The sequence below is a fragment of the Chenopodium quinoa genome, unplaced genomic scaffold, assembly GCF_001683475.1.
Source record: "Chenopodium quinoa cultivar QQ74 unplaced genomic scaffold, ASM168347v1, whole genome shotgun sequence".
Classification (NCBI taxonomy): domain Eukaryota; kingdom Viridiplantae; phylum Streptophyta; class Magnoliopsida; order Caryophyllales; family Amaranthaceae; genus Chenopodium; species Chenopodium quinoa.
Genome location: NW_018743051.1, coordinates 1,455,959 through 1,521,440, shown reverse-complemented (window position 1 = coordinate 1,521,440; position 65,482 = coordinate 1,455,959). Strand labels below are relative to the sequence as shown.

At 32.7% G+C, this 65,482-nt stretch overlaps 2 protein-coding genes and 1 long non-coding RNA gene across 22 annotated transcripts; 1 reads left to right on the top strand and 2 right to left on the bottom strand.

Moving 5' to 3' along the window:
* Window positions 1-8,942: 8,942 nt before the first annotated feature.
* On the bottom strand, window positions 8,943-12,249 carry LOC110730959 (serpin-Z2A-like). Its single transcript, XM_021910803.1, has 3 exons — window positions 11,877-12,249; window positions 10,417-10,902; window positions 8,943-10,265 (listed from the first exon to the last, which is right to left on the bottom strand). The coding sequence occupies exons 1-3, from the start codon at window positions 12,015-12,017 to the stop codon at window positions 9,465-9,467; spliced, it is 1,428 nt and encodes a 475-aa protein (XP_021766495.1). The 5' UTR covers window positions 12,018-12,249; the 3' UTR covers window positions 8,943-9,464.
* Window positions 12,250-18,039: 5,790 nt separating this feature from the next.
* On the bottom strand, window positions 18,040-19,823 carry LOC110731031. 2 transcript variants are annotated; one of them, XM_021910887.1, is made up of 3 exons: window positions 19,666-19,823; window positions 19,024-19,297; window positions 18,040-18,437 (listed from the first exon to the last, which is right to left on the bottom strand). In XM_021910887.1, the coding sequence occupies exons 1-3, from the start codon at window positions 19,695-19,697 to the stop codon at window positions 18,339-18,341; spliced, it is 405 nt and encodes a 134-aa protein (XP_021766579.1). In that variant the 5' UTR covers window positions 19,698-19,823; the 3' UTR covers window positions 18,040-18,338. The 2 variants fall into 2 exon arrangements, with proteins under 2 accessions (XP_021766579.1, XP_021766578.1); XM_021910886.1 differs by having other exon boundaries at window positions 19,024-19,300; window positions 19,666-19,822.
* A 15,934-nt stretch (window positions 19,824-35,757) lies between these two features.
* Window positions 35,758-48,893, top strand: LOC110731030. 19 transcript variants are annotated; one of them, XR_002513245.1, is made up of 13 exons: window positions 35,758-36,014; window positions 36,529-36,741; window positions 37,099-37,161; window positions 37,377-39,879; window positions 40,623-40,786; window positions 40,892-40,973; window positions 42,815-43,013; window positions 43,120-43,316; window positions 45,255-45,471; window positions 45,561-45,624; window positions 46,717-46,823; window positions 47,311-47,541; window positions 48,008-48,893. It is a non-coding gene; the product is annotated as an uncharacterized LOC110731030 (long non-coding RNA). The 19 variants fall into 19 exon arrangements; XR_002513238.1 differs by having other exon boundaries at window positions 47,311-47,554; XR_002513239.1 differs by lacking the exon at window positions 48,008-48,893 and having other exon boundaries at window positions 37,377-37,501; window positions 39,053-39,879; window positions 47,311-47,732.
* Window positions 48,894-65,482: the final 16,589 nt, after the last annotated feature.

Below are 65,482 nucleotides of genomic sequence, written 5' to 3'. Positions count from 1 at the left end.
CCCCCATTTAATTTTAAAAGCCTTAAAATTGTCTCTTGAATTCACTAAATTGATTTAAAAGGTTATGTTTATTTCAATATTTAAAGCCATTTACTATTTTCATTTCCTTTTGTTTTAATTTTTCTATTTAGAATTTATTAGACTATTAGGTTTCAAGATCGAAGTCAATATCTTTTTACTGTACAATCGCTAAATCAAAGTCGCTCAACTAAAGTTTTGGACATTGCATAGCTACACAACATCCAACACATTTAATGATTACATGCAAATAATTTTAATAAAACTACGCATTCAATATAAGTTATTAAACAATTTAACTATAGATACATTTTGATAGGTTTATATCTTTCATATTAACAAAAATTTACAAATGTTATTATTATATTTTGAAAAAAAATTTAGACTTTGGAGTTTTGTATAAGATAGATAAAGGATAAGTTGATTCCCGTCATATGTGCATTGAGTTTTGAGTGTTCTATCCGGTTCACCCTTTGGGCTAATCCAGATTTGAGGATCTGTTTTAGGCTATTAGGTTCCACTCCCCTTCCGATTGTTGTTGCAGGGGAGCGAACACAGGTCCTCCCTACCAAGTGTAAGCACAATCACCACTACACCAACAACCAAACACTTGGTATATATGGAGGACACGTGTTACAAAATATTATATTATATACATATACTTTTTTATATTATAAAAAATATTATATTATATACACATACTATTATAGTTAAAAGTATTATTATATATAAAACAACATAAATTATTGTACATGATTGTTGTATATCTAGTATAGTACGTACATGAGCAATGCACGATTTTTAAATCAAAATGTTAGTTTTTCTAAAAAAAATTCATAAGTAATAGCATTGTTAATACGAATATTACAATTTAAAACACGAGTAATAGTTATAATACATTTTATATCTATCCTTTTTCCGTCAAATGTCTAATTCAATCTAACTTTTATTCTTCTTGTTTTGATTGGATATTGGTTCAGTTTTTTTTTTTTTTTTTTTTTTTTTTTTTTTTTTTTATGCAAGAAAAACAAAAGGTCATTGTAAAAGACATTGTATAAAAAATGAAAGGCCGATTAAATTAAATTTATGTTCAAGATTATGTATTTTTTTCCAAGACAACATTTTGGCTCAGCATTCAGTATTTGTCAAGGAGCACAACAAACGATAAAAGTAATTTTTACACTATTTTGTATCTTTATAAAAAACTTTTGTATTCATCTGATTACTTGAATTGAATTTAGGATAAATTGTAGACTATTAAAAGTAATTTTTACACTATTTTGTATCTTTATAAAAAACTTTTGTATTCATCTGATTACTTGAATTGAATTTAGGATAATTTGTAGACTATTTTGGGTAACTTTTATCAATAAAGCATAAATAACTTTCATTCATTACATGGTAGCTTTTATAATAGGTGCACAATATTTTATTGTACATCTGATTTTTTTAAAATGTTTGTATTGATTTCATAATTGACGTCAAACTAAATTCTTATCGATTTTATTTAATTTTCATAAAAAAAAATATTAGCCTTTCAAAATACGAAATATTTGTTTCCTTAATTATGCCACTTTAATCATATTGCTTCAAATTAGTTATTATTCTGTAACTTGACTATAAATAAAGATTGGGAAGACTTTATGGATTATTTGTAGTATTGGAAAGTATATATTTATTATAAAAAAAATTAAATCAATATTTATGTTAGGAAATCATGAAAATCTTATGCATGTATAGAAACTTGCTTTTATTGTTTGAAGTTTAACAAAAATAACTATGCTTGAATATGTAAACAGTAATTATATAGATATATTTAATACTTAAGATAAGTCAATGAGAGAGTGACATTTGTCATCCTCACATTGAGGCGCTTGTCTTTTTGTATAATATATAGATTAGAGGTTCTGGTTTTTTTTTCTTTGGTCGTTCCAATTTTTAGAAAAATTTGGGTTTTTTCCTTTTAGCCCTTTAATCTTTCTTTGATATTAATGAATTGTCAATAAAAGCCCATTATCGACCCTATATCTTAAAGCCCTTTAGTGACTCTATACACTAAAATATTACACGGTCAAGACCCTTAAAATTTTGGCCCGACTCTATTATCAATGGGCAGCCTTGTCCACTAACCACCCCTAACACGAACCCTCCTTCAAGCCAGCACACCTTCAACTTTTCCAAACAATTCAAGACAATCTTTAAATCAGGAAAGTGATATCACAACAAAACCAAAAAATTCAAAGCTAGCAACATTACTACAGAAAATCCCAAACTAAAACCCTAGAAATCACCATCAAATTCATCACAAAATCCCAAACTAAACCCTAGAAAACTCCAATTCAAAATCGAAGACATGCAAAGAATAATTCCCAATTTTAACGAAATTTAAAGAATTGTGAGATATTAGGGTACAATATATACCTAGCAACAAAATTGTAAAGCAAATTGTAAATCAATTACTTGAAATTTATGAAAGTCAAGAGCAAATTCCCCCAAATTCGTTGAAGTTTAACAAGAAAACCCATAACTTAACCAAAAAAGATTGAGGTAAGTTGTAGCGCTGATGATGAGTAGAGTGTAGTATTAGAGGAGAGCAAAATAGTTTATTCAATAGTGGGCGGTTTAATTGCGAGTATTTATGTAATACTCGCTTTTTTCATTAAATTTTAAAATTGCGGGCAGCAGTGACTCACGTGTATGACACATGATTTTCTCAACGCTTTTCTATGTCGAGACAAACCTTCGACCCGTAAAAGCGTCGAGAAAAAGTGGAACCAAAAATTGTACACGGACGGCGTACGTCGAGGCAAAAGCGTCTAAAATATGCGGGTTTTATAATAGTGACATTAAAAAGGAAACTGAACAAAAAGCCTAATAGTCGCCAACAATTGACTAAAAATATTCAAAGGAGTATTTTAATCAACGAAGACAAATAGGTAGGTAGCATTGAAAATAAAACAAAAACTTTTGGAGAAAATATAAAAAAGAAGAACCGAAGAACATCACTGCTGGATTAATAAAATCACAAAAAAGTCTCTCTCAAGAAGAAAAAAAATTGAAAGCCTTGAATTTCCCGAGTCCAACCCCCAATTAACGGAGCTTTGGCCCCTTTGACCTTATCTTCCTTACTTTCTCACACCTATTCCTCTCCTTCGATACCCTTACCTTCCCCTTGTCGTTCCTCCCAAGCCATTAGAATTAAATCTTCAACATGACATCCTACAAAACAAATCCTCCCACCCTAACACGAAAGAACAACATAGACCCAAATGCACTAAGGAAGGCTCTCCTTAGAAGCTCTATATATTCACTTTACCTTTATCACATCTCGAAAATATAGGGAAGGAACCTCTAACCCCAACCCAACCCCCACTAAACCCGAAAATTACTCCGACAATCCTTTCTCCTTCTCTACCACTAGTCAACTAACCCAAAAAATTTTGTCATCTTCTCTTTACCCTGATTAATGATGGGGGATGTGAACAAGGATCTTAATCAAACTAGAAAAATGGGAGGCAGACCGATTACCAATAGTAAAGGAAAAATTTAGGGACTAATATGGAAGGGCTTATTGACCCAACTATCGTGGCCCTAGCCATACTTGGAATAGTAGAAGGGATGGACTAGATGTAATAAGAGAAAAGGTATATAGAGCTCTTGCAAGTCGCAATGCAGAATGGATAAAGATTCAGCAAAAGGTTTCAAGTACTATTGGGGGTGAGGAATGAAGTTGAAAGGATTTGGGGGTAATAGAGAGGGTAAAGGGAATGAGAAAAGTGTCTAACAAACAACGACAAAAGGAATCGGGTTAGTTAATTCCATTTTTTTTATGAATACCCCCAATCACACGGCCCCTTAGTAATTTGCTATTTGCTCAAATAAGGAGATATCATTTTGAGTAAATTGCTATTTGCCCTAATGAAATTACTCAAGCTATAGTATTAAAGAATTTCATGTCCCTTATAATTTTGAAAATAACATAATAATCCAACCATTACTTAGGGTATGTTCTCTTTAATTTAGTTTCAGTCAATTCAGTTCAGTTTCAATAAGTTAAGTTCAGTTCAATTCATTTCTTATCTTAATTTTTTTTCTCTCATAAAATATTCAAGTCAGTTCAGCTCCAATAAGTTCATTTCATTTCAGCTTAGTTCAGTTCAGTTCAGCTCCAATAAGTTCATTTCATTTCAATTCAGCTCAGTTCAGTCTTGTTCCAATTGGTCTTGGTGATGATGACCAGTGCATTGAAGATGATTTTCGGCTTGGTATTGTCTGGAAATTTACTTCTTCGGTAATAATGAACTTGTAATTTGGTGAAAATATACTGAAGTATGTCAATTTCAGGAAGGAATTAGTCTGGCCAGAATTAGACCAGTTGCTTCGGGAATCGGGATGAGGATGACGAAGTTGGAGGAAGTGGCAAATAACCAAGCAAAGAATTCACCAAATACGACTATAAGGGCTCACAGTGATTCAGTGAAGAAGGAACTGAACAACCTTCATAACGGGCATGATGATGGTTGTGAATTTGCCTAAAAATTCATGTCGTCGTTCATGCCACTTTGTTTTTCAACGAATATTGTAATATTACAGCCTTTTTATGAAAAAAATGTAAATATATATATATATATATTTAAGTGTTTATATATCAATTTAAGTGAAAAAATGCAAAAAAAAAAAAAAAATTTATATTTTTTTTCCATTATTGGCACCGATTTTGAACAGGAACCGGTGCCAATAACCCCTTTAAAAAAGCGGGAAGTGTTAACCGGTGGCAAAAATATATTGCCGCCGATTTTGAACCAGTGGCTTTTTATACAAGTATTTCCACCCCCCCAAAGGCCCAGCGGTTCAAAACCGGTGGCATAGGGGGGTTTTGAACCGGTGGGGAATTGCAATTTTCTACTATTTACATTATTAACTGAGAATAAAGATTTACTCTTGTTAAAAGCAAAATAAATAAATAAATAAAGGTTCGCCAAATTATATTTGGTAATGTTTAATTGTAATCTAGTTGTAATTCCGCACGCGTTGCGAGCGGTTTCTCAAGTTATTGGTAATGTTTGTAAAATGTTAGGCCGTGATTGTTTGTTTTGTTTGTTATGATTAAGAGATCATGTTAGATATAATTTTCGGTTGTGGTATGTATGATATACATAAAAGGTTACAATTTTTTACTATAGAAATATGTGGGTTATTTGTACTAATGTATGACTTAATTAAAGTCATAACAAAGTATTAATAGTATTATGTGAATGTTTTATGTAGTGAAAGTGATTGTAAGGCAGATCATGTTTTTCCTTCATTTATGTAAAGCTTATAGTGACACAATTTTAGTTGATTTTTGTGAGGATTTATAAAGCACATTACATAAGACATGTCAAATAACTTTGCTAAAAAATCAGAGATCCTAAAAAGGGAGACAAAGAGCCCTCAATCTTCATAGGAACAACCAAATGATTAAACCTTAAGGAAGTGTGTACCAAGTGATCAAAGGAGAGAGTAAGCAACACCATAATTGAAAGGTGGAGCAGAATAATGAAAAATGGGGGAAAAGAGGTATTCAAACTAAATTAACAATTGCAATATACATGAATGATGATTAAAGATACTAATGAACAAACATTGGAACTCTTGCTGGTGGGTGTAGCTCCACAAAGGCTAATGGTAATACAAATTCTGGTGGATAGGGAACGGGTAAAGCTAATGTGAAAGGTAATTCCATCTGTTTTAGGGCGTAAAAGGGAAAAAGCTCGCAAGTATCTGCTTCGGAACATTCAAACAATAGTGACGAACTAAATATGAGGCCACGAGGGAACACTTAAATCTTCATTCAAGCTTCCCATCTTTCCTTGTTGATCTCTACACATAAAGCAAGAATCATCCAAATAAAAAAGTCACAAAACAGCAAAATAGAAGCAAATAAGCAAAACCCACATCATAAATCCGGGGGAAAAAACTCCAAAATAGGCACTAACATTCGGACACGAATATATCAACAAAAATATGATAAAATTCACCCTTTCTCTCATTAATTTGTTCTTCCCGAGCAAATAACTCTCATTACCTTCAATTCTCAATTTAATAACATCAATTTCTTGCAAGCTAATGATTAGCAACTTCTGCTTACCCCAACTAAGAATACATTCATGAGTTGTCATTTGTAACAGATAAAAACAAAGAGAGCATACAAAGCATAGACTCAGCAATGAGATGAAAAATATAGCCCAGAGTTACTTATTCAGCCCCTAAAAGTCAATCATATTATAAACATGCACCCACACAATTCAATCAAAATTTAAGTAGTAAATTGTAGTTAATAGTCTGTATAACTGAAGACACTTGAACAAAATTCTTGCGCAACAGTTCCAAGCTTTGATCCAGCAAATCACACAGATTATTTTGATAAATCAAGCTCCAGGTGAGCGCACTACAATCAAAGAAGAACAACAGGGGAAAATCAGAAAAAGTCAGTCATGTGGAATCAACATTTGATAATTTGATAAGAAAGCAGAACAAAACTAAAAAGAATAAAGGAAAACATGCACATAGAATAAACCTCGCAATCAATTGATAACTATAGAAGCAATGTACAACTATAAAGTATCAAAAGAATTAAGTTCAAATTAAAATTTCCATCTAAATCACAACCCCAAGCTATAATGGCAAAGTCACATGATATTGTACTGCAAATAAATGAACAATCAAAGAAAACTGAAAAGTAACAAAGTGATTCCACTTATCTAAAAATACACTTAAAGCAAATCATGACCTAAGGGATATTAAACAAAGTTGTAGACACAATTACAATCAACTCATTACATAAAAAGAATAATGATAAACCGTAAGTTTAAACCTTAAAATTAAGATTAAAGCAAAGCCTAAAATTGATTTCTTTTTTTGACGAGAAAAAAAAAATCAATTTTAGGCTTTGCTTTAATCTTAATTTTGAGGTTTAAACTTTGGAATATTGATCTTTGGAATATTACCGCAAACCTAACACGTTATAAGACAAAATTTGACAAATAGAAACCATAGCTCAGAGTGGTACAATTAAGGCTTAGTTATCAATGAAAATCACCTTAATTGCAACCTGAAGTCAACAAACAACCTAAGCTAATTCTTACTCAAGTTTAGCCATTGTTATAAGTTTCATATTGGAGACATAATCTGTAGATATATTGTAACTCTTTGCTCTTCATGCATCCTAAAATACAAAGTAAACCAAACAACCAAACACTCACGCAATAAAGTAGCAGTCTTACTAATCCCAACCTCATAACTTCACAATAAAATTCTCTAAATAAGACAACCCATCTTTAGTCAAGCTTCCTAGCTGCAGCCAGTTAGCCAACCCAATCAAACCCGACCTATAGTAGAAGTAATACTGTGACATCAGAATGGGGCGTAAACATCTCCTTGTCTCCTAACAGCAAACTCTAAAAAAAGGGAAAAAAAAAAAAAAAAAAAAAAAAAAAAAAAAAAAAAAACAATCAGAAACCATTGATCCTATTACACCCTAAACCCAAAAAATCTAAATTCTCACTTTAAAAAGGGAAAAAAAAAATCAATAGGGAAGGATGGAGAAAGGGGAAGAAGGGAGATGAAAGAGATTGAAATTGGGAAAGAAAAGAGATGAGAAACTTACAGAACCATGCAGAGAAGAATTTCAGCAACATAAAGCAGTTTGAATGTAAGAGCTACCTTTCTGCAAAGTTGTGAGCTCTAACTTTAGCACCCAGCAATATGTTATCACTCTCTGCCTATTCTCTGGAACAGAATATATCAACCAGACAACCACAATTAATACGCTTTCAGATAATTAACTAAGATAACACCTACCTTTGCAAATGTAATCAAAGGTACTTTGCTAGTGACATTTGCAGCATTGCTTTCTACCCAGACCTCCAGCACTACCAACACCAATATGGGCATCGACATTGATCTTAATAGACCCAGCTTGAGGGCAGTGCCACTTGGAAACAACAGCAGGTTTATGGTAGCTCAAAGGTTTGAAAACCTTGCTCGCATATGAGAAATATTCCTGCACCATTCTTATATAGCCGTCAGCAACCACACGCACATCAGTACGAATGTTCTCATGCACCCTTCGGTTTCTGCAGAACCAAACAGCCCAAGCAATAGTCATTATTCTTCTGAGCACACTTCTGTCAACCCTGTTGTCCATCCAAAGCACTGAAAGCAGCCACTCAGTAAAATTTGTTTGTCTCAGAGAGTCTGTAATAATTTCAGACAGATCATACTTCACCCAAACATGCTGTACCTCCAGGCAATCAAAGAGGGTGTGGGCAATTGACTCCACCTCAGTCCCACAGCCCCCCATATGTATCATCCTGAGCAATGTGGCGCCTGAATAGTTCTTGCTTGACAGCCATGCTACCTTTACAAGCCTTAACAAGCCTTGATATAACTAGCTAATCGTAAAGTATTTGTTTACCCTGGAATTTCATTAGTTTAGGCAAATACGGAATAACAGCTAAAATAATATTTCCTGCTTCGTATCAATATTTTAGAAAGATAATATAAAATTTGCAGCTATTAGATAATAATAATAATAATAATAATAATAATAATAATAATAATAATAATAATAATAATAATAATAATAATAATAATAATAATAATAATAATAATAATAATAATAATAATAATAATAATAATAATAATAATAATAATAATAATAATAATAATAATAATAATAATAATAATAATAATAATAATAATAATAATAATAATAATAATAATAATAATAATAATAATAATAATAATAATAATAATAATAATAATAATAATAATAATAATAATAATAATAATAATAATAATAATAATAATAATAATAATAAAAGAAGATCTGCTCATTCAATCAGATAAATGGAAATTAAATCTAATATAGTATACTTGATACTATTATACGAACTAGCTAATCATAAAGTATTGATAGTATGTGGTAGATGTAAGGTAATAGACATATATGACTTGACTATTTGCATGCAAGTTTTTTTTTTTTTTTTTTTTTTTTTTTCCGGTTGTTGTTGTTGTTGGTGGTACTACTACAAGGAGTTTCCCAAGGCTTCATCCCAAGACCTTGGTTAAGGAGCAAGAGGCCCTTAACCACTCATGCTAACATCAGTTGGTTGCATGCAAGTCAATTTAAACAGAGAACTGCACCATTATATAAATGAATCATAAATCAGAATCGAATAGAGTAAAACTTCAATGGAAAGAATTAAGATGCTGGCACAAAATTGAATGCTAAATCAGCTATGTATATTGACTGAATGAACCATATGATAGACAGAACATATATGTATACCTCTAATTGAAATTTGTAAAAATTTGACAAAATTTCCCTTATATATGTACTGTACTTAAGATTTGATTTGATCTGGTCTTACTGTATCAGTTGATCAAGCTAAAAGACTAGTCTACAAATCAGTACTCAGCACAGTACCAACAGAAACAACAGCACCAGAGAAATCATCCTGAGTCATGAAAAGAAAGGGATTATCAGCCACAAATTTCTGCTCTGAAGGTGTTGTTGCTGGAAAACGATGTGCAGGGCCATTGAGAGTTGTGTAAGTCACAACAGAAAAAGATGTTCCCCTCGCATTAGTTTCAATTCGAGTCTTCTGGGTAACATCTGTGACATACAATAGTTCCGAAAGAGGAGAGTCAATAAACCTTATGAGCTCATTCTTGCCTGCCTGAAATGGTAATGTCAAGCCTAAATGTTGCATTTTACTTGACAATGACATCTCACTTTCAATGTTGAAAGTTGGGAATGAAAAATCTGAGATTTCCTTTTTATGTCTATTGACCTTCTTCTGGAAATCTTTTGTGCCCATTTTCATTTCTTCTAAGAATTGTGAGAGGCTTATCTTTCTTCTTCCAACAAGAGATCTCCCATTGGAAAGGTCAGTTTTCTCCGATGGAACAAGGATGTAAATTGAGAAGCTTCGAGGATCTTGTTCTGCTATCTTTTTGCCTCCTTTTATTGGCATTCTAAGAACCTCAGAACCCTCAAACTCTCCACAATAATACAGTGAGCGTTGCGCTCCTGAAGGATCCATTAATGTTTCATCTGAATTCTCCAACTCAAAGTGTAATGCATTCGCCAAAATCACAATCGTGTCATTGTAGTACAAGGTTTCTGGCAGAATAGTTTCGACCATCCCTTCAGTTTTTGTCCTGCTCCATGAGTTGACTTCTTCCTTCGCTTCTTCAGCCTTCAAAACACAGGTGCAGTAACATTAATCAGGAATTCAGCATTCCATATGAGTGCAATTCATACATTTACAATATAATTTACTAGAACCAAGTATTAAGATGAGTAAATGTGTGCATTGGAGACTGAAACAGAAAGTTTGGTATGCGTACATTGTACAACAAATCAACACTCTTAACATCAGCATCATGGACATTTTCAAGCAGCTCCTTATATGACTGAATTAGTGGACATTGTTGGTCAACCCAAACGCTATTACTGAACGAGATACTAAGCCCATCTCCACCCTTGAATGGCCTTACAACATCAAGGAGCTTCATGGAAGACTTGTTCAATTCCTTCTCTTTCAAACAAAACAAATCAACAAATTGATCACGGGTTAGTCCTGTGAATCCTGGAATTAGCATGTTTAAAACAGCACTTGTCGAGACAGGAGAGCAGAAAAGGTTCTCTTGAGGTGTCTTATTTGAGCCATCTAGCAAGATGTGCCTTGCTACATTGAAACTGAAATTTTTTTTGCAGTTCTTGCTCGAATCTTTAGGAGATATGCTAGGCAAGTCGACAGTGAAGTTGCATTTGCTATGTTTGGTGTAATAGAGCTCCTGCTGCTGCCAAACTGAACGCGTAGCAAATGTCCCCTGCAGTATTTGGTAACATGATGAACATCTAGAATCTAGAAAAGCCATAGACAATGCAACAAGTTTATGCAACGAGTTTAGAGCCCTGCACATTAACCATATAGCCAATGCATTCGCCAGCCATTGAAATAAAAGCCATTTCTACCACCATTCATCCATAGAAAAAGATAAGATTAATAATTCTCATGACCGAATTATATGGTTATGTCAAAGACGGCGCCATGGCCTTAGATTACTCCAACTACTCAACTAGTATCATGAAAGGGAAACTGTCTTTTTTTTCTTGTCAATCTAGAAACAAAAGAATTGAAATGGCAAATTATAACTATAGTACTGGATTAATTTATTGTAAACCACTTATGCTCATTAACCATGAACTTAGAGCTCAGTCAAATATGTTTCTGCTATAATCTGTTATGATCGAATCCATCTACAAAGAATATTATTGGGAATGTGTCATTTGACATTTAAGCCATAACTCTTCCAACAGTATATACATATGACTAATCGACTATGTATGTTACTCGAACTCGTATACCCATATTTAACACGGGTATGTGTCCAAGTGTTTGACTCAAGTAATTTTTGAAGATTTTTCTAGATACCCACATAATTTACAGAATCTTAGCTAAAAAAACAACAATTCCAAGTCACATTATGTAATCACTGTTAATTTATTAATACCAAGTTCATCCGAAAGAAGCAACAAATTCCCATAATTCAAGATTGCATATAAAATTCAAGAGGACTCAACAAATACTCTGCTTATCATAATTTCATCATGCATTATAAAACCCAGAAAATTGATCACATTACTAACAATATTCATACTAAAATCAAGTGCATTAAAAAAATTTATCAAAATTAATGATTCCTTATCTATACATTATGAAAGAAATAACGCTCATCAAAGTCTGACCTCGAAACAATAATACAACAAATATCATTAGATTTAAGTAGAAAGAAAGGCTTACATAAAACTTGGCATTGTAATTATTTCTGAAAATTTCGCTTGAATTTCGGAGAAGAGATAAAAGAGGAGAAGTGCTCAAAACTCTTGCAAAAGACAGAATCATTCTTGAGGAAGTTGTTCGAGAAAGTGCTAATTGCTGCATAATTGGGTTGAGTTCGCTTAATTATTTCAAGGTTTTCTTCTTCCCCAATCCACTTTGTGTTCCTATATTTTTTGCTCTCTCTCCTTCTAATTCGGTGGAAATTTTTTTAATTTTTAATTTTTACTAAATTTCAATCTATCACGAGTTATTGAAATTTAACATCAATTTTTTATTTGGATGTTTTTGGGCCCCTAAGGTGCGTTTGAAATTTGTTGAATTGAACTGAATTAAACTGAAATTTGCTGATTGAAACTGAGGTCTATTCACATTTACTTAATTTCAGTTCAGCTCCAATCAGTTCAGTTCAGCTCTTAATTTCCCTCTCACATTAAATATTCATTTAAGCTCAATTCAGATCAGATCAGTTCAGTTCAGCTCACTTCAGTAAATGTGAACATACCCTAAATTGAATTAAACTAAGATATAGTGTACAAAAGAACTAAGCACAACTGAATTGAACTGAAATTTGCTGGATTGAATTAATATAAAATGAAAATAAGTCGAAAAGAACAAGGACTAACTTTGTCTTATCTTATCTGATCTTATTAAAACTTTCTAGATCTTACAATATCTTATTAAAACTTATTTTGTGAGGGAGATATGAGCGATATGATCTTAATAGTAATGTTCAGCTTTTCCGAATCATTCTAAGCATTTATGATTTTTATTTCCTTTTCTTGAGGTTTAATGATTTACAATTTGATCTAATTTAATTTTATTTTATTTTTGTTTTTATTATTATGACTAGTTTTATGACGCATGCAATGTGTGCATACTTTCCTTTATTTTTATTTTACTGTTTTTTGTTTCCTTTTATCCCCTTTTTTTTTGCCTTTTTTTTTTCTTTCTATAATCGAGAAATTCCATGTTAATTTCTTCAAAAAAGAAATTCCATGTTAATAAGTCTAAGTAAAGAGTAAGTACAATCAGGGGTAAAAATCGTAAATATCTTGGTATAATAAGGGTAATTAGGTAATTTTAAGCTGATTTGGAAAAATGGATGGGGAAATGGATCATTAGAGAATTTCACAGTGTGTGTAAGCAAAAAGTGGATAGCCTATTATATACTCCCGGATGCACATAACAAATTCTACAAAAAGTGGTCGTTACTGTGAGGTTTTCCTTTTCTCTTTCTGAAACAATTCCTAACCTCAATTTTTGAGTTCGAGAATTCGAAAATTAGTGGTCGTCGTGATTGATGTTCGAGCATCTACGTTGAAAAATTCCAATGCCAGTTCACATCGGCGTTGTCTATGAATGAGGCTAGTGATATTGTTTTCAACGAACACGAATTTAATTTTAAATTGGTGAATTTGGAAGACATTTTTGTTTATGAACTTGGAATGCATTTTGGAATTTTCTGGGTAGTAATTATGCCCAATTGATAAAATGGTATCGATTAAATCTCAAATCAGTTGTAATTCCATTGAGGTTAGTGATTTTACAACAACTACTCACAATAAACAGAGTACTTTTACCTTCCCCTCAAAAAAAAAAAAAGAGTAATTTTTCCTCAATTAATCCTTAATTAATTACGTATTCACGAAAAAATTACTATACCTGGCAATAATAAATGGCGTATACTGGACTTTCTTAGAGCAACTCTAATGGCAAACTAATTGTCGAATTAGCTTGCCATGCCACATAAGCTAATTGTCATTTTAGCTAATTTGAGCTTCAATGGCTAGTTATTAGCTTACTATTTAAATTAACCACATCTCCTTAATTTATGTTTTTTTACTTTCATTTTATTTATTCTAATTTGTTTTATCTTAGCAAGTTTTTCAGCTTGACCAAGCTAATTGCATTTTCTAACTCCAATGGTCAAGCTAGTAGCTAGAGATTATTTAACATTGCAAACAAGTTCTAGCTACAATCATTGGAGTTGCTTTATCATCTTAAATTCTTAATGGTGTTCTTTTGCTACTCCACTCATCTATCACACTCATGGAGGAAACAAGAGTGTGGGTGTAGATTAAAAAAAACCATAAAAGCTTTAACTTTGGTAAAGGCGGGCAACAACTTTATTACCGCCCGTCAAATGTACCGTTACGTCCTTTACAACCCGTACAAAGCAATATAATATTAATAACACTTCCTATAGCAAAGCAGGGCCCACAAGAGTCCTAATTTATATTTTTATGTAAATCAAACTGATGAACCAGGGCACCCTTTTCTCTAATCTAATGAATTGATTGATTGAAATTTAGTTGTAAAGAGAGGGGTAGTTTGATCCAATGAAATTCATGCACTAAAACTTCCCTCTTGGCTTTAAATATAGAGATAGTATTAGGTTGGATGTGCATACAATGTGTGCATAGAATATGATTTTCATTAGAAAATTATAATGTATGTGTCTGTGAATGATGTAAATAAATAATAAATAAAAATACAGAGTATAGTCATGACAAGTGAAATTTTTTCTGTGCAGGCGGATGCACCATGCTTGGTGCATCCGCGTGTTCATTAAAAAAAGGCGAAATGAACATTTAGCTATTCAGTAACGAACATATAGTTGTTTTGTAAAGAACATATATCTATTTTATAAAAAACATCCAGTTTTATATGTTTTTTTGTAAATCTAAAGAACATTTGTAATATTAGTAAAGAACATGATAATACTAAAGAACATTATTCATATAGTAAATGTACATTTGGTATAAATGATCATGTATGTATATGAAATGTACATTTTACTTATTATAATGTACATTGTATTATATTCTAATGAACATATATGTTATAATGTTGGTTACATGTTTTATGTATATTGTATTATTTGCATCATATAAGTATATGAAAAAAGAACATTTTACTGTATTTTAATGTACACTTGTATTATTTGGATCTACAACTTTTTCTAAATTTGTCTATTTGCTTGCTTTCTTCTTCCAAAATATATTAATCGGTTGATCTTCTTCAAGAATTTCATTTTATTTCTCATTGCAACAACAAAATTATATAAAAATCGCAATTAATTTTCAATAAAATCAAATATTACAATTTTCAATCAAATTTATAAAAACAAACACTCAAACTCAAAATAAACAAGTATGAATGTCAAATAAACAAGTATAAATGTCGAATTTGGTCTAACCTTTCGTTTTTATTTGTCATCTTGAACAATTTTGGGCTCAAAATTTCGAATTTCTTGAAATTTTGTTTGAAGTTTTGTTTGGAGAGAGAAAGTGACTTTTGGTAAAAAAAAAAATTGAAATGATTTGTAATTAATGTATGGTAAAAAAAAATAATTATAGTACTATTTATCTATTTCATTATACAAAATTTCTTTTAAAAAATATATATATATATACAAAATTGTTGCATAAAAAACTGATGTACATTATAAATGAACACTATGTTCTTGTATGTATATGTCCATGTACATTATAAATGACTACTATGTTCTTTTATATGACCATGTTTATTAGTATATATCTGAATGTTCATTCCGCCTTTTTGTATTTTGGAGCGGATGCACCATGTGGATCGTGCATCCGCCTCCACGAACCAACTATTACATGACAAGACTTGAATTTAGGGTCATCCCAAAGTTTACGGAGGTGTGCGATTAAAAATAAATGGGGCCCTCATTCAATTTATATTATTCCGTATTAAATTGTGGATGATGTATCTGTTTGTTAAAGTTTTAAAAGGTTGATACTAAAAGAATAAGATCAAACCTTTTCTCGCTTTTTTTGGATCTTATTAGTCTAGAAAATAGGATTGATTAACCCTTAGCGCATAGCTCCTATTGATTTAGCAAACATATAGGATGAAAAATGTACCATTACATGTATAATAGGTGGCAGGTGGTAAGTATTTTGGGGGAAAGTATTCAACCTATAAGATGGTAAAAAGTACCACTAAATGCATAATAGTACACAAAAAATAATATTCAGACAGCTTATATATTAATAGTACATTATACATACGTAATGGTACATTAAAATGAACCACTGTAGAGTCAGCTTCTTCCAAAAGCTTGCCAAATTTACATTTTTGCTCTCATATATGTTTACAAAACATATAGGAGCTATGCGCTAAGATGCACTCAATAGGATTTTTTTTTTTTTTTTAATTTCCTTATGTATACTTTTAGCTGATATCTTTTCTTTGAGTTTGATTCAATGTATTTGTTAGATGTGTATGATTTTGGAGTGTTGTTTATTGGTGATCAGATAGTAGGATGAAGAATTTTTAAAGCTTAGCATACATTTATTATTGTGTCATGTATGGATAAGTAAACTAAGTGTACCACAAAAAAAAAAAAAAAAAAAAAAAAAAGAAGAAGTTTAAAAGTTCATGTAATGACGTTCACGTTTAATCATTATCAATTTTTTCATTTATTGTAAGATAAATATTTTTAAAGAATTTTAAATTCGAGCTAATAAGTTTAAGTTTAGATAAGATATACATACATTACAAGTTCATATTATTTCTAGTAAAATTCGGTTGGGGTCAATAACAAGTCGGGTTGATTTCGGATCGGGTTTGTAACAGGTCGGGTTGAATTTCAAGTCGGGTTAAATTCGGATCGGGTTAGGAACAAGTCGGGTTGAATTCAGGTCGGGTTAAATTTGGGTTTTGACGGGTTAAAACAGGTTTGGATCAATTTCGGTTCGGGTTGGGTTCGGTTCAATCAATAATTTACGGGTTCCATTTGAGTCGGGTCATCTCCAGGTCAGTTCATGTTCGGGTCTCAATTACTCGGGTCAACTCGGGTCTAGGGTTGGTCTCAGGTCGGGTCACCAGTTTTTCAAGTTCAGACGGGTCGGTTAATAATCGGGTTCAGGTTAGCTTTTGACAGCTCTAGTTAATAGCTAGGAACTTCACAAAATTGAGAGCAAGTTCACAACTATACCATCGGAAATGTTTTTATATACTTTTTCCGTAACAAAATACTCCGCATATCTCTCGTTAAAAAAAAAAAAAAAAAAAACTCCGTAGATCTTACACTTTGATAATAAATATGAGCGATATTTTATTAAAGTGTAACATCTATTTCGTTACGGAGGAATTATAAAGATTTACATAGATTTTTTTTTTATTTGAAAGAATAAATATTTACATAGCTGAATAGAGTGTATAAGATAGCAAAGCACAGATAGAGAGGGGTGATCAGTATGTTTGAAGCTAAAGATTTAGCGCATATGCATTTAAATATGATAATTTATAAATTTGCATGTTTGAAGCGATTTACCTCGTACACATTTTAATCTGATAACTAGACACATAGTTGATAGTTGGCTTAGATCTTTCTTATAAGAGGTTGGATGTTCAAATCCCCTTACCATCATCTTTTTATATGAAGCAATATCGACTGACGTGGCATAATGATTCAGGTTGATTGAGTAGTGATGATATGACATAATGAGAGATGGAGTAGGTGACGTTGCGTGGTCTACGTGACACAGAGACATTCTTAGTAACACCTTTTAATAGATTGAACTAGAGTGTGGTTCGGCCGATGCCCCGAGTTGCTAGTTTGTAATTAACGTTCGATTAATTTTTGCTAAATGTATTGAAAATCATCTTCAAAATTTGAAAAAAGATTTGTATCCTATGATATGTAATCAATAGTACAATTAAGGACTAATCATATTATCCAAGTTAATTATAATTTGTTGATAAATTCACACAATATATGGATAGCTAAGACGGTAAGACTGACATCGTAATACTTGTTTGTTTCAAGTTCAAGTCTTGCTATAAGCATTTTTTAGATGTCAAATCTAGAGGTGTCAGTTCGGATAATCGAATTGGGTCTGATATGGTCGGGTAAATTTCTAGTCAAATCTAATTCGTGTTGTGAAGGTGACAATGTGACATGACATATTTATAGTGTTTAAAGACATAACATGTTGCATATATTGATGATTTAGCACGTTTATAGAGCTTAAAAGGGTGACACGTGACACATATTCTGCTTTAGAAACGCTTTTTAATATATAGGTATAGATAGATTTGCAAATAAAAACTTAATACTTCATATTAAATTTCCCCTGTTTAAAAACATTACTATGGTAAATTGGTAATACTTGAAAAAACTATAAATAAATTTCTCATTATCAGAGTACAATACTTATAAGAAAACTCTAGAGAGTACTAGGAACTAACATAAAAAACCAATTACATAGTATTTAACAACTCATCAACATACTCATAAACATGAAAATGTCATACTGTCATTTACATTACTTTCTATAATTACACCAATAAACTAAGCTAATATTAAGTCTCCATTATTAAACCTTACCCATAAGCGAAGCTTTAAGAGGGCTTGTTGGTTCACATATTTTTGTGGCTTCTGACAATTCATTAGATTGCATCTTGTAAACCTTTAGAACATTCAATAATCCTCCAATGAACATCAAAAAAACTTCCGACTATGCCCAACCATATGAATACAATTTTAGCCTACATAAAATATCCAAGACCAAAATATTAGTCCAAACATCAGCATACATCAACGATTATTCAAGAAATATCATAACAAGTTTAAAATGAACATATATACAATATCCTCAATGAGATTGGTAAAAGTTGTTTTCAAATTGTTAGAATGGCATAAGTTCCTTTTGCAAAACACAATGTTACGCTATATTCTCTAAAGCCGATTTGGTCAGCTTACTAATCGTAGTAAGTTCGATATATACAATATACCAAAGACATCTTTCTTTGAATGGAAAAATTAAGAAATAGCATTAAGATGATCTCAAAGCACACAAATAGAATTGATGTTATTAAATCGAAAATTTAACTTGAATGCAAATGAAGAGGATGCTCAGGAAGGACAAGACCAAACCAAAAAGTTGAATCATACAAACGAAGATATCAAACTCATTCTTTGTTCCGGCAAGGCAAAGTATAAATAAAATTGATGTTAAATAGAAAACTAAACCATGTATAAATAAAATTAAATTGTTCTTAAAAAAAAAAAAAATATGTTAAATTGAAACCTAACCATGTATAAACAAAATTGATGTTAAATTGGAAACTTAACCTGAATGATAATGGAGAGGATGCTTAAGAAGGACAAAAGCGAACCAAAACATTGAAGACTACCAACAAACATATCAAACTCAATCTTTCCTTGAAGGCGAAGTATGAAACCACGTAAATTGACAATTGTGATGAAGAAAAATCCAGCCGCAACAAGTATAAGTCCAGATGTCTGCTGAGATGAGAACTGGGCTGTAAAACCCAATATTAGCATAACAGTAGCCAACAGGTAAATCACATTATCCATGAGCTCTGAACGAACCCTCGTATCCATCCTGCTATCATCAAATACATCTATTATTAATCAACCTCAGTGAATGAAACACATATAATATTAAGCTAATCGAAATTTAAAACCCTAGAATTTTCTTTTTTTTTTTTTTTTGGTGAAGGAATACCCAAGAAATTATAGACGAATTGCAAACAAAATTCGCAAAACCAGTGCTTAAACAAACAAACGATATATTCAAATGTTTAAAATTCAGATGTTGAAAAAAAAAAAAAAAAAACAGATCTTTAAAATTGAAAACGGAAATTAACAAGATTAGGAAAAAAAATAAAAATTCAAACGAAGATCTTAAATATAATTAAAAAAATCAAAAAGGAAATACAGAAACAAATTGAAAAAAAACACAAAATTTACCTTAGAATACTCCCTTGAATTGATTCACCCATTTAAAGCCGCTTCAATGGAGAAGAGAGAAAGAGAAGTACGGTTGAAAGAGAACGGAAGACAGAGAAAGTGGATGTGCTGTTGTTCGGTAGTTTTACTAGTTTATCTCAGTTTCCCTAATTTCTCCCTCAAATATGAGTATAGTTTATTAAATACGTGTTCCCATTTTGCCCCTGATTTGTGCAAAGACGTTTTTGCCCTTACTTCCTTTTGTCTCCTTTTCTCTTTCTTCCTTTGTCTGGCATTCTTCACATAATAAAGTCTGGAATGGTTGACAAATTGTCTGATTTAAATTTTAGATGAATAAAATTGCTTATAAAGAGGGACATAGTATACTGTTTAATTAGAGAACAAGCTTTTTCTTGGCGCTGCTATCATATGCCAAAGGTACAAGATTGAGTTCTCTGATTATGTCAGATTTATGTGGTCGTTTATTCTATTTATTACGTACCAAATTGTCAAATCTGTGGTCTTAAAGACTTATGTTTGTATCATACCAAATTGTCAAATTGAGCTCTCTGATTACATGCTTTCATCCTTTCATTATTTTGCTGGTTTCACAGATAATTATTTTATTATGCTATGGGTGTGCTTATTGTGAGTTTACTAGCATAGATACTAATTTACAACTTCTTGCTTGGACAATTTTGTGAGAACATCCCTTGCTAAGTAAGCATCTGGTCAGAAAGAAACTGTTGACTTTTAGATATCTTAAGCTGTCATATTTCTGTTAAATCAGAGCTTAATACTTTACTGGTTTGGACGTGTGGTAGTGCCTGTTACTCACCCTATTCCTTTTTGAATTGACAGAGATCTAAGCCAAGGTCTCAAACCTCTTGGCGGTTTAGATTATGATTTTGCTGTTGTTATAATCTAAAATCATAAACATTGCAAAACTGTTCAATATATTCAGTTTTATACTGAGTGAGTTTTTGTAATTTCTGCTTGGTTTATTTGTCTTACGAATTCATTTTTACAGCTTATTCGAATTTTATAACAATATCAATCCGATTACATGCGTTGTATACTGTTCAGTCTTCAGTTACTTTTCAATTAACGTGCAATGCCTAATTGCCTATATATATGCACTTGGAACAAGATCACTAATTTATAAATGACTGAGTTATTTGTGTTCATACACGTGGAGGAGTAAATTTAAATGATTCATTAATGAAAATGTCAAAGCTTAAGCTATTCTAATCAAGCATTTGGATGATAACAAATATAATGTGGGATAGGCTTTTGTCTTCAGACTATCAACCCAGCTTGATGAATCCTCCCAAGGACGCAGTTATTGCAGGAAAACAGGACGAGGTAATATGATCCAAGTCTTCTGCTGAAGAGTCAAATGAGAACGAAAATTTTGTCTAGAAAATGTTGCGCATTGTTCATGGCTTACCACTGGTTGGTTATTGTTTCAAACATCATTTTTCTTAGCTCTCTTGAAGATATGTTAGGTTAAAAACTATTACAAGTTGCCTCTTCCATTTTCAGAATGAGCCTCTTTTAGACTTCGATATGTTCCTCTCTCTTTGCAAGAAGCACAGATCATGACAAATGTCCATTGGAGTAATAAAGCCTTACATACAATAGCTGCTTTGCCAATATGCATTAAACTGCTACAGGAATTTGCTTTTGAATTGATCAGTTTGCCCTTTTGTGTACTTTAATTCTTTATTTTTTAACATTCAAGGATAGGATATGGGCATATGTCTACTCGTCTTTAGTGGAGTCAGTTTAAAAATTATTTAGTTTTTAAAGGATTGTTCAAAGTTCATGAATACTATTAAGTGGAAAAATTATGTCTTGGGTGAGATCGTTTCACACTAATTTATTGTGAGACATGTAAGTCACAAAAAAAAAGGTAGCAAATTGTTTAGAGATGCTCACTAGTTAGCGTTTGCCAGAAGGCCCGGCAATCTTTGATAGCTATGTCAACGGTCAGCAATCTCAGTATCAATGAACAGCGGATCTACTCATTCACTGCTAGAGTAAAATAGTTTTTTTTTTTTTTTAGATCCTGCAAAGTAACATTCTTTAAAGGAACAAAGGAGATGCATAATAATCAGTCACCTTGGATTTGTCATACATTAATATTTGTCTAATAATAGGGGATGCCCCTGTCAAAAAAAAAAAAAAAAAAGGGGATGCCATAATTCTTATATATATATTTTCATGGACTAAATGGCCTAAATTTCAAGGGAGATTTTATTTATATATTGAATTCTCTCTTATTTTGGTGAGTGTATGTCTGTATGTCATGTTTTTAGCCTTTACAATGCGGTTGCATCATAAAAAGGAGAGTATAATATTATTTGCTTTCGAACCTTTGCTCATAGTCACTGATTTATTGGTATAAGTAGATAAAATCATCTTAAACAAGAAATAAAGGTTTATAATTCTTGAACAGAAATATTATCTTGAGGTCTTCTGATTAGATTTATCTTTGCTGCAGCATGTTGAGGTTTTTGTTCTTGATCCAAAGACTGATAAGGTAGTGGTAAAGATTGAGGCAGCAACTCTGAATCTGATTGATTTAAAGATACAAAGCGTATTCTTTGGCCCTTCTTACCGTGCAAGTTCCCAAAAATGCTTGGTATGTCTTACACTCATACTGGCAATACCGCTGTAGTTTTTTTACTCTCTTCACATGAGCAGCTTAATCATCATCTTTTGTAATCTGAAATTTGTGAATGTGTGAATTAAGGTTGCACTTATCTTTTCTTGTTGAGCATGAAGTTACTGCACCTATAAACCCCGAGATTTTGGGTTTGTTCAGCACTTATCCACTGCAGGGGTTTACCCCACTCCTCCCCTCCTGCCGATTCATAAACTTTTAAAGAATTTACAGTTCTGTGTTTTCACTTGACAAATACGAGTAGTTTTGTTTATCCGCCCTCTGGCCCCTTCCTTTTTCCCGTGAGAAAGCTGTGGATGGTGGGATCTGTGCCTTTAGAAATGGTGGGTTTTTATTACAGGCATACCTTGAAATACTGGCCACAAATCCTATTTCAGAATTTTCTATATTCCATGAACACTTTGCCAGGCTTTTGGTAAAAGAATTCTGCCTGTAAATGACAAAACTTTTCTAATGTGGCTCTTCTATTCTTTGGATGAAAATAATTTATAGAGATTTATAACCTGTACTATGCTTGCATAATGAATTCTTAAGAGGTTAGCATCAACGAGCAAGTCACGAAAGGAGAATGATCCCAAATTCCTCTCACATTTGAGCATGAGAAAATAGCATGAATAATGCTTTCCTCATCACAATTACACAGTTCACACCAACCTTTGCCACGAATATGTCGCCTATGCAATCTCTCAAGTGTTGCCAGGAATCCCATACACGCTTTCCATAAAAAATTGCGCAACTTTGGTGGACCATTAACACTCCAAATCACCTTCCATACTGCATTGCTAGCCCCTCCAAATTGTGATTTCCACCCTCGAATGTGCCCCAAACACCCAAGCCCAATAGCCAGATTTTGTGGTATAAAGCCCATCAACAGAAAGACCCAAAACCACACATCTTTCACAGCTCTAACACTCAAAGGCAGACTATGCACAGCAGCAGCATCCTCAACCAGAAGGTGTTGAGACAGAGCCTCATTACACCAGCCCCCATTAATTTCATCAATCAACTCAGCCACTTTATGATCAGCTGGGCTCTCGATATTTGGGTAGGAACACGGCTCACATTTTCCCACGGCAACCATGCATCATCCCACACACTGATATCCATCCCATCCCCAACTCTCCATTTTAAACCATCCAATAGAAGAGCTTTCGCCCCCCAAATACTCCTCCAAACGTAGCTCAGGTCGTAGCCCCTATTAGCCGAGATAAAATCACCATTCTTGAAGTATCTCGCGTTTAGGACTTGGTGCACGATAGAGTCGGGATTATGAAGTAGCCTCCACCCTTGCTTAGCCAATAATGCTTGGTTAAAAGTCCCCAAATTGCGAAACCCCATCCCACCAAGAGACTTGGGAAGGTACAATGACATCAGGTTGGAAAGATCTGATTAGAGCATGACATCAGGTTGAGAAGCTCTACAAGTTTAGATAAACCTTGAGAGTGTTTTCTTGAGGATGTTAAAGTTCTCACTTTTCCTCCTTTTATATACTGTACAAAACCAGTACAAACAACGCCATCAAATGTTCTGATGAAACGAAAAAAAAACACCATGAAAGGGACAACATTACTTAAGGCCTTGAGAGCAATGATGCACGGGTACGCCGCTGGAGTGCCGTCTCCCGTACCCGAAACGTATCGGGGACGGGTACGCCTAGGATACGTCCCCAAACCGTCCCCTTCAAAAGTTGAGAGAAAGGAAAGGTTGGACTGGACAGCAACAACAATATAATCTTCCCTCTCCTCTTTAACAGATAATTCAACTCTACCCTTCTTTCTTCATCTGATTATTATCACGCTTACTTCTCACATTCAAGGTTTGTCATTCCTTATAGATTATATTTCTTTTGTGAATTAATGCTGTAATTTACCTTTGTTGGATGAATGTTGTTTTTGGCATTTAAATTATTGATGATTTGAACTGGAGTTTCATTTTCCTAAATTCTGCTTCAGCTATAGTCAATATCAGATTATACTGTTGGTATTGTTGATTAGCTGTGATTAATCTGATTATTGATATTTGTGTTGATTTTAGTGTGCAATGACAGAATGTCCTGTAATATGTCGGTATTGCAAAAGAAGCCACTTTTTTTTTTTCTTAATATGTATTGGTATGGCATAATTTGGGTTGATTGTATTTGTTTTTGAGCTTGATGTCCATGTTCGAATTCTTTGTTTACACTCTTTAATTAAGAAAGGTTTTAATTATGAAAGGTATTATGTAGCGTGGTGATTGTATTTCTTTTAGGATTGTTGTACATTTTAAATTTTGATGGGTGAAATGTGCCTTAATAAATAGGTATATTATATGCATAGTAATAAAATTAGAAGTGGAATAAGAATGTATGATTGGTTGTTTTGAAATTTGAATAGTAGACATCTAGAATTACCATTTGTGTTTGGCCTCTTACAGGCCCAAAAAAGGGTATGTTATAACTTGTGTTCTCCTTGTTATTTGCAAAAGATTCAGATATGTTAGTTTTGTTCCTTTTGTTGTCAACATTTCTTTCCGATGTCACATTGTCAGCAGTGGATAAGGTTATATGTATTATTTTAATTAATATTTTATCCAATTGGCATCTTCTTACACTTTGTATTGATTATCTACATACTTTTATTTGCTTTGCCTTTATAGCTGAAGTGAGTAAGGCACCAGCTGCAGCTTCTAGAGCAGGGAGTTCTATGAAGGTGTAAGCTGCTAAGGATTATGTTTGGAATAAAGACAATGCTTCTGTTGCAGCATCTGAGAAGGTCGTTGATCATCAATCAAAGAACGAAAGAGTAATGTCATGCGAACCAACGTCTTGACCAACTTGATTTCTAGTCGGGGGGGCTGGAATCAAGCGCTGACATTCCTGATAGCTGAAGGCAGTTTATGGGTCATTTCAAGTTCTATATGGTTTCGGAGGAGGTGAAAGGGTTGGTGGATAGGTTTCTGAAGAATATAATGGGGATAACTGGATAAGCCTACATTTCAAGTTTTGTGATTTGGATGTTTTGTAAAAAAAAAAATAAAAAAAAAAATTAAAAGCACCATTTTGTGAAAAAAAAAACCTTTTAAACGCTTTTTGGTTATTCCCTGCGTGTTTTAATAATTGTTACAATTTAATCGGCACATAGTTTTAGACAGTTTAATTGAATTAAATAAAATAAGAGGTAAGTGGATTAATTGAAGTATTTAAAAATTGTAAAAGAAAGATAGTGGGTTAGTAATTTATTAAAAAGTTACGAATGTCAGAGGGAAAATATAATAAAAAGAAGTAGTGGGTTTGGGTGGAGACCATGAGAAAAGAGAAATATAATATTTAACGGTAATATTTTGCCAAAAAAAAAAGAAATATAACACTTATTAAAACAGGACCGTATTCGGTAAGTGTAACACTTATTAAAACACAGAAGAAGTAAAAAAATCACCAAGTTTTTTTTTTTTTTTTTGCAAGAAACCTATTTCATTAATAATCCTCTAACTTAATTAGATTCTAATTTCCTCTCATTTCTTCTAGTTAACCTCTAACCCTCTTAATTACTAAGGGCTTGTTTGACATTTTTTTTTTGTATTTTGTTTCTTTTTAAAACAAAAAACTAAAAATAGAAAACAAGAAAAAGGTATTTTCACTTTTATGTTACACTTAACAAATCTAGGTATTATATTAATCTTTACAAGCTTAACTCTATAATAAGGGCTAATTAGTAGATTTTTTAAGTTTCTATTCTCAATCTTATTTTTCAAGATCATGGCAAACAATAAATATGAATATTTTTCAAAATCATGGAAAACAACAAATATGAATATTTATTTTTGAATCATGGGAGACAACAAATATGAATATTTTAACTTTCAATATATATATAAAGGACTTTTTGTCAAAACAAAAATATCTAAAAAAGCCTAGATTTTGTAAAAAAAAAAAAAAGTACCTAATAAAAAAAAGAATTTTTTTGAAATAACCACCCCTCAAATCACACTATTTTGAAGTAACCACCCCTTTTTCGAATTTTTAAAATAACTACCTATTAAAAAAAATAAAGTTAGAATTTACCACCCATTGCCTGAGTCCGACCGATTTTCCGTCAAGTGGACCTAGTGACCCACCTAAAAGCTATTTCATTTTATATACTCAAGCCTTAATTCTTTTTTCCTCACTTCATTTTTCATTGGGTGAAATTCATTGTCGCATATAACAATTAAACAATTGAGTCAATAAATTTCTCCTAAAAAAAAAAAAATTGAATCAATAATTGAACATACAATTAATAACAATTACTCGAAGAACAACACATAAAAATATAGAATGTTTCTCATTAATTAGGGCTTCATTTGTTTATTTTGTTGTTTTGCAGAAGAATTTAAGAGAATTTAGAGATTTTTCAGTGATTTTTGTTTTTGTTTTTTTTTTTTTTTTAATGACTGTTGCTGGTGAAAATGAATTGAGGAAAACATAATCGAGGCTCTGGTATATAAAATGAAAAAATAGTTGTTAGGTAGGCCCAATGGACGGAAAATTGGTCGGACTCAGGCAATGGGTAGTGAATTCTAACTTTATTTTTGTGAAACGCTAAACATCGCCCGCAATTTACCATATAAAGCCCACAAATTTGATATGGTTTGACCATTATGCCCTTTTTCTAAAATTGAAATAATCTCGGTGTAAAAAATGTGGAGCCGTACTGGCTCGCCGGGGGAGACCGGAGGGCAGGCCGGAGATGCGGGGGACGCCGGAGGTACGTCGTCGTCGACGGAAAACGAGGTAAGTCACCGTTAAAATTCACGGTTTACCGTCGGAGTGGCTCCGGCGCCTAGGGTGGACGCCCAAACCGTAGCCTGGACGTCCAAGCCAGACGTCAGAACCACCAGAGTGGCGTCCAGCCCAGACGCCCAGACCACCAGACTGGCGTCCTAAGCAGGCGCCACTCCACTGGGTGAGGCGGCCCTGCCAGGCGCCAGTCCAGTGGCTGTGGCAGCCCTGGCAGACGCCACCCTTATAAATTAATTTTTTTTTTCTTTTTTGATTTTGTTGTTGTTTTTTATTTAATTTTTTTAAAAAAAAAAATCGAAAATGATTTTTTAAAAAAATTCGAAATGGGTTTTTTTTAAATTAAATTTGAAAATTCGAAATAGGTTTTTTTAAAATTAAATTTGAAAATTCGAAATGGTATATTTTTAAATTTAGTTTGAAAATTCGAATTGGGTTTTTATAAAAATTAAGTTTGATTATATATAATTATGCTTTTTTTTGTGTTAATTCTGTGTAAATATAGAAATTAAATGTATTATCCGTTAAATGTATTTATTGTAATATATAATTGATGCAGGAATATGGTGGAGACGGAAATGATTACAGTGGGATATTTGGACATGATGGTCCATTCGAAGAAGCTCAACAGGCGATTGATTGGGCAAAACTGGTTGCAATTGCGATCATCATGTCGTACTTGGAAGGGTGGAATGATGTAATCGGAGATGGTAACTGCGGATTCCGGGTCGTGGCTGATGTTTTTCAAATGGGCGAAGACAACTACGGTTTGGTGCGTGAGTTGATGTACAGCGAAATTGCCTCTAACCGAAATGTTTATCGTCATGTGTACCAGGATGACTTGGATGGCGCTCTGCGGCGTATCCGGTGGGGAGGTGGACCTTGCGGCGAAAATCATTATTTTGACGCGCCCCTAGATCTGTTTGCCGTTGCAAACATTTACAAATGCGCAGTCATGCATTTCGGCCTGGGAGTGCATAGTCAAGCTTATTATCCTTGTACCACGGTTCTCCCTTGGTGGTCGCGTGAGACTGTCACCACACCGGTCAGAGAGCTAGCTATTGCGTTTCTTGGGTCGTCATACAGACATTTCATCCGACTAGACATGTCAACCGATTTTCCAGTGCCACCGATTATACCTCGGTGGTACAACATTCGCACAGCGAGCGTAGAGGGTTGGGATGCGCTATATCATGACCGGATCCACGAATGGAACACCCTAGCTGCATTTTAGTTTTTCATGTTTACATTCTTTATTTGTAATCTTATTTGTACGTTGCTCTTTTAATGAGAACATTAATATTTTATATTGTATTGCTTACTGCATTCTATATGTTGCATGGGTAAGTTGCGCGGATCCACGAACGGTTATATCAAAATTTAAAAACAGCACTGATAATATGTTTAAGTTGGAAGCTAAAAGAACAATCTAAAATGTTACAATTTTACAACATAATGTCCAACATAATGCTCTATAAATAAAATACAATAACCATCAGTAATCCCTCCTTGACGACGACTCCCACTACGCAAGGGTCTGTTCCAGACTATCAACAACAGCTCTCCCTGTTGCACTCATGCTGTCCTTCTCAAGAGAGAGTTTCTGTACGTCCTGCATTATCTTTCCCATCCACTGCATACAACAAAAAACAGAAGATGAAATACAATAACAACATATAAAACTTAATTAAAAGACAACGATAAATATAATAAAAGACATACCGCTTCCGTGGCAGTAGGCGGTGGCACATAATCATCATCGTTGTGGTCGAGATCTGCGATCAACCTCGGGTGCGAATACCGGTTGAACCATTCCATGTAGTAATGGTCACACATGGGAGTAACCCCAGAGGGCGGCCGCTGCAACTCCGCAGTCCATAAGCGGGCCACCATCGGAAACTGGTCCCACGTCCCGGTCATGATATCCGGCCATTGCACGACGTAGTCCCTCGACGATGCAGGTCGGACCGCCTTCATCGTCATCCTCATCCCGACGGTGGATCCGTTCTCTACGAGCTGAGGCCGAAATACCTTGGGATCTGACATGTCTATGCCCCGACCTCTCCACTGAATAACTTCTACTAAGAAGCTCTATATTCTTCCCCGCACCATGACGACCCAGTGAATTCTACACAAAATTTTAAAATATATAAACATACAAAAATTTATACGATAAATAATCATCATCGCAAATCAAATAAACTAAAAACATACAAATAATTGTAAACAAAATATAAACGTAGAATAAATACAACGAAATTGAAAAAATTTATAAAAATAAACAACAAAATATAAAAACAATTCAAAAATATATTACACAAAAAAAAAATTAAAAACAATTTTTTAAAAAAATATAAAAAAAAGGGGGGGGGGGGCGCCCTGGCTGGACGCCCAGCCAGCGGTGGTGGCGCCAGCTGCAGACGCCGCCACCAGTAATTTACAACTTCTTGCTTGGACAATTTTGTGAGAACATCCCTTGCTAAGTAAGCATCTGGTCAGAAAGAAACTGTTGACTTTTAGATATCTTAAGCTGTCATATTTCTGTTAAATCAGAGCTTAATACTTTACTGGTGTGGACGTGTGGTAGTGCCTGTTACTCACCCTATTCCTTTTTGAATTGACAGAGATCTAAGCCAAGGTCTCAAACCTCTTGGCGGTTTAGATTATGATTTTGCTGTTGTTATAATCTAAAATCATAAACATTGCAAAACTGTTCAATATATTCAGTTTTATACTGAGTGAGTTTTTGTAATTTCTGCTTGGTTTATTTGTCTTACGAATTCATTTTTACAGCTTATTCGAATTTTATAACAATATCAATCCGATTACATGCGTTGTATACTGTTCAGTCTTCAGTTACTTTTCAATTAACGTGCAATGCCTAATTGCCTATATATATGCACTTGGAACAAGATCACTAATTTATAAATGACTGAGTTATTCCTGCACCAATTCCTCACATTGGAACCTCCTCGAGAAATCCATCTTTAGACACACTCGATTACATTAATCTTCAACAAGTTGATGGCTTTGGAACCCTTAGTAGATCATGTGGATAGTGATGAAGATGGTGATGAAGCCAAGAAGGTGCATACGAGAAAAATGACATTGTCATAAGAACAAATGCTCCTTCACAATATTTTAATGTCTTGTAGAAGAAATAGATCATGACTCGTGGATGACATGGCTTGGAAACGTAACAACTCTTATAATGGTGAACTCAGTAATGGTCAAGAGTTTGAATCCTTACATCAAATACAAGATATAGTGAAACCATACTCTATTTCAAAAAATCAATCATTTCGAGTTGTTGACTCCGAGCTATAAATGTATGTTGTGGGGTGTAAAAGAAAAAAAAACAAATAATTGTCCTTGGAAGCTTTGTACAAGTAAGGATGTAGTTTATTACATATTACTAAAAGCGAATAAGAGAGACAATTGGAAACATCATATTAAAAAAAACTAGATTAGTGCCCGTGTGATGCACGGTATTTGTAGACACCTAAAAATGTTTCCCTAAAACCAAACCCGATGATGAACAACCTTTCACCACCATTAGTTGGTCGGGTTGAGTATTTAATCCCGGGAGTGCTTAAAATTCATGTTCAATCGAATTCAGTTCATAAAATAACCCACGGATCAGTCTTACTTTGGCCCAAACCTTTTTATTTTATTCATTTCATTTATTATTTTAGCCTAATTAATAATAATAAATCAGAAATGGCCCGAAATTATCAATCGGCACTAAAATGCTGAACGAAATTAGGGTTAGAAATGTATTTAGACGGAAAAGTGGCTTACAGGATCCCGCGTCACGGGAGCTTTCCACCGTGTCACGGGAAGGAACCCCGTTTGACGGTGGGATTCCCCGTGACACGGTGCCCCTGCTGTGACACGGGGCAATCCTGTGTTCTTTCCGCGTAAACCCTTCACGCGTTTTCTTCCCCCGTACCCTAAATATTTCCCGCGTCACACAATGGTCCACCGTGTCATGGTAACATGTCCCGTTTGACGGTGGCTTTTCCCGTGACACGGTGCCCTCTACCATGTCGCGGTGCATATTTTTAGGGTTTTTATCTTTTTAGGGTTCCGTGTGTTCCCTCAGCACATTTTTTCTATAAATACCCCCTCATTTATGATGTATAGGGCATCAATTAACTTTCCCATTCTCTCTTCTATGCTCTAGCCTAAACACTAGCCTACCCTATTCTCTCAAAACACATTTCTTAAGCACTCCAAGGAGTCCGTACTTTACCCGAGATTCTGTCCTTAAACCACGGCGTGAAAGGTAGAACTGTTTGAGGGTTTGGCCTCAAATCAATTCTATTTAATTTAATTTAATTTCATTTTAATTATTGCTTTATTAATTTTCCTTGAAGTTACTAACACGTTTATTGTTTTTATAGTTGCAAGCAAACAAAATCAAAGTAAGGAATTATGCTCCTTTTATTTCTATTATTTTTCTAACGGTTTTATGTTGTTGGATTTATTGTTAAATTGTTTCCAATATTAATGTTTATTCTATTGTTATTATTGTTCACCATATTGCATGTTTAAAGGGAATATGTAATTGGAAATCACGACTAATAAGATAATTTGGACGACCGATTTAGGTTCCTTTAATCTTATTATTAAATTGAAGTGATCACTAATATTTTAGAGTTATATGTTGTATTAATATTCAACCAATTTAGCTAAATAATAGTTTTGGAGCGAATTGAATATTTTGTTTGTATGCCTTTGAGATCACAGGAATACTTTTCACAATAAGAATCGAGTAGAGGCCAATACGGGCGAATGTGACTCCATGACTCACTTCGTACCATCATCCTCGATCCTCCTTTCGTGGTTCCGAACCATATGGAGTTAGTAATCTCATGGATTATGAATGGGGTGTAACCTTCACGGGTCAATCATTGTTCCTTATCGTTGTCCCTTATTCGTGGTTGCCTTAAATGATCCGTGAACAGTTTACAAGTTCCTTAAAAACTTGTTGGCGGCTCCCTACTTTCCTTGTCCCTAATCGTATATGTCAATTCCCGCTTACTATGAGTGCAAGCATATTCACCACATGCTTTTACGTAGGTGCACTTCAAACGACGCTTACAGTAGTAGTAGCCTTTTTTCCATTAATTAATTTGTGATATAATATGAAAATGAAGCAATTCAGTGGAATTATTAACAAATGCAATTATGAGGAAATAATTATTAAAACTACAATTGAGAAAAAAATTTATTTTTTATTAGTCATGTTGAAAGTAATTATAAATTGTATACATTATGTTACATTAATGAAGTATGTTATTCCCAATAAAACTAAACAATGTAGATGTTGTATCTTTTAAATAATAAATTAATTTAGTTAAAAAAAAAACTATAGTACTTCCAATAAATAAGCTAAGTAGAATAACTAAAAAAAAAAAAAATTAAAGATGACATCATATATTTTATTGGAGAAATTTTATTTAAGGATAGCGACTATGTCCAAATCGATTGATGTAAGCAACACCTGCTTTAATAATAGTTAATTGATTTTTTAAAGGAAAAAAAGTTATAAGTTACAAAAAACATTATCATAGGAACATTTAACAGAAAACTAAATCAATTATTATTATTTCATAAGATTTTACAACTATATAATGGTAATTTTTGTTTAAAAAATATAATGGTAATTTAAATGTTAATATTGTAGTTTTTTTTGGCTCCGCTAGTTTATACTTGATCTCCACTGTATATCAAGCTTCTGAATTATAATTTATTCTCCATTAATTAAAAGGTCTCAAAATTTGTAGTAACTATTTTAAATAAATAGAACACAAACTAAAAAGGAATACAATTATTATAAAGATAATATATATTATTATAATTGTATTATACAAATATTACAAAAATAGAAGATTTGTTTTGCTAAAAAGGGAGAAGGAGTTTTGGAGGGAAAAAAACAGCATCAGGAAGTGACACGTATCATTTCCGGTGTCTGTTTTAGTATTATGCTACTCCATCCGTTTTTAAATACTTGCTCCATTTCTCCATGCGCGGAGTTTTAGGAGAAATTGGAGAAAGTAATAAAATATGGAGGTAGTGGGGTTGGTGGAAGAATACAAAATTGTAAAAAGCAAAAATAGTGGAGAAATTGGAGGAGAGATAATATGAAATTAATAAAATATGATATTTGTTGGGTCCACTAGGCACTAGGTGGGAGAAATGAATTAAATATTTTAAAATATTTCCAAATAAGGAAATGGAGCAAGTATTTAAAAACGGTCGAAAAAGGAAAGTGGAGCAAGTATTTAAAAACGAAGGCAGTATTGATTCACTTCATAAGTATTTTCTTACCAAAAAAAAGAATGAACTACCAGTGTCTAATTAATGATATTTGTTTTACATAAAATCTAAACTAAACTTTTAAAGTATTAAATTATTCCTTTTTTTTTAATATTAAACAACATTAGATCGTTCATTATAACTATTATATGTAGTTATTTACTTCATATTTGAATAATTGGTGCATATAGTACGCCTTTATATTTTTATACCATTTTTATAATTTGGTTTTAATTATTATAATAATCCAACAATCGTGCATCTATTGCACGAGATTTAACCTAGTTTAACATAGTGTTACCAATATTTTAAGTTATGAAGTATAATAGTCTGATGCAAATAATTGTGTTGGTGACATTACCTTGAGTGGTCATCGAAATCTCACTTTCTGAAATTGTGTGCAATATCATCTTAGATCTTGTACAAGTTGATCATTCTCTTAGAATCCGTGTTACAATACAAGTTATTAAAAAATCAAACCGAATTCACCATAACTTACAAGAGGGCATGGCTAGCAAAACAAAAGGTAATTGCTTTTATATTTGGTGATTGGGATAAATCATATGAATTGTATAGGTACATACAAGCTTTACAAGCAAGAAGCTAATGAGGGAACTGTTGTTTCATGAGTGCACAAAACATTTTATATATTCTTTTACTTTTTAAAAAAAATATTAAAGTGTTCATTATAACTATTATATGTGGTTATTTACTCATATTTGAATAATTGGTGCATAGAGTCTTTACATTTTTTATACCATATTTATGATTTGATTTTCATTTCAATAAATTAACAATCGTGCATCTATTGCACGAGCTTTAACCTAGTGCTACCATTTTTTCAAGTTTTGAAGTATAATGGTTCGCATGCAAATAATTGTGTAGGTGACGTTACATGAGGTGATCATCGAAATCTCATTTCTGAATTTGTGTGCAATATCATCTTAGATCCTGTATGTCGACCCTTTTCTTACAATTCGTCTTATTGTACAATTAATTTAATAAGGATTGAATCGAATTCACCATAACTTACAAGAGGGCATGGCTAGCAAAACAAAAGGTAATCACTAATATATTTGGTGATTGGGAGAAATCGTATGAACAGTTGCCTAGGTATACATGCAAGCTTGATCAATAATATTCTTCTCTTCTTCTCTTTATTTTCTCTCTCTATTCAAGTGTTCTTCATTCTTCTTTACTGTAAATTTCAATAAAGCGAATTATGTGAGTAGAGCAAAATAAAGTCGTCAAACATTTCACCTAGAAAGTACAGAGGAAGTAATTAGACTAATTAATAATATTCAATTCAATCTTAGTACTCTTTCTGTTTTGTAATAATTGCAACACTTTCCTTTTACATCTGTTTCATAATAATTGCAACACTTTCTTAGGTCTCACTACTAAATTATTATTTCTCTCTCCTACCAATCTCACTTATACTACTCCATTTTTTTTTATTATTCTCTTTTGGTCCCCGCCCTATATTTTTCCTACTCCGTATAAGTTTATTGCAATAATTACGAAACGAAAAAAGTACCGAATAAATTAGAGGTGAGGCAGGAGTGCGGGACAGACTTGCCAATTATTATTATGTGCACCATGCTGCACCTAGAAATAGGTGCACCACGTCTGTACTTTTGAACATCTTGTAAAAAAAATTGAACATTTTAGAAAAAAATGAACATTTAGTAAAAAAAATATGAACACGTCACAAAAATTTAATTTAAACATGCAATTTTTATGTTCATATTTTATAAAGAAATTTTCATTTTGTATACAGTAAATGTTCAGTTTATTTTACAAAACTATTAAATTATTATGAGTCAGACAAACTTCTTTTTTCAAATTTTGTCTGACACGTAATAATTCAAAATTTGCAATTGTTCAGATTTTTTACTAAATGTTCAAAATTTGTTAATGTTCATATATTTTTTTTTACTAAATCTTCAAAAGTTTTAGGCGTGCTACATTGCTATTGTTCAAATTTTTTTACTAAATGTTCAAAATTTGCAATGTTTGGATCTTGTTACTAATTGTTCAAAATTCACGATTGTTCAGATTTTTTTACTAAATATTCAAAAGTATATGCGTGATGTATTGCGATTGTTCATATTTTTTAACTAAATGTTCAAATTTGCAATGTTCAGTTTTTTTTACTACATGTTCAAATTCTGCAATTGTTGAGATTTTTTTTACTGAATGTTCAAAAGTATAGGCATGGTGCACCTAGGTGTTTTTTAAAATTTGAGCAGACTTGCTAGTAAAATCAGCCGCATGCTCAGGCCGGAGTGCCGGACCAAGTTTTAGGCCAAAAATTGATTACCCTAACCAAAAAGTAACAAAACAATCATAAAAATGAATATGACCAAGCTCGCGAAAAAATTTAAGAGTGGGCTGAGCCTGGACCGACTTCAAGTAAAAAAAAATCTTGAAGCTGTCCATCTTATTATAGAACCAAATTCTAAAAACCAATTCGATATGAATTTTTAAAATTGCCACGAATTGATGAAGAAAATTGATTTTGGATGCGAAGAAGGAGAGAATTTGAAGAGATGAAAAATTGCATTCGGCGAATTTGGATTGTCGTTTTTGGACCATACTAAGGTACGAGAGTTGAAGATTAGGTTTTTAATTTGGTGATTCAAATTGGAATTTTGTTAGTTTGTTGTTTGTGTATGAGTTGATCCAAGTGAAATTAAATCTAATCCTGCTAATTATTGATCAACAACCTCTTGCTAATTTTGTTTATAGGATTTTGCTTTCCCAATTTTGTTAGTTTGGTGTTAGGGTTACCATTAACTGATGAACTATTAACAGTGAGGAATTTGGTAAAGTACTTTTGACCCTGCAATATTTACTGGTTATGTTTTGATTCCAATGAATTAGGTTTGGCCGTTAGACACATCGCTAGTTTTACTCGAGCTTGAATTATGCATAAAACACGAGGACTTATATGGTTTTGCTTAACGTAGATGATTTGAGCCATCATTTAAGACTTATCCTTCTTATGTAACATGTAATAGTAATTCACTAGCTTTACAAACTGTGGTTTGGTTTCCTTGAGATATCGCGTCTCTTTAATAATTTCTGCTTAGTTGTGTTTGATCTGGGTGTGTAGTGTGGTCACCGGTGAGGCGGGGTTTATCTGATGGAATATGCTGACTACAGGGACTTGATTGATATTCATCAATTCCTTGTTTTGCTACTTGTTATTTTCTGGATAAGCTCATTGATTAGCATCATCTGGCTGTATTCTACTTTTGTGTAAGTGCAAGCTAGAACAATCATAACAGGAAGGCCCGCGTGTAAGTTCTAACGGGAAGGCCCGTGTGTAAGTTCTATCCCTCTCTTTTTGTGCCTCTGTTGGATTCCTAACTACTGTATATACTATGGAGATACTGAGCTTGTATTCTTGTGGGGGAATAGGAGATGGGAAATGTGATTAGTGATGTGTTGCATGTGTTGAGAACTGAAATTAGGGGATCTTTGTAAGAACCCTCAGTTATGAAAAAAATTACCAGAGTCCAGTTTGTCATCCATCCATGAATTCATGATTTGCTGCTGTTATGCATTTTGCTGAAGTAGAGCCAACTATTGTATTTTGAGTTCAGGAAATTGTTTAAAAGTTATAACTTTCTTATTTGTAATTTTATTTACTAATAAAGTAATATTTGACATATTCTTGAAGGCTCGAAGGTCTGAAAATTCAAAGCAATTTGGGCTGACATGATCCAGTGGAGGAAGTATTTTGGTACAGACACAATTATGGTGATATATACTGTATATTTTAAGGAATAATGTTTTTATAGCATACTGTTTATGTCTGTTCTGTCAAACAGATCGGTTGGGTCAAATGAGGTTTATAATCTTTATACTGATCTTTCTAGTTTATTTATTTATTTTTGAATTTATCTTTTCTAATTACCTTTTAAAAAACCTTTGTTAATTTTATTTAAATTTGTTTAGTTTGTTCAGGTGAGATTTCCAGGGTTAGGTGCAACGTTATGCCTAAGATTTTGGGGTTCAGTAATGTGATGGAAAAAACGAGGCAGGGTTTAGCTGAAGCTGACCAGCAGTCTTGGGAATTGAAGGTGAGGGTGAATTGAAGGTGGAAGATTGAACAAGCTGATTATGCATGGTATTGTTAAAATTTGTCTTTATTTATTCAGCTTTGTTGTAAGAGTGAATTGTGCTATGGGCTAGAACAATGGAATAACTGATAATAAGCTGTTAGTTCAACTTTAGATGGAGAAATGACATCATCAAGTTATTGATAATGATAATGATGATCTCTGTGTCTTTTTGCCTTGTTGATAATGAATTCAAGTGAGTTGTACAATTGTTATTGTTTTGTGGGATTTTAGTGCATTGAAATATGGTGGTGTCAATAGTATTTAGTTTCATTTTATATTGTGATTGTGCAAGGAACTGTTCTATAACTACAATTATGAAAAATTAAAACATTTCAAAGAGGATATAAAGTAGTTAGGAATCAAGTAGGGCAGAGAGAATTCTAGTCAAGTAGTGTCTATCACACTAAGGTAAGCAACTCAACTTAATCTTATTTTTAATGTAATTATTATCCCTCGATCTAGTCATAATTTTTCTGCTTTCTCTGCTAGGAATTGGGTCAGAAAAACAGAGCAAGTAAGCAAATTAGAGAGAAAATTAGCTAGAACCAGATAGATTGTATTGCAAGTCAGAGTAACTACAATACAACTCCTTTCTTTTGAGAGGAAAGGATGTTCTCCCAAGGAATGAATTCCACAAATGATTTCTAGATACATTCCCTCTACAATTATTCCCTTAAATAACCAAAGATAACTAACAAGCTGCCATAACAAACTCAGCACACAAAACAAGGACTTACAAACTTATTTCTTAATTACTGATTTACCCCTCCCTGTAACTAACTTCCAGCTCACCCAAAACCAGCTCACTCTCTTCTAACAGCTCCTTGCTTGGGCTTCCTTCTTGCATATGTAAACCGGACCTTGGGACTGGGCTGATCTCTAGCATTCTCTTATCTTTTGTTTTTGAAATTGACTTCCCCCCCCTCCCCCTCCCCCTCTTTTTTTTTTTTTTACCTTCAGGTTTGTGATTTAGATTGCTAAAGTTAAGTTTGCCATTGTTGTTTTGTTGGCTGACCAAGGATTATTTGTTCCCATTTATGCAGATATTAACATTATTTCATTAACTCATATTTTGGTGTTTGATATAAGATCGTTTGGGACCTATAATTGCATAAATTGGATTTGTGATGGGGTAAGATGAAAGGCTTTTAAAAGTTTGAGTACCGAATTATAACATGGCCAAACCATTATTGAATCATGGGCTGGGGTAGGGGGGAGGGGATGATCTGAATGTGTCATGAAGAATGGTGTTTGTGACGTCAGTTTGCTGATAGCTCAACGTTAATATGTTTTGATAGTTCAACCTGAAGAGATGTAGAGAATGATACAAAAAGGTAGGTTGGGTAGGGGAGTAAAAAAAAAAATCAGGGGCCTCCACATATTCATCAGTAGCAATCAGGGGCCTCCACATATTCATCAGTAGCACTGATAATTAAAGGTCAAATGTTTTTTTAATTTTTTTTTTAATATATATATCTTATTGATTGCATTGATCTTTTCTGTTATCAGGAAGAGACTTACACTTCATATCACTGAACTGTGTCGAACTGCAATCTGTAAAGCAATACATGGTGGTTTCAAGGACACTCTCATGAATGACTTAGTTGTTCTTGTGCTAGAATATATGGTTGAATAGTGGTCTTGGTCAGGGGCTTCTACTACAATGATGGTTAATTGAGATTTGAGATGGTTGTTTTATTAAGAACTTGGATTTTACAATGTTTAATTAAGGTTTTGACACTCTCAAGTCTTGATTTGGGCTAAAAATAATCTCTGAAGAGTTGTTTGAAGATTATTTTGTCAGCCGTACTGGACTTTGGGTTCATTTTTTTCCCTTTTTCTGTTACTCTAATTCAGAAATGATTGTTCATTATTAACCATGTTGTTGAGCTGATGATGATGGATGTCTTTGGAAATTGTCTCATACAGATGTCTGCAGTTTTGAACAAAGAATGAGGATTGTACATGTGGTGACCAAAAACCATGGAGAGCTTGTCAAAATTTCCTTAAATACACATGGGAATTGTTATTCAACATAATGAATTGATTATTCCTTGTTAGCCTTATTTATATAGTTTTGCCAATGATTTCCAATAATGAGGAGTTTTTTTTTTTTTTTTTTTTTTTTTTTTTTTTTTTTTTTTAATTAATTAATTTTAAATTTTTTTTTAAGGTCATGAGTGGTGCAGAAATTGATCGAGAGCCTCAAATCAAGGAAGTAGATTTCAATGGTGATTTGAGCTCTTGAATCAGTATTTCTTGATCTTATAAAAGATCTGAATGGGAATCATGTTTTCCAGTGTTGCTTTCAATGCCTTAGCAGTGATGTTAATAAGGTATTGGTCATCAAACAATACTTGAGATTGCCTAGGTGACTAAAATAGATTATATTCTCCTCAAAAGTGAGTGAAGCAATTCTTACTCTTATTTAGCTGATTCCTCAAATCAGTTGTGGATAACATGTACATTATTCATGAAAGATATTTGTTTACTCACAGAATTTATGCACATCTTTTGCATTGTAGTTATTATTATTTTTGCCTAATTATTTTCATGTCAATGAGCAAGTATTAACTCTTACAATTGCTAGGAGATTGTTACAACTGTTCCTTGTTTTCATTGTAGCTGATGTATAGAATGGGTTGTTTGATAAGATTTTCATGTAGATTAAGTATTTGCATTGTTAACGTGGTAGACAGTAATGAATACTGCAATTTGATATATCAGTTAAATGAGGCTGTTATGACGAAGAGAAGATTGACTAAATTAACTTCTCATCTTAGTTTCTGCTTCAATTTGACATCATTAGTTGGTGTGCATGTTTTTTTTTTTTTTTTTGATGAAGCTTTTCTTTTACACAATCTTAGTCATTAAAAAGTGCTTTCAATTACCCATTCGTAGCTGATGTCATTAATATCAATTATATGTCTGATTAGTATGTCCGCCTTTTGTTAGTGTGTGATATTGAGTTCTTCTTTACTTGATACAATGAAAAGAATTAAATTTTTTGGACTAGCTATATGACTCCTTTAGTCTTACTGCACTTATTTCACCATATTACATTATTTTTACGTGGCAGTTCATCTTAAACGCGGCTGCAAAGTTCTGTGTTGAGATTGCTACTCATTGGCTTGGGCGTTGTGTTCTTCAACGTTGCATTTCTCACTCCACTGGTGAACATTGGTAGAAGTTGTTAGATCAAATTTGTAGCAATGGGCTTATCCTTGCTCAAGATCCTTTCGGGTAACAATCTGAACTGTAGAATTCATGAAATTGCTTATCTTGATCAGACACCTCACACCCTTAGACTTTTTGGTGATTGCTAATTGGTGTTGAGTATTTATAAAGTGTTATGCAGATCTACATGAATCCATGGATTGTGAGAACTACCTGAGCTCAAGTATCTGAATACTCCGAAACAGCTAATAAGGTGATCCCAAATTTTTGTATGATCAATTATGTACTACCTGAAAATAACTAGTGAAGAGTCATATACTCCAAGTCTCCAAGTACATACTCCTTCCATTCTTTTACAAGATGAGCAGTATGTTTTGGTTTTGAAATTTAAATTTGATCACTTATATGCCGTATTTTCTTAAAACATATTCACAAAAGCTATACAATTAATTTTATTTTCAAAAGTGCTTTCATATTTATGTAATTAAAAATAAATATTTTTTAATAGACTAATCCCTTCCAGGTATGACTATGAATAAATGCAGGAAATTGATAAAGTTAGACAATTTGATTGATATAAGTTGAAAGATTCAATCATCCAACGATGGCTTTAGGCCATAACTCTCTAAGGTTTCCCCAATTACAAATTCTGTATGGATTTTCTCTCTACTACCCTCCTCCTATATATATGAATATGGCAGATAATGAGCCAAAATAGCAGCTACTGCAGCTTTAAGGTTGGGCTTCCCCTTGTTGTGGTGTTTTAGCCTATCCCTTTTGTTCTGCCTCCTGCTGCAAGTGTAAAGAACAGGCGGTGTGTTAGCTTGATTCATTATAATTTTTTTAAAAATAATTTTTAAAACTCTTCATTATCCCAACACCAAGAACTATGATATTGAATCTCTGTACTATAAGTATCAACCCCTCCGTCTATGCATATGAGGAACTGGTAGTGAAAGATAAAATCAATTGAAAAACGCACAACTTTGAAGTTAATTTCTTATATCTTCCAAGCAAATCATGCAAGTTGCTTCAAATCAAGTTCTTTTTTATATTTCAATTACATTTCAAACCTAAAAATCCTTTTCTAAATATATACGAAGTATGTTTTAGTTCAGTTTGATGTCAATAAACAAAATCGACTATTCTTGTTTGTTTGGCATTGTTTTTTGTTTTCAGTTTTCTAATTTTTTGAAAACAAAAACCCAAAACAGGACAAGTAAAAGGTGTTTCCACTCGTCTGTTGTCGGTTTTCAAAATTATCGCGATTTTAATAAGTTGACCGATTTTTGATTCATTATATGACATATATTATACTTTCTCCGTTTCTTATTACTTGCAACATACCCTTTTTCACCGTATTTAAGAAAAGTAGGTCTCATGTAATTTAAAACACTTAAAATGGAGGAGAGAGATTGTTAAAGAGTATAATTTAGTGGGCCATGAGATTAAAATAAGGATAATAGTACAACTTTTGACATAAAATACTTTCCAATTATAGTGTGTTGCAACTATTGTGACATTTCCATTTTAGGGAAGTGCTGCAACTATAAAGAAACGGAGAAAGTGTGATTTTGAAAAAGAAAAAACCAAAAAACAGAAAATGGCTGTGATACCAAACAGAAAATCATGATTTTAATAAGTTTGACCCCTCAAGTGTTTTGTTCTTTCTGCACGTTTCCTGATATTTTGAGCAACTTGGACTTCTTTATGAAGGTTGTTTTTGTGTCTGTTTTCAGTCAGATTCGTGCTGTTTAGACTTTAGAGGGTAAGAAAGGGGTAATTCGAGCAACTTGGACTGCTGAATGAAGTTCAGAATGTTTTTGATATTTTCTGACATTAAAAGACACTGCTTTTCTTGAAGCTGTATGATGTGCTAGTAGTTAGTCACTTAGTCAATTTCACATGGGTTTCTCACTTATAATCTTGGATTCCATAACATGCCAATATGCTGTGATATCACTGGTATGCCATACCAAGTTAGATCTTTAATTGATGTGGACAATGTCAAGTGGCCTTAAATTGCTTACAAGATGTTCGTTCCTTTTGAATTTGTCTCCATAGATCTTACTCTTTACTTTTTTGGCATGGCAGGAGATGAAATGACTAGGTTCATATGTAAATCCAAAAGAGTTTGCGAATATATATGCTCGCTATGATAATGTGTCCAAGTGTCGAACTTGGGTATTTTGTGGAATCTATCCATGATTTTGAACTAAAATGAAGTGTCTAAGTGTCCTACTCATGTCCGAGTGTCAAGGGTCTGACATGGGTACTTAAGGTGAAATGAAGAGTATGAGTAAAATATTTCACTCCATTGAATAATTCCATCACTTTCTTTATATACGGAGTAATTTTTTTTATGATGCTTAATTACAATTTTTTTCGATGTTGTGCAGCTTATATATCCTTTTCCGAAGCTTGATTGGTCTCCCAAATCATGATTCCACCAATGACAAAGTCACAATCGAAAGTGCAGAAGCTACATTAAAGTATGATGTGAGTATGATGTTGAATTGATGGGCAATTCGCTTGGTTGCTCCGCCTCTAATGAGCGGCTGTTGTCAGCGACGAGAGACGGAGGGTCATAGTGTGGGTATGATTTTATTTTATTTTTTATTTTATTTATTTATTTTTATGTAATTTCTGTGCAAATTTTCCAGAAGTTTGCCGCACCGAATTTTAGTTTATACGACATTATTAGACTTCGAATAGTACAATTACTTAATCAGCTTCTTTTACAGTTATTATTAACGCTGGAAACTTTACAGAATATTTAAAAGTGTCCAAAATAATTGGAAGGGGAGGTGGGAAAATTAATTTGAGGGGCACATGCAAGGGAACAACAGTGTCCAATCTGAATTGATGAAAGTGTGAAATTGAAGGATGTTTAATAGTTAATTAATCTATTTAATTGTAAATATATAATTCAGAAATGGAAGTTATGCAAGAGAACAACAGTCCCATGTTTTCAATCCTCTTGTTCAGTATATAATCTCCATGTACAATTGTGCATCATTCTTGTGGAGTGTAAGAAATTTTTGAGGTGGGTGAATATATAATCTCCATGTACATCATTCTTGTGGAGTATAAGAAAAATTGAGGTGGGTTTCTTCAAATTGAAGAAAAAAAGAAATTATTAAAATCTGGATTTGGGATCAAAGTTGCAAGAGAATTCCTGAAACTTTATAGTAAGGGGAGTAGGGAGAGTGATGAGGGACAACAAAAACATGAATTATTGGGTATAACCAAGCTCTATTTATCCATCTTCTTCTTTTTTCTGGTTATTTTTGGGTTTCATTCATTTTTGTTATTATTCTTACTCTAGTGTCAAATTTTCTTACTTTATAACTTTTTTTCTCCAATATTTTGCTTTATATTTATATAACTAACAACAGAATTTTACGGATTTGAGCATCTGGGGTTTGCAATTAGTTTACCATATCTTGTTTGATTAATCAAATCTTTGTTTTTGGTTTGTTTCACAAGCTAATACCCTGTACAAATTGATTTACCAGATCTCAACTTCTTGTATATCAGAACTCAGCAATTCTAACATTGTACAATAATGTGTTTACATAGTTATTTAATGTTTAGTGCATTGTGACCTTCAGTTTATTTTCTATTTGTTATGCTCTTCTTGGGTGTTGATGATAATCTGAGGTTGTTGCTTTGAAATTCAGTTTGTAGAGGTTTTGGGGTTTAACATTGTAGTTTGATTGTTGGTTCTTCACAAGGTTTGGTGTCTTTGCAAGTTGATTATGTGCATTGGGGTTTAATACTTGTTAGACAACTACTTACTGCTGCATAATATATTAATTTGGAACCTGGAATTTATTCGAGGAATACTCTTCTTAGTCATTGCCCACCAGGCCACCCAAACACTTCTCTTGGCACCTTGTTATAAGCCTTCTCCAAGTTAATGATAAGCATGTGAACCCTTTTCCCTCGCCCTATAATACTTCATTATTTGCCTTATCAAATGTACTACTTCCATGGTAGACCGTCCCGTCATAAACCCATTTTGGTTATGTGAGATCCTCGTACATGTCCTCAATTTAAAGTCTATCACTCTCTCCCATAGTTTCATGGTGTGACTCATGAGCTTATTCCTTGATAGTTTGAGCCATCTTGAGCATAACCTTTGTTCTTACATATTGGTTTTAACGTGCTTTTCCTCCAATCATGTGGCTTAACACTGCTTAAAATTATTAGTACCATAATTTTGCTTAAAAATTTTGTTAAAAAACAAAATACAATAACACAGTAAAAACTTTTGTTTTTTCTCTGCTATGCCACTGGGTAATCTTCCTTGAAATTATTTGTTAGGGTTTTGTCCTACAAGAATGTTCAAATTTTGAACAGATTAGATGAATTATTTTTGGCGCAATCCAAACAGATTGAGGGCCATTATGGCCTTTTTTCAGGGACAAATGGAGTGTCAGTGCTTTATTAATTTAATTATAAATTATTATTCCCTTCTATTGCTAGCTAGCTAAGTAGTTATCTGATAGTTTTGTTCAAATATATGTAGATATAACATATCAGAAGATTCAGAACACCTCTATGAGGCTGTTGTTTACCTACATGCGGGATGCACAGAGAGTTTCCAATTTAGTGGTGCATTCTCTTTGTTAATTGAATATATTATGGAGCAGGAGCTGTTTGTTGTTACGTTGTATTCTTGAATCTGCTGAGGGTGATATAATTTGTTTATCTGCTGATCACAGGCTTGAGAGCAATGAGGAAGAGTAAGTTGCAGGCACAACATAGTTCTATTAGTCACCTTAATTGTGTACTACTGTTGTTAAGGCTAACATTTCAATTAACTATTAATCAGGAGAGATCGTGTTACAGCCTGTGGAGGTGAAGTTGGTCGGCTTAATACTGGTGGTGGAACAGAGGTAGCTTTTTTTTTTTTTTAAATTTATTTTTCTCCTGGAAACCTATTCTTCTCTCTTTTGATTTTGCAGGTCATTCACTGTATCTTCTTGCTTGAATTGATATAGTTTTTTAAATGATTCTTTATTCACTGTAATCCATCTTGTAGCCTTATGTATCAAGAACTCAAGACTTATTTGAAATGTCTGTTATATGTATTCGAGGTTAATAGTTTTTTATTTGTTTGTTTGGGTATGTTCGTGTTGATGCACTTGGTAGTTGGTATATTGACAATCCAAATAAACATAAAAAATAATTTGGCAGAGCCATTGTCTTTTTTTTTTATATATATTTTTCTATATTTTTTATTTGCTATAGGTATTTTAGATTTTGAAAAGTATGATATGAAGAGTTTTGGATAGATTGATACATATATACCATTAAAATTTTGGAGAGATTTGGTGAAACATATTCCTATCTTATAATATAAGATGTTAGTGTCCAGGATTTCTTATTATATAAGATGTTAGTGTCTAGGTTTTGTCCAAAATAGGTTTCTATGGAAAAAAATGAAGTGTAGGGATACTTCTGAGCTTGAGTTAGTGAATCAGTGAATCTATGTGCTTAGTTAGGTACCTAATTAATTTTTTCTTTTACCTGTAAAATGTTTATCTACATTTTATTGGATGAAAAAGTAAATGTAAATCTGCAGTAATAAAGGGATACAAGTGCTGGATATCATCTGCTCATAATCCTGTCTTCCTAGGGAAGACAAAATGAATAAATGGATGGGCGACATCCTTTTATAACTGACCTTAAAAAATGCACATTCAATTGTTTGGTCTACCCCATTGGTTTTTATCATTTTGGCTGGACTTTGTAGTTAATATATGCTGAATGTATGCCTAAGGCTTATTGGCCCCTATTTGGATGCCTCTTCTTTAGACTAAATTCCAGTGAAGTGGATGAAGTACTAAAATCTGGAGCATAATGTGCAACAGATTTTACCTTATGCATTATGCATAATTTTTAATTATTTTGCCTTCAGCTCCACTTTTTTTTTTCTCCTTTCTATTTTGTTACTTATTGGAGCATGTTGTTCAATGCCGATACAGATTGGTCCTTTGAGGTGTTGGCCTGGTGGCCTTTGTCTATCTCGATCCTTGGAGATATGAATGTTGGCGAATTTAAAGTTCCAGTTCCTTATGTGGAACAAGTGAGGGTGTGTCGACTATTTACCAATATTCTTCTTTTGCTGGATTATCATTACTGTCAATGCATTCTGGAAAAGCTTGAATTGTGCAATTGTATGTTCTATTTAGAAGAATAAGTTTGGTCTTAGCAAATATAGGTTCTGTTCTTGACCTGTGCAAGTGTTTAGAGCAAAATTTCCTCTAACCAAATTGCTTACTGGGTTTTTAACTAACCTATTAATTGAAGTATGGGTTCTCTAAGGAGAGTGTGCTTCGCCTCCACTAATGTAGAGTTTGTTTTATCAGGGTCTTGAAGGAGAGAGGTGTATAACAATCCCAAAAATATTAGGCACAAATTGAAACAAGAATAGACAGCTCAATAAGTTACCTGAAAAACAACTAATCTTGGTGTCTGTTTGGATGAGGAATCAAGATATATATTCTACGTGTTGATGAATAGTTTATGATTGATAAAAGACTGAGTTTCTGTTTGATGTCATAATGGAGTTTTTTCAGGATAACACGCCGCCACCTGCTTGCTTTGACGCTAGAAGTAAATGGAGTAGTTTTGAACGTTATGGTGATGAGGAAAGAAGAAAAGCCTAATGCAAGCGAAAGGAAGAGGAGTTGGGTCATTGCCATTTGGAGAGGGTCTGTGACTGGACTCGTGTTAGATTTGACGTGGACACTAGAAATTGAGTGTATCTCGGCAACATGTCAAGTTTTGTGATGAGAATGTGCCCTTGTGTATGTGCAAAAGGTCCTCTTATTTATTTTGGATTCCTTGCATCCTGTTATAGCTTTGATTAGATCTTCAATTTCGAATTATGATAATCTCATTCACATTAGAATCTAGATGTTAAAAAACTATGATTTCCAGTGTACAGACTTTAAACTAATATCATTGAAGTCAGTTGCTCAAGCAATTTGCCTTGTGACTTGTGAGTAGTGTTTATTGTTATGATCATATATTTACTCAAATTATGTCTTTTTGGTACTTTGAAATACATGTAATTTCTGTTAGAATATAATATTGATTATATTCTATTTTATTGTATATATCTATTTATGCCATGTATTTATCTAGTGCATGTAAATAGGAAGGATAGCTGTAGATTAGCTGTAATTGCTTGCTTTCATTCAATACATGGCATAAATAGATATATACAATAAAATAGAATATAATTAATATTATATTCTAACAATTTCTCAGGTTATCTCCAATGCTCCCTATTCAAACAAGGGCCCTAAATCAAGGGTTTGGTCTCCTCCTCAAAGGGGTTACTTCAAACTTAACACTGACGGTTCGTGGGTGTCTGGGAAATTCTGATGCAGGGGGGTATCATTCAATGCCATCAAGGTAAATGGCAATTTGGTTACACTATGAAGATCATTGCTCTTGAGGCAGCCTCCACTGAACTAATAGCTATCCGAGAAGGGCTTACTGCTGCATGGGACAAAGGAATCAGGTACTTATAACTCGAAACAGATGCTGAAGCCATTCGCTACATGACTGAAAACCCGCAGGACTACTTAGACCACCAACTTGCTGTTCTGGTGAATGATCTTGCTCTATTGCTTCGTAGAGATTGGAGTGTTAATGTGCTTCATGTTTAAAGGGCAGCAAACAAAATTGCCCATGGTCTTGCTGACATTACCATTACGCCTCTTCTCCCGCCTGACGCAGATCTACACTGAAGAATTGACCCTCTGGCCTGTGGCCATGACTGATGGAAACTGAAGCTTATGAAGTTCTGCTTCCCAAGCCACTGCTAGGCTACCCATTTATCTTTAAAGATTATTTAGTTTACTTAGTTTATGTTTGTTTATTTTCAGCTTTCTACTTTCTTCTGGTTCAGGTTGATGCTGGGTACCTGAGGATAGTTTTTTCCATCTTATCCTTGTGGCTGCCTTTTTTGTACCCACTTTTGGTCTAATATTCTGGGTTTCAAGGATGCTATTTTTCATCCTCTTACAATATAAGTCCTCTTTGGTTTTTTATTTTTATTTTTATTTTTTGTAAAAAATGTCATTATTGCATTGTAATCCCGACTCTTAAATTTGCAAACTGCTAAAAAATTGACACTGGCTATACTAAATTTAAGTACTTTTCGTAATCTTGACTATGTAGTATAAAATTTGCAAGGATCTTTCTAACGAATACCCTTGAGCCTTGGGGCATTAAATAAGCATTTAAAATATTTCCTAAAGAAATATTAATTTGGAAATATAATCGGTGTAATTAATGTTCATATTAATTTAATATTTGTACTTTTAGTTAGCTTATTCGACGCTCCGGAGGCGTTTGTTGCTTTTGCTAATTTTATAAACGCAACTTAGATTTTGTTCTTTAATGGTTGGTGGAGACAATTTCGGGATTTTCGGTTTATCACTCTTCTAAAGATTGGAATAACTTAGTGGTCTTGTTTACTATCTTTGGGCAATTTGGCTCTCGAGCAATAACTATAGATTCCGTCAGCAGAGTGTGTCCCCTGCGGATATTTTTAGTCTCGCTCCACTTTGGGACTCCAGATGCAAGTCGGCTCAACATTTCCTGTCTTCTATTTCCTCTCACTACATAATTCGGAATCTTCCTGCTCATCCTAGTTCTTCCCATTGGATCTTTGGAGATTCTTCCCATTCTGGAGATTCTTCCCATTGGATCTCTGGAGTTTCTTCTACTCCTTTGGCTGTCTGTCTGGTTCTGGACGGTTCTTGGTCAAGCAAGGACAATGCGGCTAGTATAGTCAGGGAACTTCATTTTTTGGTGGGTTTGTTAGATGCTTGAAGAATTGTGAAGGTTCCCAGGTTTAGATGGATGGAAAGGCTAGGTGTCGAGATTTTCTTTTTTGGTCTTTCTAGTTTCTAAAAAAAAAAAATAATAAAAACCCTTAGATTTTGTTTTAAAAAATTAATAACAAAAAAAAAAAATCACTAAAGTTCAAAAACAAGATTTTTTTTTTTTTAAAAAAAGCAGTAAAATGTTTAGGTAGGAAACTAGGAGTCGAACCGGGAACTATGCTATTTATTCCCAACCTATTTCATTTTAGGAAAATTTGTCAAATAACACCTTTTATAACCCTTTTGTTGTCAAAAAACACCTTATAAATTTTTTTTTGTGAGAACACACCTTCCCCGGTTTTCAGACTATTGACTTTGGTTTACCGGCGTTGACTCGTCACGTGAGACTCACGTGAGGGTCTCTCTCCTCAAGCCACCACGACCACAAGCCTAGAAAACCCTAGCCACCGACACCACCGCCTAGCCGCCACTAGAACCACCTCTCAACTGTGGACACCACCACCAATCAACTAGCCACCATAACCACCCACCCAAATAACAAAAAATCCACCCAAAAAATCGCATCTATCTTTCTCTCTCCTCCATTTTCACTCCCTCCTTAAGATCTGCAATTTTCAACAACTTTTCCTTAGATCTAACAATGAAGCAAGAATCCCCAACAAAAACCCACATCAAATCCACAAATTACTGACTTTAATCTTGATTTTGATGGTTAAGGTGGTCACTCTATGCCGTGGATTGTTGCGCCGTCATTGGAGGAGCTGAGGATGGCCTAGTTGTTATATGGATGAAGAAGGGGAGGGGGATTTTCTAGGTAAGTTTAGAGTGATTTGGGTGGGCCGTGGGGGGTGATGGCCGCTAGGTTGCTGGGTGGTGGAATCCGCGGCTAAGAGGTGGTTCTAGTGGTGGCTAGGCGGTGGTGTTGGCGGCTAGGGTTGGCTAGTTTGTGGTTGTGGTGGCTGTGAGGAGAGAGAAACAGGGTATTCAAAGCACGTGACACTCACGTGAGGGGGTCAACGCCGTTAAACCAAAGTCAATGGCCTAAAACCAGCGTAAGGTGTGTTCTCGCAAAAAAAAAAAATCTGGTTTTAGGTGTGTTTTTACAAAAAAAAATTATAAGGTGTTTTTTCACAACAAAGGGGTTATAAAAGGTGTTATTTGACATATTTTCCTTACTATAATCAATTCGCAAATTCTATGCTACTCCTGAAGTATCATGCACACGGCACTCCATGTTTATAAAATTTAGGTTATTTTAATATGAACTTCTTGTTATTTCAATTTATATATATGTTATTTTAAAATAATTATATGTTATTTTAATTTGTATGTTGTTTTTTTTTTCAACATTGATTCTTTTGTTGTACTCCAAATTTATAAAATTCATGTTATTTTGATGTGAACCTCATATTATTTCAATTTATATATATATGTTATCTTTTAAATAAATACATGTAATTATAATATATGTATGTTTTTTTTATATATACATGATGTTAAAGTAAATAACATATTATTTTAGCAAAATAACACAAGGTTTTAAGCAAAATAACATAAGACTTAGGCAAAATAACTCAAATATATTAGGTATGGAGTAGTGGAGTACATAATACTAATTGGCAATGTCGGAGGTGAAGAGAATCGGGCTCCGTCGCCGTCGCCGCCGCCACTTCCGCTCACTGACAGAGAACGTTTCACTCTCTACTTTCAACTCTGCTCGCTCGTTTTTGGGGTTGTGGCTTTTTTTGGAGCAATTGCCAGCATTTTGAAGCTCAGCGGAGAAGACATTGGTTGTGTAAGTTAATTAGTGTTAATATACAAATTAATTTTAACTACAGAGTTAGATTGAAAACACCTTCGAACAATGCTCAATAGAAAAGGAGGTCATAAAGAATCAATTTTTAAGAGAGGATATTCATTGTTCTACTCGAATAGAAATTGATTCCAGCTCGAATTTTAACTATTTATTTGACAAAGTTTGCTAATATAATATTTATCTACTCGAATCTTGAAATCTTCTTACAATGCCCGGGCATGTTGATTCCAAAACTACGAGTTCTTAAATGAATTCATCAAAGCTAAATGAATTTCAGGAGGGATCGATTACTATGTTGGTGGTTATGTTTTTGGTAGCAGGGATTCCGTTTGGCACAACCTTTTATTGGTTGAGGAAGATACGATTGACCTGAGGAATATGCTGCTCATATGACTCATATCCCTTTAACAAAGGATTTTCTGTGTTAACAACTCTAGTGATTACATCCTCAATTTTATGGTGCTTTAGGTGTGGAGGTTTAATAAGTTGACTTTCATCATATAGGTTGTTTTGTGGGATTTGACCATGATGTCATTCATGGTGTCTAATTTAATTCATGTGCATTGGTGAATCTAGAATTTTATACAAGTGACTTCAAATTAAATTAAAATTAAAGAAATTATATTATAATTAATTATAAATTAACAAATTACATGAAACTACATGTATATTATATTGAATATTATTAACACATATAATTATAATAACTTAAATGTTAAATTACTAAACGTGGAATAGATGCAAGATTTACTGGGGGTATTGGCTGAAAATAGAGTGGTTCTCTCTGTACTTCCAACTGGGTTCAATAATTTTTGGTGTTGGCACGTTTTTTAGAGCAATTGCGGGCATTCTGAAGCTCAATTGACACGACATCGGTTGGGGAACCTAACTGTCTATCCATGAGCATAGGATTATTTGTCTCTACTTGATCAGTCTGCTACTCATATGAGTCATATCTCTTTTAACAGAACAAAGGATTTTCTTGTAGAACAAGCTGTAGATTACTTGCCCTCTTTATTTGTTAGAAATTTAGCATTTGTGTCATTTTAACACCACTTCAAATTGGCTCATTTTAACTGCCATCATATCTTGCGGGATTTTCCACTTAAAATTTGAGAATAATGTCTCCAACTTGGGTTCTCCTATTAAGAATCTCGTATAATATTTATAACTATCTTGTTTGCAACTCCGCGATAGGCTTGGATGGAATAAGTCTCAAAGACCTTATTTCCTCCTTATATAAAGTAGTATAGAATAAGCCGATAATGGAACTATAATCCACAAATTATCAATAAAATTATTCTGTATATTTTGTTGCTTATTTATTTGTATATTGAAAGTTTGAATTTTTATATTCAGTAGAATTTTCACTTAAAATAAGCTAACAAAATTTATAAAAAAATTAAAAAGATTGTTGTGAAATAAGGAGAAACATGAGAGATTAAGAGAGAATTAATCTATCTATGTTATTCCATATGATAGGGGTATATATACATAGAATATTATAAGTAGGGTTTGCTTAGATAACAATAAACCCAAGATCTAGAATATTCTGAAAACATACAAAGAGATAATGGATATCCACACAATATTTTCATAACACTCCTCCTTGGATGTCCATTATCGAATATTGTGCCTCGTTAAAACCTTAATAGGAAAAACCCTATGGGATAAAAATCTAATTAAGGAAAAAGAGTACAACATTCTTCGTAATATGCTCGATATGCTGCCTCATTAAAAACCTTACCAGGAAAACCCAGTGTGGGACAAAACCATGGTCAAGGGAAAAAGAGTGCAGCGCGTATTTTCCCCCCCTGATGAATACATAACTTGAGATTTTCTAGTGCCTCAACAATGTATCCAATATGTTTGCATATCTTCTCATATGTATTAAGTAAAATATCATTAGTTGATCTTCAATTCTCTTAAACTGAAGTTGCATCTTCAATTCTTCAAGTCTTCTCGTGAACATGTGAAGTGTCTTCATTTCACTATACATTTGTTTATCTCAAATATCATTATTTCAAATCTCGATCTGTTTAGTAGTTGATTTAAAAATTAAACTAATACGATTATGACTTCTTCTGGAAGTCGTTATTGATAGAAATTGATGATCATTATTTGATCAAACTTCATTAATAATAATTTGATGACAAAACTTGATATCATTAATGTCATTCTTCAATTTCATATGAATTAATATAAAACATGTAATTATATACATTTATCAAGGTTCTTCTAGACCATAATAAAATAGTTTCACACATAAGTATCCCGTTGATATTCATTAGAATATTCGTAATTGACATGATAGTTCTTTTGCAAATACAAATAGTAATTCTCACTAACTTTCATATGCTCAATCTTCAGGTTGAGATGTCAGTAGTCACATTGACTTATCAAGAGTTTGATAATAATTGAATTGCAATATTCAAGATATGAACTTTGCAGGGCTGAATATTTAAATACGTTGTACACGAACTCTTCTTACATGATTCATAACATGCTATTCAATTGACGTCATCAATATTTTCATCACAAGTATAAGCCATTGGAACATAATTATTTCTTTCTAATATTCCATCAGAGTTGTAAATATGTCTTACTATACTTTGAATGAACATTGACATACACCACGATTATTATATAGAAATTAAAGCATGCAATATGAGATATAAAAATATGATAACATAATTAACAAATTATACAATGAGTAATGCATTTACAACTTCGAACATATGTAATGAATAATCCAATACCTAAGACTCACACATGCATATGAATATAAATAAGACTCGAAATAATGCAAGACACTGTACAGTGTGGATTTTAAAAATCCATATTTCTTTAGACTTCTGGTCCATGATAAACTTTTATTATTATCATTGTGTCGACATTAAAATGGACATATATTCCAGATCCCTTATTCACTAGTCCATTATATCATGTACATGCATTATTTATCGGTTCCATCATATACCGGTATTATCATATTATTCCTCAAGGTACAATTTTAATTTTCATGCTATTTTGACAATGATATCTGAATACATTTCTCATTGGTACCATCATAATTTTTCTTACATCATAGGTCATCTATTATAAAAATTCAGATATCTATACCACTTTTAGGGTATTTCATTTACTATGGTATTTATATACTATTACACTATTAGTGTTAACTGCACTATCTTGCCAAATATCATATCTATTAAACATATCTTTATTTTGGAACCGATCATATACAACCTACACTTCAGGTGTAGTGATTCAAGTACAATTGGCAAGATTTTATCTCAATGTATACACATAATATGACCAAAATGTATCTTCAACGCTATGTAACATGAGTCATAACTGAATACAAATCAAATCATAAATGTGCAACATATCTTGATAATATATATGCAAAAGTTGACATATATATAACTTTTCAAACTACCATTATAGGGATCATAAATACTCTTTATTTATTTAATTTTTCCAACTTTTGCTAATTCGTTCTTCTCCCCCTAATTTGGTAAAATATCTCATTTATAGGGGCGTCTTATTATATACCAACTTAGTAGATAAATTTGCATTAATAAAATTCACTTCATTAGGAAAATCACAATCAAAATTTATTTCTCAGAAGATTTGTATTAAACAAGCTTTTATCTCTTTTAGAGAGCAATTTTTAAATCATTTCTTCATTAACTATACATTGCATAACACATATGTATTTATTATTACAAAAATTTCATGAAATGCCCCTGAGTAATTTTTTTATTCACCAAATACCCATCAAAATTTTCAAATTCACCAAATACACTTGAGTTTAAGAAAAATGTCACCAAATGCCCTTAATGACTAACGGCGGTTAACACCGTTAGTCATTAATGTCTAATACGCCACGTGGCAGCCTTTAATCGGTTGTTGTAATATTAGTTAATTATTTATTAAAAAAAAACTTTAAAAAAAATTAAAAAAATAAAAAAAATACCCCAACCACCCCGCCATCCCCACCTCCTTTCCCCCCTAAGCCACCACCCTAAAAACCGAAAAACCCCCAAATCGAAACCCTAGATATTATTTCAAATTATTTTTATATTCGAGCCATTTTTAAGGGGACGGGAAACGGAGGGAGAAGGGCCTGGGGGTAGGGGAGGGGGTGTCGAGGGTGAGGGGGCTGGCCTCGCCGGCGACCGCACCGGTTCCGGCTGGGAGTTGGCCGCCAGCATCGGCGTTGTCTGGCAGGGGCTGGTGGTGGGGCGGGGTGGGGTCTAGGGGGTGGTGGGGGTATTTTTTAATTTTTTTTAAGTTTTTTTTATATTTTTAAAGTTTTTTTAATAATTAATTTATTTATATTACAACAACCAATTAGAGGCTGCCACGTGGCGTATTAGTCATTAATGACTAACGGTGTTAAACGCCGTTAGCCATTAAGGGCATTTGGTGAAATTTTTTTAAACTGAGGAGTATTTGGTGAATAAAAAAATTACTCAGGGGCATTTCATGAAATTTCCGTTATAAATACTATCTTATAAAATGTCAATAGCCAATTTAGACCCATATCCAATCCTACATATTGTTTATCGGAGACAAATCTTATATGCAATAAGATCACGAGTGGAAAAAAAAAAATGGCCATAATCAACCATCGTTTTTTTTTTTTTTTTTTTGGGATTTATGTAATTATTAATGAACATAGATTGTTAACTCCGTGGGGTTAATTATAGACATCTTATTTATGACCAACATAATGTAAGTGTTCTATAGACATAATGTGAATAAAACACTAATACTAGCTGAAGTTCTCATATTGATTCAGTCGAACCATGAAGTCAATCACGCTAAGTATAATTAATTACTAACTATTGATGAGTTTTTGAAAAAACAAAATCCCTGAATTGATTTCAAAGCATATAAACTGATAAATTATACTCTCTGTAGTAAATCACAATAAAAGAAAAGGAAAAAGAAGCGCATATATACAATCGACAAGATCACTAAAAATTGGATGCAATTAAACCATGATTTATCATGACTCCATAAGATAACATATACCCATAAAAGACAAATAGACAATCTATATTTGAATACGAGATCTTGTAATTCATTAAAAATAAAAATGTTTATTGTACCAAATAAATCTGTACAAAGTATATAGTAACCTTCACCTAAAACAAATCATACAAATACATTTTCTAAGATAGTGATTAAACAATAAAATCGGATCTCGCACAAATAATCAGTTCAATATAAATAATCACATGTTTAAAGATTATGCTGATTTAATAAATTAAGCGTAATCAATAAGATAAATCAATATGAGTATTTCATGAAATTCATGGGTAGTCATGAAAATTAAATTGATTCATGCTAACTTGAACACATAATCATCTACATACACTAGTTATCCATGGATTAAAAAAAAAAAAAAAAAATTAACTGGTGGACTATTTCATTCAAGTTTATTATTTAACACTTATCAGGGCTTGCCTATACTCCAGTTCCTACTCGTAGGACTTTTCACATGGAACAACAAATTATAATAAAGGTCTCAAACTCATCCAAGTCAATACACTCAATTACATATCAAGCCCACTCTAAATAAAATTGCAAAATTCCAACATTCTGTTTAGATATAATACGATTCCGAAATTCCGAAAGGTTTAACACCTATGATTAATTTAATTCAAGTAGGATAATAACAATATAATAAAATCAATAAAAGTAAGGTGAAAAAGATATAGGAATACCTGGCCTGAATGAATGTATGATAAGGATTACAATTTGATTGAGGGAGGTGCATGTATATTTAGGAATACTCGTGCAGTTACTATTTAACTCCTTTGTTTGTCTCCTCAGTAATTATGGTTTATTTGGTAACTCCTTTGTTTGTCTCCTCAGTAATTATGGTTTATTTGGTTAGAGCTGGTGCTGATAACGTGTTGTGAAATAAGGAGAAACATGAGAGATTAAGAGAGAATTTATCTATCTATGTTATTCCATATGATAAGGGTATATATACATAGAATATTATAAGTAGGGTTTGCTTAGATAACAATAAACCCAAGATCTAAAATATTCTGGAAACATACAAAGAGATATGGATATCCACACAATATTTTCATAACAAAGATAACAATATTTACCAATTATCACATCAAACAACAAGAAGTCAAGAACTAATAGACAACCCAAAATTCAAAAAGGGCGATAAATTATTTTTAGAGTGTGAGGTAGCTCTAGTGATTAGAGCTCCTCTCTCGATCTTGGAATCGATTTTCATCACCTGCCCTTGTGACTCTCAAAACACCAAAAATAATATCGTTGTTATACAATAAAATAACGAACCTAAAATTAGAGAAACTCTGAATGTTAGACATCAAAGATAAGAGGGTCAGCGTCAAATTTGAAGATAAAAACAATTTTGCAGCATAGCAACACTTAATTCACATAGTAGAATAATTAATTATGAAAATAAAAAAGATTTTCAAAAATTTAGAAAATTAATTTCCGAAAAAATAATGAATTTGTAGGAAGGAAAATTAATTTTTAATAAGTTTTACCAAAAAAAAAATAAAATTAATCGGCCAATGAAAATTAAGTATAAGATGACTTGTTGACACCAAAGTTTTGTTAATTTTTAGGAGATAAATATATGTACATAAATAAGGAGATAATATCAAAAAAAAAAAAAATTATCTTCTGAATCTCGTAGAATATTTATAACTATCTTGTTTCATACTCCGCGACAGTGGTCGTTTTAAGTGTTTAATCATGCTTGGATGGAATAAGGCCCAGTTTGATTCACCTTAATTTTGCTGAACTGAAATTATTTTTACTGAACTGAACTTAATTTTACTGAACTGAAATTATTTTTACTAAACATAAATTATTTTTACTGAACTGAAATTATTTTTACTGATTTTCTATTATAATTCTTCTTTAAGAAAACTGAATTTTACTGAACTGAACTTATTTTTACTGAACTGTAATTATTTTTACTGAACTGAACTTGTTTTTACTGAACCTGAAATTATTTTTACTTAATATTATTTTTTTAAGGTGAAGAGAACAGGGCCTAAGTCTCAAAGACCTTATCTCCTAGTACGTGTGGAATAAGCCAACAATGAAGTTATAACTAGACCTAGCAATCCTGACCCGACCCGACCCGCAACTCGAATGTTGACCCGAAAATAACCCAAACCCGAACTAACCCAACCCGACCCGAAATAGAGTTGACCTTAACGTGACCCGATGACCCGAAACCCAAAATGACCCGACCTAATTTTTACCCGAATCGACCCGATCCGAAGTGAACCGACCCGATTCCTACAATGAATAGGTGAAATGGTGAATTACTTTGTTTAGGGCTTCTTTCTTTCGTTCCTCACTAATAGGTACTCATCAGGATTTTTTTTAACGATTTAAATTTATTTTTTCAACTTTTTTTAAAAGTGAATTTATTTTGGTGACTCGACACAAACTTGACTCGACCTGAACTAACCCGACCCGAATTGACCCAACCTGAAATGACCCGACCTGAAATTGACCCGACTCGAAATTGACCTGAAAATTTGTCCTAAAAATTGACCTGACCCGAACTAACCGACCCGACCCGAACGGACTCAACCCGAACTTGACCCGACCCGAACTTGACCAGAAGTGCTGACTCGAATTTGACCCGAAACCCGAATTGACTCGAACCGAATATTAGCTGACCCGAAAGTGACCCAACCCGAATTGACCTGACTCGAACGACCCGTTTTCCAGGTCTAGTTATAACCAACAAATTATCAATAAAATTATTCCGTATATTCTATTGCCTATTTATTTATATATTGCAAGTTTGAATTTTTATAATTTACTAGAATTTTCACTTAAAATAAGCTAACAAAATTTATAAAAAAATTAAAAAGATAACAATATTTACCAATTACCACATCAAACAACAAGAAGTCAAGAACTAATTGAAAACCCAAAATTCAAAAAGGGGGATAAATTATTTTTGCGTTTAGATGTGTGGAGAATCCGAAGATCGATCATGATCTAGAAATTGAGAAAATCGTTATACGTAGTATTTATTTTAAAAAGCTTGTTTTATAGTATAACAATCATTTAGGCATTGATTTAGCTCTATAAAATGTGGTAGTAGTTTAATTGTGGGGTAGAGTTGGTATAGAGCATATTCTAGGAGTAGAAAAACTATAACCAAGGTAACAATAGACAAACAAAAAAGTCGGTCTTTTCAAGTTGGAAACTTCTTTGTCATGAAAGTTGGTTCCATATTGGCATATTGTGGTGGATATGATGTTTCTTAGCTATCTACATTTGTTTTCATATGGATTGTGAGTCAACGTCTTCATCCAGCCGACGGAAACTTTTGTAACTTTTGTTTTCACCAGGGCTCCTTAGCCAATCCCCTCTCCAGAATTCATTATTGAATAATCGCAACAATTTGTTCTCTTATACTTTTCAATACGTAACTTCATTTGATCATTACTATTAAGGTTATTTTTGTATAAGTATTTTTATGCCTTTGTAAGTTTGTATAGAAAGTGAAGTTCAGATTCAGATATTGCTCTATATTATTTTTTAATGTTAATATTCTTTAGTTAAGAATCATTTTATGTACAATTTCTAAGCATGAACTATGTATGTGGAACGTGACAAATTGGTACAAATGGTACCTACTATTATTGCTTATCATAAGCCGGTTGTTAGCCATCAATCATTGAAAAAAAAAAAAATAAATCAAAATGGACGATACAAATCATACAATACCTTGATTTCGTAACATTCTTTGTTTTATAGTCCTCAGATCCAAATAACTATACTACTATTTTACTAACCCATGACAAAGAAAATTCTTTTTGACACCATATCTTTTGTCACTTCTTTCCTTAAATAAACATATTACATCCATCTTCATTCGATTTTAACACTCGTTCTCTTTGATCTTAAAGTTCTACCTGCCTATTTCAATGATATACGTTTGTCAATACACTACTTTGATCATAATTATTTTTTTATATAATTAGAAAAAGAAAAAGTGTAAGAGTTGAATATAACGGAGTAACGTATACCGTGATAAGTTACTCATTGAATAGTTGTAATTGAGTCAAATAAGACCTAATATAGTTATGTTGTGTTTTATATATTGGAATTTACTTAGAATATTATTTCATCTCATGATGAATAGTATTAAGATTTCTAATAGGAAAAACAAAAAGGAATAAAGAGTACTATTGTGACAAAATTTAGTATATGGAAGAGACTAGAGATTATTATTAATAGGGTGAAAAAAAAGATGAAAGTTAAGTAAAAGAGAGCAAAGTAAGAAAGAAGTAGATAAAATAATACTCCCTCATTTTCATAATGTTAGTCTCATATACTATTTTGGGTGTTTAAAAAAGATTTACACATGTTGAATATATTTCATTTATAACTTGATTTTTTTAGAATTAATTGATAGTGGATTGATGACATGACTCTAAGTAAGGAAATTTTTACCTTAAGTTATGCAATTATAACTTGTGCTTTCCTAATAAAAAATCAAAAAAGTTAAATAGGGTAAACTAATTATGAATTCTATTGTACTTTAATGTTAGATTCCAAATATATTTGTTTTCTTATTTGATGTGATTGATTCCATATGGGACTAATATTATGAAACGGAAGGAGTAAAAAGTAAATAAAAATGTGTAATTATTATAATGTAAGAGGATAAAAGGATAAACTATATTTGCCAAAAATAGTACGGAAATGTGAGCTGAGTAAGAAAAAAAAATGGATAAATTAAATTAGAGGAAAGCATATGAAACGTGTAATTATTGTAATGTAAGAGGGTAAATTGATAAACATATTATATCCGTCAAAAATAACATGAAGCAAAGTGTTCAAACTTTCATATAAAGATCAAAACAAAAATTGAAGATAATTAAATAAATTATTGATTTATCTTATGCAATTGCACCTTATTAATATATAATTGATGATTAAGAAATAGTACAAGTATAATTGTACAATAGTTGCAACCTACTAATATGACACCAATCCTAAATGTTAAAGGTGATATGAAATAAAATTCCCATGTTCCTACCTACCATTATTATCATAAATTAAGAAGTAAACGAAAGTCCACCATTTAACACTAGTTATAGTAAAATAAAGTTTTCTTCGGGTCATTAAAACAGCCATTACACGGCATTTATATGCGTCAACGTACGTACTCGCCTTCATTATCAACTCCAAACCTCTCTCTACCTATATTTATGCTTTGATGTTAACTTCATTTTTCCCCTAACAAAATAAATAGTATTCATCACTTTGCTTAGCTTCTTAGAAAAAACTCTCCTCCCTTACCACCACCACTAGTCCACCACAACGTAACAATCGTTACGTTCGATACACTAACAATCAAGCTAAGCCACCGCGATGTCAATTAAAGACTGCGGCCACCACAAGGACAAGAAGAAGATCCTCCTAAAGCGAATATTCGCCGGAGTTTTAATCTTCCTTTTTATAGTCCTCCTTATAGTCCTTATCATATGGGCCGTCCTTAAGCCCTCTAAGCCAAGTTTTATCCTCCAAGATGCCACCCTTTACAACTTTAACCTAACAAGCCCGGCACAACTCACATCCATCTTTCAGGTGACCGTACAATCCAAAAACCCTAATGACAAAATCGGAATCTACTACGACAGGCTGATCTCCTACACCACTTATCATGATCAACAAATCACTCTACCTACATCGATTCCGTCTACGTATCAAGATACAAGAGGGATGAACATATGGTCACCTTTTCTACAAGGTCAGTCCGTACCAATTGCTCCCTATATAGGTGCTCAAATTAATAACGAGCTTCAAATGGGAAGTGTTCACCTCATTATCAAATTGGATGGAAAGGTAAGATTTAGAGTTGGATCTTTCGTTAGTGGTTCGTACCGCATCCACGTCAACTGTCCGGCGTATATTCCGATGAATAACCCCGGTGCCGGAATTATGGTAGGGCGTAACGCCATCAAATACCAGCTTATCCAAGGTTGTAGCGTTAGTGTGTGAACAATTATTATTATTTTCATCACATGAAGTATTATTATTATTATTATTTCTCCTTGTTATTAGTTATTAAATATATTCTCTCTTTTTATTTATTTCCTCTCATGAAATTGTAAATTTTTGTTATTTACCATGAATAAGGTTAAAAAAAGTTAGATTGATTTGCAATTAAATGGGGAATTATGGAGGTTATAAAAATGTATTATTTTTCTTATTCATATATAATTAGTGGATAAATATTTGTTATTGAAGGGCTAAGAGTGAAAAAGAGTAAATTTACGTAGTGCATGGAATTTAGTGGAGTGGTAGGTTGTTTTTTGGGGATAATAATAAAAAATTATTTCAATATAATTAAAAAGTAGTCAAATTGGTTACGTTTTGTATTATTAATTTCAAATATAAATGTTTGCCTTTTTGAATTATTGCACTAGCATCTAATGTTATGTTGAATTGTATTAATTTTTTTTTTGGTGAAATGTTGAATTCTGTTAATAAAAAAAGAAGAATAATGAAAGCGAGAGGAAACTAATGGCTTATCGTCCATCCACCACCTCTAAACAAATGGCAGGGAAATTAAAGACAAAAGTAGAAAATGAGATGAAATAAGCGTTCATTTTAATGGCAATGAAGGTAGGGTCTCATATAATGTTAGTAAACCACGTATATTGATTGTGTATTTGAGAGTTGTACTTAAAATAGGAGAATTGTTCAAAATAGTTCGATCTCATAATGCACGGGATAATTTGTTTAAGTAGAATAGAATAGATATATTGATCGAGTAGCTAGTAACAGTGTAATTGATATAAAGAGTTAAGGTTGGTGTCCGTGTTTATTTTGAGGTACAATAGTTTAATTCATCTACGTATATTGATAAATTCTTCTACTCGTCAAAAAAAAATTCTTCTAAAAAAAAGTAGAGGAAAAGGAGCAAAATCAATTGAATTAAACTTTTTATATCCATTATATACATTTATTTTAATTGGTTTGTTTTTGTACACATTATTAGTTTGTGAATCAATTAAATTAAGTGCTCTAATGCTGTTAGAGATATGAGATATCGGAAAATATATGTATGATATATTTTCCGTAGATATGGAATAATATCTTAACATATAATAAACCTAAATATATTATTCCATGAATGATATTTACGGAAAATATATCATACATATATTTTCCGATATCTCATATCTTTAACAGATGCACTGACTATTAATAATTTTGTAAGGCACGAGTAATAACTAATAAGGTTTGTTTTTTTTTTTGAAACATAATAAGGTTTGTTTTGTTATATGATGAATTGATCAAAATAAATCACTCAATAGATAAAATAGTATATGTAATTTATTTATTATTTTCTTTTTTGGAAAGTTAAGCAACATATTATTACTTCATTAAAAACTCCTTACTTTATGTAATATTCTTAACCTTTACGTAGATCACAAAACGTAATTTAACCTTTATGATCATGAAGTGACCCGTAAACAATGGAATTCAAAGAATATGCACTTCAATTTTTATTCATATTTTCACATTTTTAAAAAATAAAATAAATCATATGTATACAAGAGGGAGCAACGGAGAAGAAAGGGTGAATATTCTAATTTCTCACTATGAAATGTCCAAGGTGGACCCCTCAATTGAAGCCATGTGATTCAGTGTAGCTTTCATATGGTTAGCGTTTACTTGTATACTAATTTAATTTACAAAATTATGTATATGATCCCGATTATAATTCAGAATTGGCAGGATTATGTATAATTATTGGAAGGTTCTTTAATTTTTATATGATTATTATATCATTACTCATTATAATATAAGGTTAGTAGGAGAATAATGTAAAGGTCCAAACAAAATTAAGCGTTGGATTAATCACTTATACTATGCCTAGTTATTCGTTAGTTGCCCACCATTTGGGTGGTCCATATTCTAACAATTGGCAATTACTAATTAGCAACTTACAAAAAAGTGAAGTATACCAAGTTTTAAGTCCAAGTCCACAATTTTCTTTTCTTATTATTTTTGTTATTTTTTATATATGATAGTGCTAAGTCAAAGTTTTTTAATTTTTTTGTTGTTTTGAAGGAAAATTCAATGTTATATTTACTCTTGTTTTTTTTTTTTTTTTTTTTTTTTTTTTTTTTTCCGTAAAGAATTTACTTTTGGTTGAAACTGAAGTGGAAAATTCTATTGGAATGTTTTGTTTTCCAATTCAAGTTAAATGTCGTAGTTGAGATTTAATATCTTCGAAGCTGGGCTGGTGATATGATGATCCAGAGCTAATTGGGCCGGCAATTAAAACTATCCATATGACTCAATCTGCTAATGCTGTTACGTACTATCCATACTAATTTGGCAAAGGCAAAGGACAATATACTATTCCCACCAATTTTGTTATTGGTATAGTGGTGATTGGAGTTGCACTTATTAGACTATGTATTTTATTGTTGTATTTATTATGCTCTCACTTAGTTCTTTGTACCGACTCCTAGTTAGCTGTGTATACTCTTGTATTTAAACACTCTGGATTCTATGAGAAGCTCAAGGGATTATTTCCTAATATGGTATCAGGCTAGGTGTGGGGAATCATTTCAAGCGTTAATCCCCTTGCTTGAACCCCACTGTGATCATGCACTAAAGTACGGTGGCGTCCAAAAGGGAAGAAGATAGAGCAAAAGAGTCGCCAACAAGTTTTAGGAACTTGTAAACCGTTCACAGGGAGAAGGTTACACCCTTTAACAATCTAAGAGATCGTCAACTCCATCAGGTCTTGAACCAAATAAGGGTTCGGGGATGAAGGTACAAATCCAACCTAAAAGAGATTGAACCTGCCCTAATAAAAGGCCTCTACTTTATTCTGATCGTATTCATGTGCGCTTTCTGACTAACATGCAATCAATAGGATTAACCCTAAACCTGTTTAATCTATGTTGGTTGAATATTAATGCACAAATAAAACTATTATTGGCGATCACTTGAAATTATAATCATAATTAACCCTAAACAAGATTATTAATT

Bases quoted from the DNA above. Each gene is read 5' to 3' on its own strand.
- LOC110730959 (XM_021910803.1), bottom strand. From the start codon at position 12,017: ATGCAGCAATTAGCACTTTCTCGAACAACTTCCTCAAGAATGATTCTG. The intron at 10,903-11,876 runs GTAAGCCTTTCT...CAAATACTGCAG, and splicing joins ATTACAATGCCAAGTTTTAT to GGGACATTTGCTACGCGTTC. The intron at 10,266-10,416 runs GTACGCATACCA...TGTGTTTTGAAG, and splicing joins GTGTTGATTTGTTGTACAAT to GCTGAAGAAGCGAAGGAAGA.
- LOC110731031 (XM_021910886.1), bottom strand. From the start codon at position 19,697: ATGGGTGAATCAATTCAAGGGAGTATTCTAAG. The intron at 19,301-19,665 runs GTAAATTTTGTG...ATTTGATGATAG, and splicing joins ATTCAAGGGAGTATTCTAAG to CAGGATGGATACGAGGGTTC. The intron at 18,438-19,023 runs GTTAAGTTTCCA...TATTTTATGTAG, and splicing joins TCCTCTCCATTATCATTCAG to GCTAAAATTGTATTCATATG.